The following is a 72,089-nucleotide window of genomic DNA, read 5'->3' as shown; positions in this document are numbered from 1 at the left end:
ATCAATTTGTTTTGATTGAATCACTGAAAATATTGGCATGGCAAATAGAAATCTGAAGTAGAACTGAAGCTGCCTGTAGGATTGAATGATTAAACAGCTCTATTACTTAAGGCATCTGTAAATATAAATGCATTTTATCTTGCTGAAAATATCAAAAAGATATCTGAATGTATTCTGTCAGACAATTCAAGCAGACAAGCCATTATTCTACAATGCCTTCTTGAGCTTGAAATCTGTTGAAATTGTTATTCACCCCCACCAGACAGTGTACAAAGAGAAGATTAGACAATTTATTTTGCCATTTATTATTCAGAGGTAATGAATCCTTCTCTGTAAAATTGAGATCTGCATTTAGCTGTCAGCATCATTTTGGATAAGAGATGACTGACATTTGCTCCGGGTGCCGTGCGGGTATTTGTTTGGTCTCTCGTCTCAGACGTTTGAGTGAGTGATAGATTATTCCACTCCTAGATTATGTTGTGAAATATTCAAATGATCATTTCGTCTGCGGGGGCAAACACGAGGCCCACAGAAATGGATTTATTGTTTGTATATTACGAGGCCTTTGGTGGCCTCATGCTTTTGCAGGACACTCCTGTGAGCGGCTTCGAGAGTGATCTTGAGCTGCAGTCAATCAGGTTTACTCTACATTTGAAGACAGAAAATGTAGCAGTCCTTATGATTTTGAGTCAAGTAATACTAATCTCACCACACACACAGAAAGTTCTTGTTCACATTACTTAACACATGTAACTACATGAACTTAATTTAACTGAGTTGTTTTTACTAAAAATGAGTATTGTCAGCTTTACTTAGTAAGTGTTTGTTCAGTCAACTTAACATTGCTGAGTGAAACACACAAATTAAAGTTGACATAACTAACTGGGCAGTGGATTCATACTTCCCAGCATGCTTTGCAAGGGACTGCGTTAGGAGAGTACATTTAGGGATTAAGTGTTATTATATGTGTTTTTCAGTAAAGGGAAAGATGTTGTTAGTTTGTTTGTTGTAGCATTGTTTAATCTTCAGTTATGTTGGACATTTAGAGGAGTTTCTGAAGTTTCAAAAGAAAAGAAATGCTGTGTGTGTGTGTGTGTGTGTGTGTGTGTGTGTGTGTGTGTGTGTGTGTGTGCGTGTGTGTGTGTGTGTGTGTGTGCGTGTGCGTGTGCGTGTGTGTGTGTGCGCGCGTGTGCGCGCGTGTGCGCGCGTGTGCGCGCGTGTGTGCGCGTGTGTGTGCGTGTGTGTGCGCGTGTGTGTGCGCGTGTGTGTGCGTGTGTGCGTGTGCGTGTGTGTGTGTGTACCTACATAACTATATTTTGGGGACAATTTTGTACCTAGAAGTGATCAAAACCTGACAAAATCTCAATCCCTATGTCCCCATAAAGATGGCAATATGCGAAATCCTTGTCCTTGTGGGGACATTTTTTGATCCCCATGAGAAAAACAGCTTATGATAAGTGTTTTTTGTGTTTTGTTTTTGAAAAAGTAAAAATGCAGAAAGTGTTCTTTGATTGTACTGACTTAGAGGTAGGGTTAAGGGACAGAATATATAGTTTGTACAGTATAGAAATCATTATGTCTACATCAGAATGTCCCCATAAAACATGGAAACCCAACATATTTCTCTGTGTGTGTGTGTGTGTGTGTGTGTGTGTGTGTGTGTGTGTGTGTGTGTGTGTGTGTGTGTGTGTGTGTCTGCCAACTGGCATCGACACGCTTGAAATGCGCACGGGAAACATGTTTGGAATATTTGAATTTTAAATTTTGTGTCATGGGCCGAGGCAAAAACAAAAAAAAAGAAAAAACAAAACAAAAAAAAGCAGACTAATTCACCTGTTCTGCCAAGATCTCTTTGCCACAGTGAAAATCTTCAATTTAGTCAGTAAACCTGGGTTACTATTAGAAATGACAGCTGAACTTGATGAAATTGTACGATCAATTGGAAAACAAAATTGCAATCAGACCAACATGATTTCCTGGTGCTCAGACCATGCTAATTCAGCTTCCAAACACGGGTAAATGTATTTAAACAGCATAATGGCATATTACCATGCGGTCCTCCTTTTTTCACTGTTTGCTTCCCCCATTAATCTCAAACTTCTATTTGCATGTAAATGTGGTCATATTTTATATCATCAAAATACATGAGGCTCCGCCACATAGTTGTGCGTGTGCGTGTGTGTGTGTGTGTGTGTGCGCGTGAGGGGCATGGGAGAGAGAAAAAAGAGAAATACAGAGCCAAAGTAATACATTGAACTCTGATGCGCAATTACTGACATTTATGAGGAATTTCAAAGGGGTCAGTCCTGGCTGGGGTCGGAAAATGAAGAAATCAACAGGGAATGATATCAATACGGCAGCAGTTGGAGGCAGAGAGTTAGTAGCAGGTGTTAAAGGGTCACATAATGATTAATAGTGCGAGAGCAGGGGTTTCTCACCCACAAGCACCGGGACCTGAACCTTCAAGCTCAATAACGGAAGGGCTGTTCCAGGCTTCTGTCCTCTCACTCCCTCTCTTTCCCTGCTGGTATAAAAAGCAGAGATTGCTGATTCCCACTTTAACAACTTGAGAGCCTAAATCCAGAGGGACTCCGTCACACTGCTCGAGTCTGCTCAAGTGAGAGAAAACGGGAAGAGGGGGAGTACAGGGGACAGAGAGAGGGAAATTTGAGGGGGGAAAAGAAGAGGGGAAGGAAAAACACCGCAGTGATAAAGGCTTAATTGCTTGGCCATCACTATTTCATATGCAGTTTATGCTTTATAATGCCTGGATACCCCAGAAGCAGCACATTCATTTTACATCACGATGACGTATTTCTGATCCGAATTAGAATATTTAATTCTTATATATATAATGTGTGTGTGTGTGTGTGTATATATATATATATGAAAAGTTATCAATATTACTCTATTTACTGAATTTGTGATCAAATATCTGACAGGGGTCAACTATAAATATTCTAATACAGCTATGGAAAAAAATAAGAGACCACTCCAAGTTCAGAAATCAATGTTAAGTGGTCTTAATTTTTTCCATAGCTGTGTATATATATATATATATATATATATATATATATATATATATATATATATATATATATATATATATATATATAGACATGTATAATGTTATAAAAATATGTTATAAAAAAGAAAAAAATATTTCTTTTTAAATATCTCTTGAAAGACAGAATTTATTAAAATATATTATATTTAAATATAATTTAAAGGACAGAATATATTAATTTTATATATTTAAAATGAAATATTTAAAATATTTTAATATATATTTAAATAAAAAAAAAACTGTAATCATAATTCACAATATTACTGTTTTTATTGTTTGTTTTTTTTTTGTTGTTTGTTTTTTTGATCACATAAATGCAGCCTTGATGAACACAGACTTATTTCAAAAACAATAATCATCTCAATTATTTCACCCTTTTGACCTGAAGTGTATATTAATGTATTTTTTTTCTGTGAAACACCAAAGGAGATTCTGATTTTTTTTTTTTTTTTTCTTCTTCTTTTCATAAAATTGGTCTATATGACTCGTGCGCTATATTCCGAGTCTGTCAATCAGATATGGCTCAGATTTATTTAGTCATTTTCTCACACAAAGCTATTGTATGACTTCATCGCATATAGTGAACAAGGCAGACAAGCTACTTCTACGGTGCTTTTTGATGTTTTTGGAGACTTCTTGAGCTTGGTATTCGGAAAAGAGTTGCGTGAATTTTTTTTTGTGCTTCTGCAGGAATTAATAACATCATACGAGTTTGACAGCGAGTAAATAATGTTCTGTATGCATTGTGATTCCTTTCATGTAAAAAAAGAAAAGCGAATTTATCAGGAATCCTCTCACTCGTTCAGCGACTCGGTCCGATTCATTTGGAGAACACGAGCCCAACGTCACATCGGATGGCACAGCATTTTAGCTTCACTGATGTTATCAGGTGGAAGAGAGCGAGAGCGAGTCAGAGAGAGGTCTATAATAAGAGACGATATAATGAAGTGAATGGCAGCCGAACAGCTCTGACGCCGCTCTCCCTCTGTGCTCGGGCCCTTATTAACAGAGTCAGACCTCGCCATCATTATCCAGTAAAAAGCCTGATGATTGGCCGCTCGGTGGCAGGGCCCTGGTGGCTGTCTTTGTCACTGATACACCTGATGTGGAGGGGGAAGAGAGAGAATAGAGCTTCACTCTTTCTGTCAAAACTAGCTTGGCCAAATGTTATCATTTTAAATGCCATGAAAGCAGAGGGTGCACAGGCCTAGGGGGTATACACATCCCCATATGCTAGTGACAGTGATACAAGTGTAATTCTAGACTATTAGAGTGACACAGAGGATCATTTCTGCCCCAGAACATGAGACAGCTGAGGGGCTTATGTGGGACAGGCTGTCACGCTATAAAAATTTAAGAAATTCTTTAACCTGCCCTGCTTGCCTGATACCTCGGTCCTCCCCACCCACCTTGAATATTTTATGGACCAAAATGATTTATTAACTTGAGACAGGTAGCGCGCCGAGAGGCCAGGTAGAGCTGCGCCGAGGACTGCGGGGTGAGACCAACAGGGTGCTTCATCTATCAAAAAAAGAGCTTGGAGTGGATGGAAACCTCATTTGTAACTCTCGGCTAATGGCAGAGCTTCGTCTACAGGTTACAGAGCGGTGCAGGGCGCTTTCCCTTATTATTATTCCTCCGGATATGATAAGGTGTTGCACGAGACTGTCCTAAATAGGAACCTGGAAATGATTAGAAACTTAAAAAAGAAAAAAAAGTTTTTTTATTTAAATCTTAGAATAAACACTGTATAATTATACATGACATGTACTAATAATCTATTGCGTTAATAGCTGGTTAAATTATTTGACAAATGCAGTAAAAGCAATTTATACATTCAAGGTATATCAATATGTGCTGTGGCACTTTATCTACAGGTCTCAAAAGCAGAAAAGGTACTTTTTTTTTTTTTTAATTCCAAAAATATTATACAGTGTTAGACAAGACTATTGTTAATAGGACCCTAAACATTAATAGAAAGTCACATAAAATGTTCACCATACACCATATTTCATATTTAAATATGAAAACCATTTATGGACATTATTATAATTATATAATTATTTAGCAGATAAAAGTACCTTAGCTGTATATCAATTTGTGAGGCAGTGCCTAATCTACAGTTTACAAAGCACTGTTATGTGGATTATAAAGGTATTCATAATATGTCATAATGCATTATATCTCTTCATAAATAATTGTAACCAAAGTTAAAATGCATTATAATATTTGCAGACTCCTCCTTACATCTCAAAACGGTTGTTTGTCATGTGTTTTAATGCATTATATGTGACCCTGGACTGCAAAACCACCAGTCATAAGGGTCAATTTTCTGAAATTGAGATTTATACATCATCTGAAGGCTGAATACATACGCTTTCCATTGATGTATGGTCTGTTATGATAGGACAATATTTGTTTGAGATGCACCTATTTGAAAATCTAGAATCTGAGGGTGCAAAAAAATCAAAATATTAAGAAAATCACCTTCAAAGTTGTCTATATATATATATATATTTTTTTTTTATATATATATTTACAGTAGGACATTTACAAAATATCTTCATGGAACATGATCTTTACTTAATATCCTAATGTTTTTTGGCATAAAAAAAAATCGATCATTTTGACCCATACAGTGTATTTTTGGCTATTGCTACAAATATACCCGTGCGACTTATGACTGGTTTTGTGGTCCAGGGACACATATTTTCTAAAGATGTGTTTAATGAATAGATAAGTATTATATTGTATTATAACAATGGTTAGAATTATTCATGAGACCAAGGCATAATTACAAGGCATAATTAATACATTAAAAAAATTTATAATACGTTGTATATAAATACTTTAAAATAAAGTGTTGCCAAGGTGTTTAATGTTTTTGAAAAAAAAAAAAAAAAAAGCAATATGGTGAAATATTATTACAATTTAAAATAACTGTTTTCCATGTGAATATATTTGAAAATGTAATTTATTCCTGTGATCATAGCTGAATTTCCAGCATCATTACTTCAGTCTTCAGTGTCACATGATCCTTCAGAAATCATTCTAATATGCTGAAAAATATGCTCAAGAAACATTTCTTATTATTCTCAATGTTGAAAACACTTGTGCTGCTTCATATACATTCATTGCATCCTTACTAAATAACAGTATTAATTTCTTCCCCAAAAAAGTATGGTGCATTTAAGAGATAAATCTTTATTATACATGTTCTCTGGCAATTGAACCCATGACTTTGGCGTATTTGTCCATGATCTACCAGATGAGCTACAGGAACATAAACGTATACAAATATATTGAGGACGCTTAAGAGTCGTATATGCAAAACATTAATCAAACTGTAATGTCAAACAATTTGCCTTGTTGAAAATTGGCTGAAAATTGAATGAGGTTTCATCCATGTGTCATTAGAGATTTGGTGTCGTTATAGCACATTAGAGTCTCATGTCAGTGGCGTTGTGCAGAATTAGTCTATTGCAGTGATAATCCAACGGTTTTAAACATACTCATTGCTCATGATGTGCCCATGAGGGGTTTATGACATCTAATCCTACAGCTAATGAAGCCTCTAATGCCTTTCATTCACAGCTGAATTTAACCCAGACACTCTCTGTCCATCTCACATTCGTCATTCAAGCCTCCGTGCGGCTCACTGCGATCGACAGCGTTTGGCCAACAATGTCAAAAGGGTCAGCGAGGGCTTGGTGCTGAAGAGGCCACGGAGAATGAAAAACAGCCCTCCTCACCATCTGAATGCAGCGACCATAGATCGCAGCAGACTGGCACAGCGGTCCGCTGGGGACGGCGAGAGAACAAAAGCCGTCCTTCTGCTAATTGACTGCAAAATTAGCCGGGCTTCCCAGTGGGACCAGCGCAAGACAGCAGCAGATGGAGCCGGACCGGACACTCTGGTGGAAAGAGCTCTCCCAACCTGCTGAGAGCCTGCCCACAATTATGGGTCACAACACTTCTTGTTTAACAGAATGCACCGAAGCACCGAAATCAGGGCAAAAGATTTAAAGGTCAGGGACCTAAAGTGCGGGAGCCGAGGGAGAGCGGGCGCCATTGTTGCCGAGGATCTGTTCTTCACGCCTTGGGATATGCAATTGTCACCTTTGGAGATTTCAAGAGGCGTTCGAGTGTTTAAAAAGATGTATCTGTGGGGCTTAATTTCTCCGACTCGAATGAGCGACCAAAGACAAGTCATTTACAAATATTCTTCCTCAAACCTGGAGTTGTGAAAGGCTTTCAAATGCCTCCCAGGGCTTCTGTGGTGTCATTGAACAAAAAGCGCCTCGAGTGACTTTAGACTGCGTATACCCTTTATTGCAAAGTCAAATTCAAATCATAGCAGAAGTTTGTAAGGAGAGCGGTGAGAAGTATCTCGAGCGTCAAGTTGCGGGAGCAGATGAAAGGCAGGAGAGGACAGGCTAAATATTTGGCAGTCTTCACAGAGGCCTGTTAAAGGGAGCGGAGCAGCGTTCCCCAACCCTTGAATAAACAAGTAGCTGGTGTCGCTGTGAAGTTGAATTACATAGCTCAAAGCGCTTTCTTCCACTGGCAAAAAGCATTCCCCTTTCTAGGGATTACTCTGAGGAATGTATTTACTGTTTCTCTCCCTCGCCCGCTCGCTCCCCTCCATAAAGGATATATGGAAATCAGAGGGCTACAGACAGCACTCAGAAGCCGTTTTGAAATGCCGAGAAGGGTGGAGAGAAAACTATATTGTCCTTTTGAGGTGGGTGGATGCTTTCCACTCCACCTCACCATGACTGTCATAGTAATCTGATATGACAAATTCACATACAGTGGATTAGCGAGCGGCGGAGAAAGCCCGAGCGCTTAATATTTGTTGATGTCGCTTTTATCTGGCGGCTCCGTGTCCCGGGGCCGCGGTTACCTTGGCGATGAGGATAGAACCGTTTCCCGAAATTCCAAGGAGATAGGTGCTCCTGGAAATTCCGGGGCCCGTCACTTTGTGCGCGCTATGGTAATCTTTGATGTTCCCGGACTCTTGATGTCAGGCTATGAAAAACGCTTAGCTCGATTTAAGCCTCTCGCAAAAAAGGGCTAACAACTGTAATTAAATCATTAAATTCTTGTCTACGCTTCACAGAGCATAGAGAAAATTAACTTCCCACCAACCTCATTTTCTACTTGAACATGAAATAATGATTTTTTGCTCACATAATTACAAAGCTAACATCTGATAGAGTCAGCATCCAGGGGGGATTATCACATGCATGAGTATTAGACCTCATTACCAGCTTGACTGCAAAATTATTACATCTTGTAATTGGATGGTGAGATTTATATACAGATTGGCCGGGTTTCTGTAAGATTGTAATTACAGGCTTCATTGGTTCGCTACTTATCGGAACTTCACAGAGAAAACAACTGCTAGAATGAAATGAGCATTTCATTAACCTATAGCCTTATCATGGGAAAACCTGTGTAACGCTCATGTATGCATTAACATAAATAGGATCGTTCATTTCTCCGGCAGATAGGGCCGAGCCTCGCTTTGGCCGGGATCCGACCGGGAGCGGGGGGTCGCTGGGGTGCGGGCGGGGGCCCGGGCCCCGTCTCATTTGCCTCTCGTAATCCATGTAGATGGAGAGAGAAAACACTAAATTAGTTGTCTATTTCACGAGGATGAACTCAATACATCTAATACTTAAAGACTAACCGGCTGTGAAAGCGCTCGTTTCGCAAGAGGCGAGCCAGAGCTTCGGCCGAGGTGTCTCCTCTGATGTTCTTTTCGCTGTTAACAAAATCTCTGGCCTTGTTCCCCGCTCGAAAACAACGGCAGCTGGAGATTGGATGCCCACATAAATAACCCCCTTACACAATGACACTGCAGGATCGATCCAGATTTGATGGGTACTCACACAAAGACGAGGGGGAGGGGGGCACAGGAGCGGGAGGAGGAGCGGGAGGAGGAGCGGGGGCCGCCGGGGCCAGTGGGGCTAAAATAAAATTGTTCAATTACTGAGCAAACACTATTTTTCTTACTTTAACAAGAGATTTCATGGTGCGCTCCGCGACTCGCCGGCCCAGCTGAGTATCTCTAATGCCGGCATTACCCGGCTCCAATCAGCTGGGCCCTTGAAATGGACTTGCTATTGGACCTCATTGCTTAGATGGCTTTTTTCAGCTGGGATCAATGCCGCCTTTACGTGGAGCTGATACAAAAGCGGGGATGCAACCTGCCACCCCCTCGGGCAGCACCTCCAGTACCCTGAACTCTCAGCCTGAGAGCGTTCAGGCCTGAGCGAAAGTGACACGTCGCGCTCCTGCTCGTGGAATGAAGGAACAAGCTCTGCCAGGCCATACCTGCCAGCCCCCTCTGTGCCCTCGCGCTCTGTAACCTTGTACGTGGCGAGCGGCTTCATAGATGCTGACAGTTCAATGAGGCACGCTGACTTAGTCCAGTGCATCCCTTTGTGCTTGAAGGTGAATGAGTAATCTTGACTTGAAAGAAATCCATACGTTTGTTTAACATGCCTTATAGGACTCGGAGACACGTGTTAGCAGCTCACTGTTTATTAGATGCTTGATCGGAACAGTTCATGGGTCTGTAACGTCACAATGGATCTAAAGATGTGACAACACTGATAACTACATGATTCTGAATATCAAAACTGATCTTGAGAAGACACTAATGTGAGGTTTTGTATAAATTACACACATCTGTGAAACTATATATCTGATCTAAAGATGCATGTCTGTGATAAGAAGAGGATAAATTTGCATTTATTCAATTAGCATACGCTTTTATCAAATACAACAAGCGATTCATCTTAAGGAAGCAATAACATGAAATGCTAGCAATCCAAAGTTTCAGACATCGTTCAGGGGTGCGTTTCCCGTACAACGACGTAACTTCACTACCCTAGTACGATGCATCATTGAACAAATTGGCTTGTCACAACTGTTTCCCGAATCCGTATTGTCAGCCCCGTTGGTGAATGATGTCACGTAATAACTTATTTAAATAAATCAGTTTGAGATCAAATTAATGCTAGATTTTTGCTATAAATTACAGACATGGAATCTGAGGACTAATTCTCATTTTCTCAGTTATTTTGCTTTATTTCCAGATTCAATCATAGGCTCGCTCTTACGTAGCTTACTAGATCATGTACGCGCATGCGCACTCTTCAAAAATGGTGCTTAAAATCTCTTGACAAACTAAAATATGCAAATCACATTTGTATATATTTGAAATAAAAGATATACATTGTACTTAACGTCAGCTTGCTTATTTTACTCAAGATAATGATTTATTAAGTCCATATGTCGTAAAAACAAGAAACTATGCTTCTATCCACAGCTCGAGAGCTGTTGTTCCAACCACATAAGTTTGCGATGCTGTTTGCGAATGTTAGAGTGAACTATGGTTTCAGGAAACACTAAATTGTTGAACTATCTTAGTAACAACGGAACTTGCATGTTAGTTGGCTAACGATGCTTTTGGAAAACACACCCCATATATAAGCAATAAATAAAGTGAGCAATAAATAAAGAAAGACAAACATATAATTAGTGAGAGTTCTCTTCATTTAAATCATTTATTAACTGAGATTAAGACATAAAATGTCAATGTAAAATTATTAAATTCTGTTCCAAGATATCATATCCTCAAAGTCTGCATACATACCAACATTTCCAACATCCAACATATGGACCAAAAAGCCTTTTTCAAAATTCAATTAACAGATTTGCATGCTCTATATTATGTTGTGCTTGTTTTCATGATTTATGAGGACACAGATTTGTATAATGACATGTGTAATGGTATTACACTGGTATTACAATGTAAACATGAGGACATTTCATGAGTCCTCATATTTAAAATAGCTTTAAAAACATACTAAACAACGTTTTATTAAAAATGTAAAAATGCAGAATGTTTTCTGTGATGGGAGGGTTTAGGAGTAGGGGTAGTGTAGGGGGATAGAATGTACAGTTTGTACAGTATAAAAACTTAAAAAGTATAAAAAAATTACATCTATGGAATGTCCTCACTAAGATAGCAAAACAAACGCGTGTGTGTGTGTGTGTGTGCGTGTGCGTGTTCTATGTGTGTACATGGGTTGGGGAGTTTGAATAAATATCTTAAGGGTAAATTCTGCACATTCACTAATATGAATTGATTATACAAGCGTTAAATCAAAATAATCTCTGTAAAACCTCCATTCAAATACAGAACTGTTTATGTAAGAATCATTTTTAAACATCATTTTCATTAAGTTTTCAACAGAAGTTGGAAAAAGGTGGCCTAGTTCTGCTCTGCTCACACATTTCAGCGTTGATGTTGTTGTGGAGGTGTTCGTTTGGATTAAGTGACGTGCTTGAGATTTAAAAACAGGCCACCTGAAGTCTTTTATCAGCCTGCAATCTGTGGTGAGAGGAGGCCTCCATTTAACAAACCATTACAACTGAAAGAGCCATAAAAGACTAATGCACATAAACACAGCCATTCTGTCTATTAATTACCTCTGGCCCTGTGGCAATGAGGGTACTTAACCTCCACTAGATCACATGGTGATATGTTTTCCTTAGAAAAGAGCCAAAACAATTAACATCCCCTCTCACATTTCTCTGCCTCTCTTTTTCTCTCAGTAGCCAATCACATCAGAGAGGTGACCCACCCGCTAATCAGCATTGACAATGCCCTTTGGGATGGACAGCACCCCGGCCAGCCTTTGATATGTGAGCATGCTGGGGTGGCTGGGAGTAGGTTTTGTTGCCGTTCCTAAAACCCTGCGAGTGTTTCAAGAGGTGTGGGATCCAGTGAGAAAGACACTGATTAACCCAAACACACAGCCAAATTACTTTGTTCCGCTAACTTTGTGTTTGTGGAGCTCATTTCCATTTTATTTCTCAGATATTTCAGATAGATATTAGATAAAAAAAAAAAAAATAAAATAAAAAAAAATCTATGTGGACACAAACCTAAAACAAATGTTTTATCTAAAAAAAAAAAAAAAAAAAAAAAAAAAAAAAAAACGTACTGTGCCGCTACACACAGACACACTCACATTATTCTGGGGTAAGTTGGTAAGTTCACAATGCAAGATACCATTCAAAAGCCTATTTCAGCAAAAAATAAATAAATAAAAAAAAAAAAAATAATAATATATATATATATATATATATATATATATATATATATATATATATATATATATATATATATATATATATATATATATATATATATATATATATATATATATATATATATATATATATATATATACATACATACATACATACACACACACACACACACACACACACACACACACACACACACACACACACACACACACACACACACACACACGAGTACAAAACAGTTCACCAAATAAAAAAATGTAAATAACGCAAAATTACCAAGCCATTTTTGTGCACCAACAGATATTGTAATTACTGAATTGTATAAAATTACATACAAAATATGTGACAACCTCCACTGATATAAATGTGACTAGGCTGTAAAAAATAGTTTTCATGATTTGTTAACACATTTTTTTTTCTTTTGTCAAATCATCTTCAATAATTAATGTGGTTCAGATAACAAAATATTTTGAGTTTCTGTTGATTAAACCAATCGCCTTCATTGTACCCAAATTTTTAAATTCAATGAACTCAAAATTTTACTAAAAAATAACTTGCTTTAAGTCAAACCAACAATTCTTTTTTGCATGCCCCAGTCTGACATTTATGAAAAATACCTTACAATGTTTAATCGACAGTCGTGTTTTAGAATGTTTCAGTACGTGATATAATTCACTTAGTGTCCCTTTTAATGTGTGTTTATTTAAATATGAGGAACAAAAATATCATTTTGTTGTCTTATCAAAATAATCAAAAAGGGAACAGGAAAATGAATCAAACGATCAAGCATACAACACAATAAAGTCCCAGAAAAATGAAACAATTATCTGCTTTGGACCCAAATTTGTGATTGAGTGGAAAGTTTGTAGGCAAGTGCCAAACTAGCAGATGCCCAGTAGTGTAGAAGATTCACTGCCAAGGTGTCGCTACAACGAGGTAAAATCTCTTTCCATATGCTGTGCTGTCAGCCACACACACTGCACTCTGGCCTTATGACACTTCCACACACGTCTTTTATTAGCCTGAATTTCCCTCTTTCCGTACCTGGGTGTGGTACAAGCATTCCTATCAAATTCCTAGTGCAGGACTCTAATAAGGCATTTAACTGCTCTCTGGTTTATTGCAGTGTTGGGGGACATTTGGGGTTATTGGATAAATGTTATTTGTGGGCTGGGAACGAACGGCACATTGTGATGGTTGGTGGTAACTGCTTTCTTCCGAATTTAGCCGGAGTAGATTTTCAGCACATATAATTTGTTAATCTCTCCTGGGCGAGAGGGGCATACCAGAGATTTTTAACCTCATGTCAACTTGCCGAAGACAGAGGAGGACAATAGGGGACGATCATGTGTGGTCCAGCAGGGCTCTGACTCAGACGCTGACGTGATAAAGTTCCCAGCGTTGATAATCTCAAGACATGCTGAAGGACCATTTCCATTAGTTATGATTCCACCCTTAAAACATTGCACAGGATCCTGTAATAGGTTTAACACTTTCTTCATAAACACATCTAGAGAATATCTTCTTTAAAACATGCATATTTTTATTCATGAAGAAAATTATTATGGCCACACATTAAATTTTGAATATATGTAAAACTGAATTTAAAAAGTTGCATCATTCATGTCCCAGTCATGCAGCGATTATTCTTGTACACAGACACATATGAGCCCTGCTGTAATTAGCTCACAAACTGAGATGCAAACAGTCGGTGCAGCCAAAACTGTGGATCATGGGCCTGTTCAATCAGTACACTTGCAGCGTCTCTCCCGAACGAAGACCCTGAGCATAAAATTCCACAATGATGCTTGGTGCAAAAGCTCCATTTGACCACTGCTGACTCAAGTCTGGTTCTGGTCATCTTTGAGTCCAGAGGGGATTTACTCAGTAACCATGGTTGGGAGAGATGTCCTGGTTCCCTTTAATAGCATTAAGGGTTCAAACCGTTAGGGCTGTAATCAGTTTAGTTGAATGCCATTCCCTGCTTTCGTTTGTGCTACATGAGTTTCACAGTGTTGTAAGAATTGCCCTACACCTGTACTTAAAGAATGTACATTGACATGCTTGAGAAACGCATTGATTTTTGAGTTCTATGAAATCCACAAACAGAAGTCTGCACTGCAAGATCTGTCTCATGAAGCTTGCATGCAGATGACAGAAATGGTCTGAAAGGAAATAAATAGTGGTGTTTTCAGAAGAATCCGTTTGTGCAATAATGGGAAAGAGAGGTTGGATGAGAAAGCATGGAGTTTGTTATGTTATGTTATAATGACACCTAGACAGCAGCAGAGTCACTGTACAGCAAGCCTGAAATCTGTCAGATTCTGAATATAAAATAGCACATGAAACTCCACCGTGAAAATGTGTGCAAGCTTCTTGTTGTTTTGAAATGGTTTAAAAGTCAAAAAAAAAAAAAAAACCTCAACCTTTGAAATATGCAGAATTCACACACTGTAATCACTGTTCTTATTTATATGACAGAGGAAGAGCAGAAAAATGAGAGCTTGCTTAAGGGCATTGTGTACTTTCCAGAATTTATAGATATGTGTGTATACATGCCTATCATTGCACATGCATGGTATAATTTTCACTTTGCACATATATAGAGAGAAAAATATATACTATTATGAATATATATATATATATATATATATATATATATATATATATATATATATATATATATATATATATATATATATATATATATATATATATAATATATTAGTTTCTAAGTAAATTATGTCATTTTTAGAAACCTTAAAGAGAGGAGAACATGCGCTTCAGGTATCCAGTAAAGTTGCGTTGGTCTCTCGCTGTTGCTGTTGCAGTTGCAGTTGCAGGGAAAGTGATAATGGGACTTTAACAAGCCCCATAAATCAGTTAAGTGTGAACACGCTTTATTGCCCATAGATTACACGTGCCATTGTTTGACGAGGGTCAAACTTCAACCCCTTTACAATTTATTTCCCCCGTTTACCCGAAAAAGGAAATTTGATATTCTCGTCCCCCCAAAAAACTTTGAAAATAATAGTGGTAAAATAACTGAGCGTTACATTTTTTTGCAGTAAATATTATATAATTAAATTACGTGTAACCGTACAGCTCATAAAATGTTCCTTATTTTTTAATCTTAATTAAATAAAATGTAAAAGGTAAATGTCTAAATAAAAAGCGAGTAATTGAGCCCCCCCTAGCATTTTTCTTCTACACCATTTCTCAAGATTGAATGTCCTTTCTTAACGTCTCTGTCTTCGTCGTTTAGAGATTTTTCTGTCATATCTGCATGATCTTCAGCTCTGCGCGTTTCCAGCGGGTTATCACCAGTGCCATTCCTCCTTCTGTCTGATGTGTTCCTCTGATTGGCATCAGTGCCCTCAGATATTTTCAACAGATCCTCCACTCGCGGCCATCTGGGGCAGATCACAATCACTAGCTTCATCTGAGCCGTTAAACTAATAAATCCACTATATCCTTTCAACGAGCACAACTTTAGAAGCGCTTGAGCAGCGACCCCATGACAGAGCGAGTCCCGGACCCTGGACACGAGGAGTGAATGAAGAGCAAAACCGCATTCAGTTCGGCTAAATGAAAACACTCGTTTAACGCAAGCGTTTAATGTCTCGACTGAATTAAAATAATAAAACATGTACATTTCATTTCCAAGTTTCATTTAGTTTATAATAATAATAGATTGTTTTAATCAAATCGTAAACAAAAGATTACAATGTAAAAATTAATTCATTTCGAAAATCTCATTTTGTAGAGAAGTGTCTACATTTTCTCCCGTTTCTGAAGAATATCAATAGGTCGCATGTCGCCTATATTAAGCAAAAACAGGTGAGCTGCAAGTTCATCATTATTATTAGGGGTATTCTGGTAAAGATGTGGTGGGATTAGTGAGATTATTGTTATCACACACATTAAATCATAAACTGTTAGACCACACGCGATCCCTTTATCTGTCATGACTATTATTAGTGGTATTAATAGTTTTGGGGGGTTTTAGCTAAATGGCGCTTGTGTGCATGTTAATGAAGTGCTCACGATTATTCACGACATCACCTCGTTCAGTATTTAACAATGAAACATAAATACAAAGTCCCCAACGCCCCCACCCCCATGTGTGTATGCTTGTAAGTGCCTCTGGGTTATAAGTGTGAGTGAGTGAGTGAGTGAGTGAGTGTGTGTGTGTGTGTGTGTGTGTGTGTGTGTGTGTGTGTGTGTGTGTGTGTGTGTGTGTGTGTGTGAGGAAAAGAGAGAGAGTGAAGAAATGGAAGAGAAAAACGTGCTATAATGTTTTAGACTAATTGACACACATTTACTGCACCGATTGCCAATATCGAGAACAAATAATTAATGTTTTACCAAAGAAAAAGAATAGTTCCTAAGCTGTCGCCGCGCATCAATATAGAAAGTCCATGCATTAGAAACTATTTTTTAAAGGTATTATTTAAAGGAGAAAAAAAAAAAAAATCATGAGGTTTAGAGTATGCACATCTTTAATTATTTAAGCTCACTCCAAATAAACAATAAAGCCAGTGCTTCATTTGAATAATTCAGTTGAGATTTTTTTTTTTTTTTTTTTTTTTTGCGAAATGTGTAAAATCCTGTAAATAATAGTAGCTATCACTCACTGCAAAAAAAAAAAAAAAAAAAAAGCACCTTCAAAAGAATACAGTTGTTTGATCGTCAATACCTTATGAAGATCAGTGTCATCGCGAGTGTTGCTTTAATTCTCCAGTGTTTATAAGAATTATGAGCCATTCAAATAAGTTCCGCGTGCCTATCAGTTCATTTCCCCAGTGCTGGGCAGCTGTAAAATCGTGTAGACAGGTTGTCACACTACAGTGAATGGATTCTAATGCTAAACATTTAACATACAATCCTCCAAACAGTGCAAAAGTGGCCCTGGCCAATGCACTAACCACATGCGCCAACGAGGAGGAGCCTGGAACGCCAATCAAAGCATCAACTTCAAATTGTATCTGAGAGATCAGCCCAGGACCTAGGGGCAGAGACATCAGTTGGAGCTCAATTGTTGATCTGATCACATCCGACGGACTTGCCGCAAAAGAGAAGCTGAGATTTAAAGACGAGCATTTCCCATTCTCACTCTGTGCTGTTTGAGAGAGAGAGAAAGTCTTTCACTTATTGCTTTGGTGGGCTATTTGCTTTTTTGCCTTGTTTTGGCTTCCGACGTGGCGGAGGAGATGTCTTTCCCCCAGCTGGGTTACCCGCAGTATTTAAGTGCCTCCCAGGCGGTGTACGGAGGCGATCGCCCGGGAGTGCTAACTCCGTCGTCCCGCGGAGGGAGCGCTGACATCGGGGGAAGCGCGTCGGCGGCGGCCGCTGCGGTGTCCTCGGTGTTGGGCATGTACCCGTACGCACACAACTACAGCGCCTTTCTGCCTTACACCAGCGCCGATCTGGCTCTTTTCTCTCAAATGGTAAGAAAAGCAGATGTGCATTCACTGATTTTTTTTTTTCCCGTCTGAATTTTATTGCTTTTATTCTGCGAGCGCTTATTGCCAATGTTGGGATCGTCGCACAAGCGAGGTTAATGCAGCTGAAGCTTGCAATGTGCATGAGAAGTTTCTCTACAGCTTTTAACATTTACTCTAGGCTATGTTTTAATGACATTATGGATTTGGTAAGCATACAATTTAAAATACGTACAATTCTTTGGACCGCCATTTTACAAGAAAAGTTTGTCGGCTCGGTGTTTGAGTTGGAGAATTGTTGTGCGGGTTTTTAATAATAGCACGAATCGTGTAATTTCCAAATTCCTACTTGTATTGTACATTCTATAATTGTTATTGAGCTACATTTTCATTTAATAAATCATTTCAATTGTTTCGATCGAGAACTTTGCGGTTCGCACTGAAAACCATGTAAAACGAATTATTGTTTGAAACTGTCCTCCTGGATCAAAAACTACTTTAGAGTTTACTACATCATGTTTTCATGACTTTTACTAAATTATAAATATAAATGATTATAAAAGTGACAAAAAGAGCTGATTTGACTAATGAAATGTGATACTTAACAACAGCGGAATCTCGCTGCATTTCCGAAAAAGAGATATTGAAAGTGAAATAAAAAAACGAGTTGTTATTAATCAGTTGTGCCTTTCGCTAACCTGTAAAAACATAATTACAAATTGTATCCACATTGCCTGCATGAATCTCTTTTGCATGGAAAATTAATTCAAATTATATAAAAATCATTTAAATAGGCCTGTTAAAAATACTGTTATACTTTTTCGATTAATAGGAAACACTGCAATTTTTACGTCGTTTGTTGTATAACGTTGTATGAAGTATATTAATAATGTTGGTAGGTAAAGGCCTGTACGCCACAAACGAGTCTTAAATTAAATATACGCTGAATTGTATAATCACCGGACTCGAAATAATGGGGTCATATTGGCCAGCAGTGGCCGTGTTCTTTCTCATTTTCCAGAATGCCATTAATATAATATTTAGCCTATATATAAATGTTTGTGTTATTACTCTATGTGGCCTAGCTTTTTGTATAACAATGCTGGTCAAAGGTCAAAACAAATATTAGTTTATGAAAGATCGGGGGGGAATCAATATTGCAAGCACAAAACAAAACAAAACTCGTCCAGATTTCTGAAGAAGGTCACATTAAGAATAAATGATTGATACATTTGCAACGATTTGGACAGAAAGTGAAATTTCGAAATGGAATTTTGACAGTGTATTCCCGAATTATTTTTGTGTGCATTATTGTATGTATTAAATGCAACATTTTTGATTTATTTCCCCCCCTCTTGTCAATCTCATTGTAGGGCTCTCAGTATGATTTAAAAGACAGCCCTGGCGTTCACCCTGCCAGCTTTGCTGCCCACACGAGCCCTGCCTTCTATCCCTACGGCCAGTTCCAGTATGGAGACCCTGCCAGGCCTAAAAACGCCACACGGGAGAGTACCAGCACTCTGAAGGCCTGGCTCAACGAGCACAGGAAAAACCCCTATCCCACCAAAGGCGAGAAGATCATGCTGGCCATCATCACCAAGATGACCCTCACGCAAGTGTCCACCTGGTTCGCCAACGCCAGGCGGAGACTCAAGAAGGAGAACAAGGTGACATGGGGCGCCAGAAGTAAAGAAGATGAAGATGGCAATATATTTGGGAGCGATAACGAGGGGGACGCCGAAAAGAACGAAGATGAAGAGGAAATAGATTTGGAGAGCATAGATATCGACAAGATCGACGACAACGACGGAGATCAAAGCAACGAGGAGGATGAGGAAAAGCGCGGGGAGCTCGAGAGCCTGCAGGAGAAGCGGCGCGCGCTTGCGCTGGAGGCTCACGAGGCCTACGAGAAATCCAAATCAAACGTCATTTCTGCCGGGAAAGAGCCGTCTGACGCAAACAACAACACCAGGGTTCTGTCGCCGGGTCGGCAGGGAGGTTTTCAAGTTCCAGTTAGCAATAAGCCCAAAATATGGTCGTTAGCAGAAACCGCGACCAGTCCAGATAGCTCGCAAAAACCTACGTCACCCTCAGTTCCCGCCACTCCCGCGGGCACACACCCGGCCTTCCTGCCCAGCCACGGACTCTACACGTGCCAGATTGGGAAGTTCCACAACTGGACAAATGGCGCGTTTCTGGGCCAAAACTCCCTGCTGAACGTCCGCTCTTTCTTGGGCGTCAATCAGCATCACCATAATCATCCTGTTCACTCAGCAGCAGCAGCAGCAGCAGCCCTCGTCGGTGGTGGTGTCATCTATGGCAGCCGTGAGCAGTGAGAAGGCGCCAGAGGACCTGAGTCCAAAACACATAGGTATGCGCAAATCACACTAGGCCTGTATGTGCGCCGTGAGCGCTGAACAAATGTGGCCCACATGGCAGTGCCATTTTAAATGTTGCTATTATTGTTGTTGTTACCCTCGATATATAGGTCTATATAATACATAATACAATAATAACAATTAGCTAAATAAACAAAAACAAATATGTACAATAATGCTGCGCATTTAATTCCAGTCAATCTAATTCCAACGTTTGGTTTTGTTTTTAAATCTTAGATCGGGAAAATGTCCTCAGAAATGAATCACCAACGCAACCTTTAAAGTCATCGTTTCGTCCTCTTCATGACAGGTACATTTGAATTATATATTTTTTTCTCTTCTTCTTCTTCTTCTTCTTCTTCTTCTTATTATTAGTATCATCATTATTATTATTATAGTAGTAATAGGCTATCATTATACCAAATGAAAAGCCATGCAGCGCGCAAACGGTTGTTTTTAAAACTGCTTATCGGAGAAAGACTCTTGGGATAAAGATTTCCAAACAGACAGACAGAGAAAAATCTGCGCTTAGCGTTTATAATAAATAGTTGTGCTTTTCCTGGTGACAAAAGGCCACGAATCCCCCTCCCCACACACTCTCTCTGCCTCTCAGGAGAATAACTACTTATCAAGTCACCGAGGCTGTGTGCCTTTCCTAAAGACCCTTGGGAAAAGTGAACCTCGGGGGAGCAGTCTTGCTGAAACTTTCCTCTTTTAAGTGCCACAATTTTAGCAGGCGCGTTGCGGGTTTTTTTTTTTTTTTTTTTGTGACTCGACTTAGTTTATTAGTTGCGCCAGTGTATTTGCTGGTAAATAGAGACTTTTAATATAACATTGCTATTTTAGACCTGTTTTTGTAAAATTTCATGTGGATGGGAAATAATTTATAGCACGGTAACGCTTTGAAAAAAACAACCATCAATGACTTAAGGCTTTAATGCTGTGTGTGTGTATATATATATATATATATATATATATATATATATATATATATATATATATATATATACACTACTGATCTGTCATCCTATAATTAATTGCTATTATATTACGTTCAGGAAATTATCAGTTTATCTGTAACAGTGAAATGCCTCGGTGTTTAATTTTTTATGCTGCTGTTGTGAAGATAGGAACTCGAATAACAATTCCCTCTCTCTCTCTGTCTTTCTGTCTTCACAGCCCGAGAAACCAGCAGGAATCAACACAGAGGGTCCTAACAGCTCTCTCTTCCGCTTGATCAAGACATTTGCCCCCCAAAAAGGACTGATGGCACTCATAATGGGACAATGAAAACGAAATCAATTCAGCATAGCATTCAGTTACTCTAAAACAAATGGCCCAGTTTGATTAGCACCCGCTGGAGTTGTATATAATGACACCTGTGATCCCTTCCTTACCGTGGGACATTGGTAGGCTTATTTTGTCTTTATGTGTTGGTGTTTTCCTTTAAGGTGACCCACATTTGTAAATAGTGAGTTGACGGAGTTTGTCCAGATCATATATTTTGTCTAATAAACTAAATGAAATTATAGGCAAATTCAAAGAGGTTTTTTTGTGGTTTGGTTTGGTTTGGTTTCTGAATGGGTAAATGTTTTGGTGGCGTTACTGCACGTATGTTAAAGTTTGCCTTTTTCATTTTATTATTATTATTATTATTATTATTATTATTATTAAATCAATCATAATATAATTTCATTATTAATAATCTAAAAATTATAATAACGAATACTCTTAAAAGTGGGCGGAAAGCTGTCGGTTATTTAGATGCATGAGGCCCAAAATGGATCTGGAAATATTTTGCGGGAGTGTTCAGATTCAATTGTTAAATGGAGCTGGCTGCAAATGCATTGAGGTGCTAATAAGAGACCAGATGGCTGCTGGCGGCGGAAAATGGACCGAAGCAGCTGGGAATATCATTAAGTAATAATGTGGGAACGCCCTGTGCAAACAAAATCAAATGGTTAAAATCTAATCTGTCAGAGGAGAGAGAGAGAAAAAAAAAAAAAAAAAAACTCGATACGATAATAAATTATTAATTCGTTGAGGAGAGTGACATTCAGTTCAGAGGGAGTGTGGATTGAGGCCTCTCTGCGTCATCAACATGAGACACTACCGCTCATATTGTTTACAATTTATAAACGAATATTTAAAATTAGTTTCACAATATTGCCGTTTTTAACAGTAGCCAAATAGTAGCGTTTGTCAAATGTCACATAACAATTGTAAGACAGGATATGTTTATTTCTGGAAGCGAAATTCATTACTTTTCAAATTCAATAATTCAAATAAGTATCCACTTATAAAATTAAGAAAAGAAAAAAAGTCTACATATCTCCGTCAGTGCGTTCAAATTGACTAACTAAAGGTAAATATAGACTATTTCAGCTGTTTTGCCACTATATCACAATAATCACACTGTATATCGTTAATAATCACACTGTTCATATCGTTAAACTTGCCCTCTGGTTTTCTTGTTCCATTTAAAACTCCATTGATGCAGGAAACCAGAATTTGGCCAATTGCACATAAATTAAAGCTTGCAGCGACCTCTATAGATTGGTAGAGTCATTACAGCTGGTTTACATGGAAAAGACAGGAGAATTTCATAAAATCACTGAACATTTTTTCCATTAAACTACAGAAAACATTTCACATGAGAAAAAATATATATATTTTTAAATACTGAATACTGAAATTATATCTAACGTATTATTCCAGTAACATTAAATCAAATCATGGGCTTGTTTGCGCATTGTTTGGACTAAAACGATTTTTTTTTTTTTTTGCTTTTAAATTTCAGTAGTCCACTAAAAATGAAGTAAAACGTTAAAAGCTCCAACAATAATGGCAAGATTGAATTAAAACAGTTCAAAACATACAGAGAAAATTTAATGAGATCGAAATACTCAGATAGGCTATGCTTTGTAAGATTGTCTTTAAAAAAATAAAAAAATAAATATATAAATAGGCCTGTATTATTTTAATGTATTTGTTTATTTTATTTTATTATAATTATAATTGTTTTTTGTTGTTGTTATGTTAGTAACATTAAACAACCAATAATAAGAACGAAAATGTCAATAATATGGGACGCTCAAATTGTAAGTTTATTCTCGGCATTATTTAGCTAGTAGTGAATAAATAAATCGCAACAGACACTTATGCTCTGTACATATTATTATTATTATTATTATTATTATTATTATAAAAATCTATCTACTAATAGTTTTGAACGAATCCGCACCTTCCCCGACTTTAAAGAAACAAAAAAGTAATTCTGTTCTGCGCTGCACACAGAGAAAATGTTAACCAGAAACGTGCTTAAATTAATTATAATCGTATGCTAATAATAATAATAATAATAAAACTTCTCCCTTTCTAAATGGATAGAGATCAAATGCAGGGCAGGTGTTCACATTTCTCCTTGTTATTTCGTCTTCATCTCCTTTCGTGAGCTTGTTGTGGGTGAAATGAAATAACCTCCCGGTGTTTCATTTATATCTTTTGTCCTGTACTAGCATAGGGTTAGTGCTGGAGGCCATCGGGGTGGGATTCGCTAATACACACGCAATTACTCATTCTCTACTTGATGTACAGTCAATTGTCTAACGAGAAATAAACGGGGCTGGAACCCATAATTACTCTGACACTTCAGCTACTGTCCCACGCAGCCCCGGGCAATAAATGGCAGCCAAAAAAGGTCATAACAGAATAAAGGGAAATGCATGTGTGGGAGGGATAGAAATATAGAGAAGACAGGGTTAAAAAAAATCACGATAATCGTTTAAATCATTATCATAATCTTATATGAAAGACTGTGTGGTGTGAGACAAAACAAAACTGATGAAGGACATAAAAGCCAGCTGATAGGAATAATAAATAATGCAACATTTTTACTTCCACATAAACTGTTGCTCCCATGATTCTCTCCCATGATGCTTGTGTCTCTGTCACAGTGTAAGAGAGAGAGAGAGAGAGAGAGAGAGGAAAGTTTATCACTGTCTTGTCTTTTTGGCAGAAACAGGTCATTCATACACCCCCCGTCCTACGACACAAATGCCCCCCTTCATCCACCCCTCCGAACCGCCCCACGGTGTTGTCTTTTTGAAGATGCCGCCAGTATCTCTGAAGAACTAATCCATTTATCTAGTTTCATGAGTGCACTGGGTGAATACCTTCAACAATGGTCGGGCCCTGCTGGGAACTGCAAGTCGGGGAGTCCAGTAGTCACACACATCCACACTTGCCATACACCATGTTATGGTTTGACTACTTTGCTGTTCCTTGTTTCCAAAACAACAATAGAGGTTGAATTGGACGAATACCTTGGTCATCGTCTTTTCATCCCAGGAGCAATGGGTTGCTGTAGAACATGCCACCGGATGAGGCAGGGCGAGAGAGAGAGAGAGAGAGAGAGAGAGAGAGAGAGAGAGAGAAAGAGGCTCTCACGCTACTCGCACATATAGCAACAAGGGAAAACTACCATTTCTTATATACACACACACACAGTACATGAAGACTTCAGGTGAAAAATCCTCTAAGTGCCATCTGAATTTTTCTTCTAAAATGAGCATTTTTATCAGGCTTCTATATTTTTGTTTAGTTGTTTCACTTTAATGGCAATGGAATACTAAAATACTATCAGTATATAATATAAACTGTAATTATATATATATATATATATATATATATATATATATATATATATATATAGTTGTTATTATTATTATTATTATTATTATTATATCTTTGTATTTTATATATTGCCCCTGAAATATTATGAATATAAGCAAGGAAAAAAATTATAATGCAAAATTATGATTAAATTCTTTGGCATTCTAGGAAAAATTCCAGAAAAATCAAACAGTTAGTAAAAAAGAATTGTTGGTTTAACTTAAAAAAGTAAGTTATCTGGTTGCCTTAAAATTTTGAGTTCATTGAAATTAAAAATTTGAGTTCATACAATGAAGGCGATTGGTTTAATCGGCAGAAACTCAAAATATTATATTATCTGAATCTCATTAATTATTGAAGTTGATGTGAAAAAAGAAAAATGCTGTGAAACAAATCATGAAAATATTTTTTACAGTGTGGATATAATTGATGATGCATGAATTCTTAAATCACAAAGCAAAGCAAGTATTTTTGTATTTTAAAACAAGAATATAATCATCCTCAATCTTTTTATTCATTTATTCATAGAAGAGGTAGACAATCCACCACTTTCATCTGATATTTTGAATTTATGTTGTCATAAACAAAATCAAAAGGGCTGTCATATAGAATTCTGAAGGTCAAAGGTCATCACTCATGTAGCCTTACACTCTGAATGGTTACAAATTGTTTTCTAAAGTTATTTTTTAGACACATCCTGGCAATATTTAAAGTGGATTACTTAAATGTTTGGGTATTTAAACTGTAACACAAATCAAACAAACAAACCCTCAACCACAAGCAGCAAAGATGTTACACAGGCAGTTGTATTCTGGAGTGCCTGCTATATGTCTGCTTAGAATGCACTTTTCCCGGTGACCAGTCCTCTAAAGCCTAACACAGACCGAAAACGGACTGTCTGACCCTTCCCCGAGGCTGCTATTGTCTTGTGCTTCGCCTAATAAACAGCAGACAGCCGTTACAGAGCTTTATCCCTCTGCATGAATATTTCCACAGAGACGGATAATAAAGTCAGACTTTCCTGTGCTCCTTTCTGATGTGATGCCATTGTGGGTTTGGGTTAATTCCAGAGGACTGTACAAAGAGAAATGGATGTATCTGAAGTGTCACCCAGCAGCTGGGGCCTGGCTCAGTTATTCCCCCTCCGCACATGTGCACGGCAGAGGCTGATATCAGATCAGTTCCTCTAATCTGCATCGTGGCCGATGTCGATTTTTTTTCTCGAACTTGCCGTGGCAAATCGGGATATAAACCCCCCAGTTAACAGACTTGTGAGTTATCGGACGAGTGATGACTGCTGGCGGTTTGAAGCGGCGTGAGCAGCCATAGATGATGAATTAGTTTGATGTAGCAGATCAAACACTGATATGGTTGAGTATATATTACAGAATGTGGACACAGTTGAGTCGAACCAGTTCCTTATTCCTGTTTGGCTTGGTGACTTGGAGGTGTTTGATGTTGCCAAACCCTGACACATGGCAAAAGACTCTTTAGTGTTCAGGGTGTGATTGTACAGTATGGCACATCCTCGGTAACATCACAACACCTAAAAAACTCTTCAAGATTCCGAGACAATTCTAATGAAGTAAGAATTCATAGTATTTTCACTCAACACCCACACATAACTACACGTCAGCATGTGGCTAAACAATCACGTTGGCTTCACTATATAGAGTCCAAAAGTTGGGTTCCGGAAGTAAAAATCCCAATCATTTACTCCACAGGGGAACTGATTTTTAACATTAGCTTATGAAAGACAGACCTACTATGAGCTATGAGGTAGCTCATCAGTTCACATTATTTCATCTTATTTTTTAACCATTGTGGGTTACACTTCATATCGATGGTCCACTTTAGACATTCTTCTATCTATAAGTAACTTTGCATCTACATATCAACTAATTCTCATTAAAGTATTAGTAGACTGTTAGGTTAGGGTTCGGGTTAGTAGAATAAGTTGACATGTACAGTAGTTGCAAAGTTACTTATAGTCAGTAGAATGTCTGTTGGGGAGCATCAAAATAAAGTGTTAGCAAAAAGTGTTACTTTATTTACTTTATTTATTTACTTTACACTCCCATGAAGTACTTCAAATGATGTAGAGTCAGTTTCCCTATGTTCTCAATCTGTTTAAATATTGTTTCCATGTATGTTTTTAATTATATTATATCATTTACAATGATCAATCAATCATACAATGCTTCATGGGATTGTAGTTCTTTGCCTCATTAAATCAGTAAAGTTCACAGTCTTGAAGTTTCGTATGATTTTCAAAAACCTTTTTGCTTCAAATCAACATTTGTAATTAATAGCTGGATGGTTAAGTTCATGGCTTATAACTCTGAAAACGTTTTTTTTTAAACTTTCGGAACCAAGACTGTTGAAAAAGTGGGCCGTTACACTCTACTTGCTTTTCTTCACCTCTTGATTTCAGAAACAAATCAAGTCAAGCATTACTACAACTATTGCACTTTTCTTTAAATTCTAAACCCTTAAGTGTTAAATTTCATCCAGCAGTGTTTTTGCTCCAGACATGAATGATTCCTCAAATTATGTGTGTTGTTGAGGAGAGGCATGCTGTTTGTTTACTAAGTGATCAGACACACCGTTTTCACCTGCTGGATCATAAAGCAGGTGAAAAATCAAACAGACGCACACTGAAGGACCCATGCCATACCTACAGACCAACTGCACAGCAAAAAGCAAAAAACTACTTAGAAACTTTTGCAATGGAAGCTAGCTAGTGAGAGCTATGCAGGTAAAACTCATTCCCCTGATCTCGAAAGGAGCACTAGCGACTGGCGCCAGAGGCCGTGGTCTTTAGTGTCCTTGTTAGCGTGCCTGCCTCCCATGCCGGAACCGCTGGTTGGAGTCCTGCTCGGAGCAGGGCGAGTAGAACCGGAGGTATTACTTTGGTGCCATGACCCAGATGGGAGTGAGATTTAGGGGGTGAGTGTAACAGAGGCCCGCTAGTGAGAGCTGTGCAGGTAAACCTCATTCCCCTGATCTCAAGAGGCGCACTAGCGACTAACACTAGAGACTGTGATCTTTAGTATCCTTGTTACTGCACCCACCTTCCATGCCAGAGATGCCAGTTCAAGTCCCGTTCAGAGCGGGGCAAGTAGGACCGGAGGGGTTACATTGGTGCCATGACCCCAGATGGGAGTGAGGTTTAGGGGGGTGAGTGTAACTGAGGCCAGCTTGTGAGAGCTGTGCAGGTAAACCTCACTCCCCTGATCTCAAGAGGCGCACTAGCGACTAGCACTAGAGACTGTGATCTTTAGTGTCCTTGTTACTGCACCCACCCCCATGCCAGAGATGCTGGTTCAAGTCCCGTTCAGAGCGGGGCGAGTAGGACCGGAGGGGTTACATTGGTGCCGTGACCCCGGATGGGAGTGAGGTTTGGGGGGTGAGTGTAACTGAGGCCAGCTAGTAAGAGCTGTGCAGGTAAACCTCACTCCCCTAATCTTAAGAGGTGCACTAGAGAATGTGGGCTTTAGCGTCCTTGTTAGCGCCTGCCTTCCATGGTGGAGATGCAGGTTCGAGTCCCACTTGGTGCTGGCGAGTAGAACTGGAGGAATTACATTGGTGCCGTGACCCGGATGGGAGTGAGGTTTAGGGGGGTGAATGCAACGGAGGCCAGCTAGTAAGAGCTGTGCAGGTAAACCTCACTCCCCTGATCTTAAAAGGAGCACTAGAGACTGCGGGCTTTAGTGTCCTTGTTAGCGCCTGCCTGCCATGCCAGAGATGTGGGTTTGAGTCCTGCTTGGTGCTGGCGAGTAGAACTGGAGGGATTACACTGGTGCCGTGACCCGGATGGGAGTGAGGTTTAGGGGGGTGAGTGCAACGGAGGCCAGCTATTAAGAGCTGTGCAGGTAAACCTCATTCCCCTGATCTCAAGAGCCACACTAGAGACTCTGATCTTTAGCATCCTTGTTACAGCGCGTCTGTTTGTCATGCCTGAGATGCCGGCTCGAGTTCAGCTTGGAGTGGGGTGAGTAGGACTGGAGGGGTTACAATAACATTACCTTGGCATCTCACTATGACACGCTAACATCATAACAATAAGTTTATTTGCATTGGGAAGCACCACTGAAAATATTTCACCACGGACAGCAAAAATGCAACTGAAATAGCTCTCTGATGAATAATGCTAATCACCATTGCTACCCTCAAAGCCAAAATGCAAGGTTCACTTTTCAGTTTATCCCCACGATTGACGCTGCCAGATCAGATGCACGCAAAATCCTACATATTTCTGGAGAGCACTCACATCAAAGTTTAAAAAAAATATAGTCTCATCCTGAGGAAATGCCATCCTGGTTTCACTGTGATCTGGTGGCCACATCTGCCACCAATATTGTCCAGCATGTGATCAACTCTCCTTGCCTTTCTTTATCCGTCTCTTTTTCGACTTACTATCTGTTCTGCACCAATAATAGCTGAGCAGTCACTTAGTGTGAGTCATATTGTGCGGCAGATAGAAGAAGATTTACGCGTACACTGACACGAATGCCACTAATGTCAGAGATTTGCTGAGAATGAGGAAATGATCAGATGTATATCTCAATACCCTGGCAACAATAAACTGCGAGGTTTGGGAAAGAAAGCGATGGATGGGTGGGGGTGATGGTTTAATAAACAGTAAGACATTACTTTGAACGGCAAGCCGGGGTACGATTCTAAAACAGCCTGCAGAAGATAAAGGACACGACACAATAAGTCAACCTATTGTTACTTCTTTTTACATTCCGTGTAAAGCAGCTGCTGGGACAGTGTTGAGCTGAGGGAATTATAAAAGAACATCTTGACACCGATCACCTCCAATAACACTATTATGTGAAAAACAAACCATGCATCATCACGACTGTAAAATGCTGAGATAGATTGTCACGGATCTGCATTCATCACTCTTATCAAACGAGAATGTACGTATACATATTCTCTTTCTCAGCCCGTAAGTGGGCATAATATAGATTAATTTGAGTTTCAGTTTTCATTGTCAGGATATATTTTGAGTCATTTTTGTTACTGCATGCTTTGTAATATATTCATACATCCAGAACTTGTAGCATCATATAACTTGATTGATTGACTAATTGTCTGACTAGCTGATTAATTAATTGATTGATTGATTGACTGACTGATTAATTAATTGATTGATTGATTGACTGACTGACTGACTGACTGACTGACTGACTGATTGATTGATTGATTGATTGATTGATTGATTGATTGATTGATTGATTGATTGATTGATTGATTGATTGATTGATTGTGAGGGGCACCAGTTGCAGTCTACTAAATCTATTAGTCTAATAGTATAGCTATGCAAATGCAAGGGAACATATCATGTTCAGATTGCTTTATATAGCAATCTGAGTTTTGAAAGATATGAGACACTGGATAAATTAAAGAATTTTCAGTGTAAAGCAAATGACCTATGAAAGGTCCTTTTTTTTTTACTAATCATACTAATGAAGATGAAGTGTGTAATCATGAAAGATACAAAGATATATATATTTTGGAAGCTGCTTTCAAAATCCACTTGGTTCAGAAGTCAGAGAGGTCATGTTCCCCCTTTTGTCCAGCACCAATGTACATTTGACCGCGTTTAAAACTGAAAAAATGAAAGATTGTCTGTCCACGGCCAGATCACGAGACTCTCCTTCCCAGAGATTTCCATCAAGAGTCAGTGGGCCGCCACACTGAAATCTGTGTAGAGCGCCGCTCCTTTTAACTAAGATTAGTACAGTTCTGATGCAGCGAAGCCTTTAAAATATGTATCAAAGCTGTTGAAATGCCAGCAGTTGGTGTGTGGCAGGCAGGGGAGCGAAGGATTGGATGAAGAAGTCAACCCAACTTCCAAGTCTTCCCAGCAGGCCATTCCAGCCTGTTGTGTTCAGGCCTGACATCAATATCAGCCTCTTCTCACTCTTAAAAAAGCAGGGTTGGGGATGGGGGGTCCGGAGCCACTATCTGCCATCCTTTTCCACATTGTAAGGTCTGGCACATTGATTGCTTACTCTCCATCTCTCCTCAGGAAGCACTGCTGAGAAATCTTTAGGAGCTCCTTCACCCATCAGCAATGCTTAAAAACCTGCCAGTTTAACAGCTGTGTGCGGCTCGGCCCGCAATGAAAAAAGGCAAGTGGAAGTGTGTGGCTCACGCCGTAGCAGGAGCCTTTTTTTTACGGCTGCTGCTGACGGTGTTAATTGGCTGGCTCTGAAGTGTGCTATACCTGCCCTCGTCTAATCCCAGCACGGCTGGGGAAAGAAAACGTTTATCCAGCACCCTCCCCGTTTCTGCAATTCACTCCGACTGCTGCCCTCTCTGACCTTGTGAAGAAAATACAGGCCTGTTCCGATTGAGTATCAGCCAGAGTCTTCTGTTGTGTTACAGAATAGAAGCACCCAACCCCCCAATCCCTTCACCCCCATCCTCCTCCTCCTCCTCCTCCTCTCTTTCTCCTCTGCTAATGTAGTTTCTGCCCTAGTGTGACAGAGTATGGGAGGATGTGATTTCCTCTGTGCTCTGTTTTGACTTAGCATCAAGGTGGATCGGGGGTAAAGCCATCAGTGTTTACCAGTCCCTCTGAGTAATCAAACACTGTACTGGGTCACAGAGAGGTGCTCAAAATCGGTGGAGAATTGTGGTCAAATTTGTCTGGTTTGTTAATGTTGTGTGAAAATGAGGGCTTGACACAGAACCTGTCCACGTTGACATCTGCCTAATGTTTGGCAAAATAATGTGCTCTTTAACTGGACAAATTGCCTTTGACTTAACAATAAGACTTACAATTTAAGATGTAGGAAGTGCTTATTTTTTAAAAGTGGATCAGCCTATTATTACTATGCACAATTATGCGGTTCGTTGCATTTTATTATTTGCATTTAGCTTTTTTCCCCCTTCCCCATGTCTGCAACCCTATCAGAAAATAAACTCATTTTTGGATTGCAACCCAATAGTTGAGATGAAATAATTAGGAAAAGAATTAAAGCTTGAATGTACAGAAGACCCACATTTATGCCCATGACATTCATTTGATAATGATTCTGCATGATTATTGGTACATGTAATATTTTGTTCATACAGTTGTGGTCAAAAGTGATGCCTGGCCTTTAAAAATAAAAAATAAATAAAAAATAAAATATATATATATATATATATATATATATATATATATATATATATATATATATATATATATATATATATATATATATATATATATATAAATTATTTTTCTCATATTTTCATGGTTTAACGGAACTTATGGGCTCATTGCGCCCATTAAAACCAAATCTCCCCTCTGGACATCCCTTTTGGCCACTATTACACATTTAACCTTTAAATTGCACATTTAGTGTAATCCAGATTGAGACAGGTGGAGTTGGGGGAGGTTGAGGGTTTCAGAGGAAATGATGCGCTACAGGGCCAGCTTATAGTGAACACTGAACCAGACTACTTAAAAACTATAATAATATCATAACATTAAAGCAGGTGCATGACAATAATTGGCAGTTCTGGTTTGCAGTTGCAACATATGTCTGAGGCCATGTAATGCATCAGGGTACAAATGGTCATGTTAACTCATTCCCCGCCAGAGTTGTTTTGTTTTGTTTGTTTTTTTTGTTTTTTTTTAGTTGCCAACTAGCACCAGCATTTTTTATTATTTTCACAAAACTTTCATGGCCCCCAGAATATTTTGTTGTATCTGAAGATACAATATATCAAAAGAAAGAACAGAGCCTCTGCTTTTAAACAACAACTTGAATGTGGGAAACATTTTGAACAAAAACCTGAGAAAATTAAATTTTTGTCAAAAACTATTCAGAACGATAATCAAAACATAGATGGAGTAGATTGAGTCCATCAACACACCCAAAACTTGCACAGGCATTTCCTCTTCATGGGTTCAACATTTCATTTGGTAAGGCAGTTTTGATTCATATGCTGTTGAATGTTTGATGATTGCATTAGCTTACATGTGTGTAGGCACTCTTCTATCACTTGTTTCTACTTCTTTACCTGCTTTTGGATCTGGAGATTCTGTACTATTTAAGAAGATGCACAATAGCGCCCCCTGCCGTAAAACAGTGAAAACATGGATTGCCGGAAAAAACTCGTCTATGGCGGGGAAGTGTTGTGTGTTAAAAATGACAGAAAATCTCATCAATGGCGAGGAAAGGTCACCACCTTCTATAGCATAGACCTTAACCTACTTCAAACCTTGACAAACCTTGGGTTGGAACAAAGTATTGCAGCACATCAAAAACTCTTTGGAATGTATGCATAATTGTGCAAACGCTGACTCACAAAGCTTTAGTTCAGCTCAAAATTCGTTAAACTGCAGAAGCACCTCAAAAACGCAAAGCGATTGCTGTACAAATGCAGAGCTTCATGCCTCACAGTAGTACAATCGATGGCGTCGACCCAGTCGCGTAGGGTGGGACACGACAGTCAGGGAATCAGGCAGTGCGACAGGCCACAAACCTGTCCGTGAACCCTTCCACTCAGCAAATTCTCCTTCTATGACAAATTGATTTATTATGAGTACATCCCATCCAGCAATTACTGCACACACTGCACACATGAAAGCCCCATAAAAGCAAACCATCAGCACATACCAGCGGATGACATGTTCAGCCAGAGATAGCTGATGTGGAATGTAGACAATATCAGGAGGGGGAAAGACAAGGGGACTGGAGTGAGATGAGCCAAGCATAAGGTCTCCAGATGAGACCTGGTTAACCACAATCTGCAGAGAAGAGACACACACCCTGCTGTCCTCTGGGTGCCTTCTTTGTCCACTCCAAAACAACTGTAAACATTAGTTCTGAAAAACCCTCAGCAGCCTGGAACGATTACGGCGCTACCAAAGGCGTGGCACGAGCAATTATCAGCGCGCAATATTTGGTTTGTAGGAGGATTTTTGGAGCAACGCTCCTCAACTGTAATCTCACCAAAAAGTTCGAACAGGAGTTCTGTAATGACCGGCCCTGTTTTCATTCGGAGGTTTAGCTAATCGTCTGCTGCAAACAGCCACATACAGAAAATCATATTTATACTCATTCAGTTGCTTTGAGAATTCTGAAAATACAGCGAATCTTCATGGAGAGTATACTGTATTATATTTCTGTAAATGACAAAAAGTGACTCTGCCATGTAATTAAGGGTGAAGAAAAGCCCATAAAGAAGTTCAGCCGGAAATGAAACATTAACTATATAATGATTATTAGAATAATAAAAAATAATAGCATAAAATAAAACTCACATGTGGTTACAGTCTGCAAAGTAAGTCAAATAGCTAAAGTCAGTGCTTTAAAATACACACAAGCATTATTGCAAATCAAAGTGACCCTATTATGCTTTTTCAAATATTACCTTTCATGCAGGTAAAATGTCTGCAAAATTTTAAAGATCAAAGTGCACAACTAATAAAGTTTTTCTGAACTAGGCTACTGAAATGAGTTCTCAGTAGGGATGTAACGTTTCTCTCAACTCACGATTCGATGCGATTCACGATATTGGTTTCACAATACGATTTTCTAATGATTTTCTCACAATTGTTTTTTAACAAAATGAGATTTAGATGAGAAAGTGTCTGTTATTTCTCAGACAAAATACAGCAGATTTCTTTGTGAAACTGAAATATCTTTATAACAAAACTAAATTGAAATTTTAAAACAAATTCTAAATCAAATAAATAAATAAATGAATAATACAAATAAAAGAAATCTCTTCATACGAGTACATGAACAAGATGTTTATTTGCTCTATTACAGGCTGAACTATCTGTAGCCATTTAAAATTAGAGGCAACCACTGCATTTTAATCACGATCCCAACAAAGATGCTACATACATGCAGCATGAGCAGTATTTTAATTTAAATTAGATTGTATACTTTTTAACTTTTGAAGAAAAAAATGTTCAGACTTTAGCTTTGTGAAATTATGCTACATAAAACTTAATAACAGCGGACAGGCTGTATGTCAGCAGGTGGCACTTATGGAACAGCGCAAAACATCGCTTCCATGGTTACCACTGTAAACAAAGCAGTGCTGCGCGCTTATAAAAACTACTTTAAAATGCATTGTACGGAAGTAAGATGAAAAGAAAATACCGTCTAAACTTTTCTGAACCCAGTCAGCTCTCCTCAGATATACATTCATATAAACCCCCACCTCAAAATGTATCGCCATTCATTTAGCATCTGAATACACATATTTTAATCGATTTTCAACCGATTCCGGAAGTATCGTTACATCCCTAGTTGTCAGCAATTCCTGTCTCACTTCCTGTTATATAATTAATACGTGACAATGTAACACATTTGAAAAATGCCCTCCATTCATTGGCTCCCCGAGAACAACGTCTACTTTGACCTGCCCTCAAACACTAGTTGTAGCTGAGGCCTGAAAGAGTTTGGATCGTGTTGTCGGGAAGACATTGTTTTCAGCACTGCAAATCCACTTTGAAGTGCTGAGGAAGCCTCCGGAGCTACAATTCAGATATGGTAATTGCTGTTTTTTTTCTGACACGCACTGTAAGTGGTAGACCAATCACAACAGACTGGGCCATCTGACCAATCAAAGCAGAGGAAGCTCTCAGAAAGGAGGGGTTTAGAGAGACTCAATCTTTGAACAAACCATTTTCAGAAAATTAAAGTGTTTTTGGACCTTGGATGCATGTAAACCTGTTGTAGGAGACACCAAAACAGAATGGGGCACTTTAAAAACACAATAGTAACACTAATTAAATAAAACACAACGCATCCTGTATTCATTTCTAGAGGGACAATGAAGAGAACTGTAGAAAAACAGATTTTATTGTAAATATATATGTATTTTTTTTTTTGAATACTGGAAAAGGCTTTCTAAGACCTACTTTCTTCCAGATATTGGCATAATTCGAACACCACCACAAAGTTTACATTCTGCAGGCCTCGCTTTCAAAACGTGCCCAGTGAAACGCAGCATATGTTGCCGCAACAGCGTCCCGCATCCATCTGTCAAATAATATTTGAATTAGTTTGAAGTCTAATTTGTTTTAGCTGCATATCAGCTCCACAATTGATTAGCTCTTTCTCCCAAACAAGGCTGGACAGGCTTGGTTTCATGCGCACATGCTGGCCAACAGTCAGTGCAAACGTTGAGAGAAGCCATGCCTCTACGTAATGACCCAACAGCAGACCTCTGGGGAGAGACACGGCAAACTCTGGGTAAATACACAAGTCTTTTCAACAAGGCGTGTGATTTAAACGCTCATATACTACCTCTACATGTGTTAGAAATGGGAAACCCTGGATTTATTTTTCTTTTGGCCCCCTTGTGGTTTGTAGCCTTTCTCCATTCCTTCTGTTATAAATTGGAGAATCACTCCAACGGGTTAGGTAATCCTTTTTACTGCTCAACTACCCTGTGAAGTCTGCCAGCAGTCACACAGATTCAGAACATATGTTTGACTCGTTAACTGTGTAGCGTGTCATCTTACTGCGGTCTCTAATGTGTCACACATTAACTCATTTAGGTAAACCACCGCTCCAAACATAAAGTACTTGTTTTACACTTCCCAAAATGTGCTTATTTAAACTACTGTTAGATTCATTCACTTGTTTCTTTATTTGCTTTATCCCGCTAATCTAATTAATATTAAAAATGCAGAATTTCTTGACTGATTGTTCACTATACTTACCATAAATCATTTTGCTCAGTTTTCTTTCCTATGCTGATGTATTTCCTGGTGAAAGTTGGGATGGGACATATTTGATTAAAAAGAAACTATGGCTATATCAGAAATCACATATTTCCCTATAGTAGCTGAAAAACAAAAGAAGTGTGTCCGAATAATCATAAAAGAGTTGGAAAAAAGTACCTGGATGACCTACTTCTTCCGGGGAGATTCTGACGTGTGCATATAATGGACACTTTACTATCCCATGAGGCCACAGGAGAGGATTTGTGAATGGCAGTGAAGTGATGCAACTGATGCTGGTAGGTCATGATAATAACAGCATGGCAAATGTAGTTAATCTGGATTATATTCATACTACACACACCCATACTATATAGAATGTACTTTTTTAGCAGTCAAGAAGTAATTACTTAATCAAAATAAGTACTCAAGAGAGTATGCGATTTTGGTAGCAGTCAATTTTCTACTTGCTATTGCTATACCAGAGAATGTGTTGACATTCTAGACAGCATTTGATTAGATGAAGATTTAAAATAATCATCAACAGGAATTAAATTGTGCCAGAATAATCCATGTATGTGGGTTGCACCTGTAAAATCTCCTAATAATTAATATTTTTGGATAGTTCTCCCGCTGTAGAGAGAATAAATAGCATTTTAATTATGTTAATTTCATTTAATAAGTGTTTTTGACCCACTTAAATAGGACCTAAATACTTCTTTATATGTAATTTTATAATTTTCATAATTTTTCATAATTACATAATGACTGTTGTTTTGCTGAATGTACTGGCATTTTTTTTTTTTTATTATTTGTTTAACTTGAATTATATAATGTAAGTGTACTTCTTGCAAGCACAACATAAGTTTGTTAAAATATAATGATTTAAAATGAAAGTAAAATGTTTTTTTTTTTTTTTAAGTAAACAGTCATTAAAGTGTACTATCTTTAAATGCACTTAAGTGGCTTTTTATTTTATTAATATTATATTGTCTGAGCTTTTTAAACTTTTAAGATTTGAAGTACACTACAAGTGCACAATCAGTATAATTAATCCCACTTCTTTTTCATGCAGGAATTAATAATTCTCAAATGTAATTCAGACTTGGCTGGGAAAACACTTGGCTTGGCTGGGAAAACACTCAAAACACCCTATACATTAACTCATTTCTACTCGTGTCGACTTAAAACTCAGACCTGCAGTTTATTATGTTTGCTGGTGTGTATATGAAAAACATATCTTGTTTAATGATGGAATTTGTCATGAATATTTACAAAAACTATATAGACACGTATTATTGGATCATGTTATGTCACTGCTGGAGGGCAAATTAATTTCGCATGTATTCGAGTAAAGTCAACAATTACGGCTCACTCAGCCTCAGCCTGAACACTGTCAAAATAACCAAAACACTGTTATTTCTACTGTGGTATTGTAACGTTCACAGTACATTCTGAGAACAAATAATCACATCATAAGTTTCCATGAAATAATGATGTCAGTGCAGACCACAGTTTGATGATTCCTCCGTGAAAAAACACTGTTCAGGAAATGCGAAGGCTCCCCCCGACTACATGAAGACGCATTATGGGACAGTGGTTCCCTCTCGAGGGGCCCTCTCAATCTTTGTTCATATAAATTGAGAATAGGGCATTATTAAAGTGCATCTATTTTCGTTAGCCAGACACAAACAACCACACATTGTCAACAACATGTCTCAGTTATAAGGCTGTGGCTTATAGGCCTCAACCGGGCTGATTCAGGGAGAGAAGGAGGGAGGGAGGGATGTCGCTTCCCATGGTGTCCCTGTAGACTGAGTCTTTGTGTAAGTAAAAGAGCGGCCCCAATAGATGCATCCTGACTGCATGGTCCTGGCTCACATTAGTACCATTCTATGCCTGAACCCTGATTCATTCAGCTCACAGTGCCAGAGTAGCCAATCCCTGCTGGAGGTGGAGGACACATGTCACAGTGACTCCACAACTGCATATCCACCAAGCTTTGTTGTGCTTAATTAACTTTTGCTTTAACAGACACTTCATAGTAACATTTATTAATAAAATTAACAAACCTTTGTATGCTTTACAGATCATTTGTATGTTGTGTGCTCATAGTAACAGCGTTTACTTTATTTCATATATGTTTTTTTATAGACATTTGATATTTTATGTACATGATCTACTGATTTCTGAAACATTATATAATGTCTGATTGGTTTTTGAGTACTGGGTCAAAACAGGCCACAGAAGCGGAAAAAAAGAAAGGCTTATGTACAAACCCGATTCCAAAAAAGTTGGGACACTGTACAAATTGTGAATAAAAACAGAATGCAATGATGTGGAAGTTTCAAATTTCAATATTTTATTCAGAATACAACATTGATGACATATCAAATGTTTAAACTGAGAAAATGTATCATTTTAAGGGAAAAATAAGTTGATTTTAAATTTCATGGCATCAACACATCTCAAAAAAGTTGGGACAAGGCCATGTTTACCACTGTGTGGCATCCCCTCTTCTTTTTATAACAGTCTGCAAACGTCTGGGGACTGAGGAGACAAGTTGCTCAAGTTTAGGAATAGGAATGTTGTCCCATTCTTGTCTAATACAGGCTTCTAGTTGCTCAACTGTCTTAGGTCTTCTTGTGGCATCTTCCTCTTTATGATGCACCAAATGTTTTCTATGGGTGAAAGATCTGGACTGCAGGCTGGCCATTTCAGTACCCGGATCCTTCTTCTACGCAGCCATGATGTTGTAATTGATGCAGTATGTGGTCTGGCATTGTCATGTTGGAAAATGCAAGGTCTTCCCTGAAAGAGACGACGTCTGGATGGGAGCATATGTTGTTCTAGAACTTGGATATACCTTTCAGCATTGATGGTGCCTTTCCAGATGTGTAAGCTGCCCATGCCACACACACTCATGCAACCCCATACCATCAGAGATGCAGGCTTCGAAACTGAGCGCTGATAACAACTTGGGCTGTCCTTGTCCTCTTTAGTCCGGATGACATGGCATCCCAGTTTTCCAAAAAGAACTTCAAATTTTGATTCGTCTGACCACAGAACAGTTTTCCACTTTGCCACAGTCCATTTTAAATGAGCCCTGGCCCAGAGAAAACGCCTGCGCTTCTGGATCATGTTTAGATATGGCTTCTTTTTTGACCTATAGAGTTTTAGCCGGCAACGGCGAATGGCACAGTGGATTGTGTTCACCGACTATGTTTTCTGGAAGTATATGTTTCAACCATAGGAGGCGATAGAGAGGGCAAAGTTCTGTAGTGCAGTTTTTAATGAAGAAGTCATTTTGTTTTCTTTTGTTAGCTAGTAACTAATGGGACCTACTTAAATTGAGGGAAATTATCTCATTTATATTGCAACCTTGTTTAACTCATATGTGAAACATGGAGGCCCCAGGCTGACTGTGATTTTTAATACTTCCATGAATGTCTGATATATTTACCCATTTTTCTGTAAGGGCATAATAATAATGTTTTGTTTAAATTTCTGTTTTTCTTAAGTTTAATATATATTTTAATCCATATGAAGGATTGAGTTTTGAGCTTTGAGGGCCCTCGAGGACATAATGCATAATCTTCAAAAGAGGTCATGAATTGAGGAATCAACTTTTCCTTGAGCTTTTGATATATATATAAGAGGTCATCATACTATAAGAATATCCTGTAAGTTTCAGAACTGAAAATTTCCTTGTTAGTCCAAAAAAAAAGCTTTTATTGACAGCAGGCCCAGCGAACAACTTGTTCCGTAATGTGCCTATCTATGATAGATAGTTGAAACCCTGCCTCCACAGAAGAAATCAACTCCTACTTCATCACTGCAACATTAGCCCTGCCCACTGGCGTGTTAGTGAGATGAGGAGGAGAGAAGAGCAATGCAGGACTAAAAATATCATTAACTTTCAAAGGATCCTATTCTGTGGTAATTCAATCGTATTTCGGCGCAGGCTTTGCAAACAGACTTTTACGATATGAACTCGACAGTAATGCAACAACATGTTAGTAACTGTTAATTTTAATGTCTGACCTGATATGTAATGATTCATGTACAGTCAGATGTTCTTTGTCTATTTGTCAGTAATCAAATCAGTGACTGACAGTCAACTTCACGTTGTTTCTCTTAGTAGGATGAAAATTATTTAAATGGTGATTAAATTATATATAGAAGCAATCAAAGACTGTTCCCTTTACAATCACTAGAGCTGTCAATCAAACAGCATGAGTTTATCTGTGACTGAGTTCTGGACTCGCGCCTAAAATCCCGTTTTATTCAACGAATCTCATAGTTACATCACGTTTGCACTGTTAGTTATGATGAAAGCATTCATTAGTGTGCAGAAATTGAGTTGCAATGATGAGATCACTGCTTTCATGCGCTCAACTTTGGCTTCATGCTTATCACTGCGACCTTTCATGCCACAACATAAATATAATGCCATAGATCTAAATGTAATGCTATTATCATCACTTTTCATGATTATTTAACCTTGAGAGCTGTAATAGTAAAAACGTGCTAAAAGTTTTTTGAGAGAGTAATACTTAGCTATTTCATATGCAAAGATGATAGCCAATCACAGCAGTGGGCGTTTACACTGAAGTCTCACAGCAGACACGCCCCTTAAAACAGAGCGTTCAAATAAGAGGGCTAAAATCAGGGTAGGAAAAATGCTTTTTATTTCTAAATTATGACAATTTTTGCAGTTCATAAACCCTTTTTAAGAAGTAAATAAAATCAAATAAAATAAAATGGTATGTTTAAACTATGTTTTACTATTACATTTATCATTATTTCTAAACTTTTTTTTTGCAATTGTATAATTGTAGTAAATTTCAGATGGAGACATAGACTTCACACTGAGCATAAGGTACATTAATAATGCCGCCACATTAGTAATGCTGTGAATATAAACTCACAGAAGAATCTGACTCATTCTTTTAGGCTTCTCTCAGTTCTGTTTTTTCTTCATATACATTCATCTCCTGTCTTCATATCTCCAAAACAAAGCAGCAGTTTCTCTCTATGCAGTTGCTAATGGGCTGAATGATTAAAAACAAACCGCCCTCCATGTGCTGGAATGAACTCGAGTGGGAGATCAGGGGACACGAGAGCGTGATCTATGGCCCACATGTGCGCCATCTACGGCATGCTTGAAGGGGTTTTTGGAGAGGTCAGATGCAGGTCCTTTCTGCACATGCCACTGAGATCTGCCACCCTCATGGTTCAGTACCGCGGTACATCTGGTGTCCACCTCACGCCCACATAGACCAGGATTCAGAAATTCTATGAAGATGAGTCCTGATCAGGATGTTGGTTTAGACAGTGTTTCCTGAAATATTTCTTACTGAAGTTTTTTTTTTTTTTTTTTTTTCAGACTCATATGTAGCACATAACTTTTCATGAAAAACACACCCTGAAAGGGCAAATACTCCACTGACTGCACACTGATTCAAAAATAGTTTCTTTGAATTTGAACATACACTGCCAGGCCAAAAGAAGTCACTGTTTGGGTTTTAATAGGCAAATACTTAAGAATCTATGAATGGATCATTATTACAGTGATTACTGTGTTTCTAGTATGTTTTACGTTTGGCAACAGTTCTTTTAACCCTTTGGGATGTGCTGAAGGAGACTTTACAGAGTGCTCACCTCTTGCATTGTCAATACAAGAACTTGACCAAAAATTGATGCACCTCTTGCACCTCATCCATCCATCCATCCATCCATCCATCCATCCATCCATCCATCCATCCATCCATCCATCCATCCATCCATCCATCCATCCATCCATCCATCCATCCATCGAAAATTATATCTGCTAAAATTAGACTACTCTAATTATAGGTATAAATAATGTAAACATTACATAACTGTATTCAACGTAAATGATTATAAAAGGTTTCCAGATCTGTACATTAGTTCCTTCCTGTAACGTGTCAATTACAGGGAAGTAAGTGTTTCAAGTAACTTGAAGCAAGATTCTTTCTCCTATTTTTTACATTTGAAAAGCATTCTGTGGGCCAGACTTTACCATCATTTTTCTTTTACTATTTAGACGGTTCTCGCATGCTTAAAAGACAACTTCTTAGAGAGAAAACAGAAAAGTTTTCTTTGCAATAGACTCTTGAGAGACAGAACAAAAAAATAAAACAGAAAGAAAGAGTACATTTAAAGAAGTGCGAGGTGTAGATTTAACTTCAAGTCCTGGCCAGTCTTCTTATGTTTTTGCGAGAAATCAAAGCCTCTTTGTGGGGATGCATTTAATCCTTTTTCTGGCACATAAAGGATGTACCTTTAAACTTGCTTTCAGTCCAGTGACAACCATGCAAATTTCTGTGAGGTAGGATGCCATCTCATTGACACTGTTTGTTGGAAGAACACAGTGGAGGGGAAAGGTCCCGTCTCTGGCATTCCACTGCTGCCCTCCCCTCTGAGACGAGAGGAGAAGAATTGTCAAAAGCTTGTTATTTACCATTAGTTTCTACCATTCCCGCCCTCCCACCACCCCCCTAGCTGCCAAGCTAATTCAATCGTTTGGGGTAATCTCTCCGTCCCCCTGGGAGGTTTCTGCCTTTTTTTCTTTCCTTTTTTTGTCTTTTTTTTTTTTATTTGCAGGCAGCAAGAGACCTGACCCAGTTTGAATTGAAAATTCCCTCTCTATTCCAGTTGACTAACAAACATACTATGAAGGTTCACATGGAGTGAAATGTGCTTCGGTGGCTGAGCTCCAGCGTTCTTATAAATGTTTATTAATTATGCGTGTATAGGTGTTTTGGTCTCATGATGTAGAAATCAACTTCGTCAGGAAACAGCGACTTACCTTCATTACAGTGACTCTTGCTGAAGTCATAAAATGATTCCAGTTTAGGGCAGTTTTGAACTGTCAACATACATAACCATATTGGTATATACATAAGCTGTGTCCCAATTCAGAGGCTGCTTACTTCAAAGGACTACGATTTTGAAGACGTGACCTTTTAAGTCCGCGTCCTTCTAAGGATGCAGCCTCTGAATTGGGACACAGCTTGAATGTTGTTAAATGGGATGGTCTAGCCTATACGGAGGATTGTTCTTGTCGCCTAGAAATTGTGACAGTAATGTCTGTACTGGACTTTTTTGTCTGAAAACAAAACAGGGTTCACAACTTGTCAAAATATGTTCACCTTGGACCATTTATGTACATAATAAAGAGTATAAACTATATAAAGTTGCATATTGACTTAAAGGTGCAATATGTAAGATTTATGTCCACTAGAGGTCTCTAGAGGCCTATTCAAAACAAAGGCGTAGCTTGATGATGGCAAGTTTGAGCGCGGAATCTTGGGACATGTGGTCTTCACATCACAGCCAGTGGAAACAATCGGGATAGGACTCGAGAAATCATGTTCATGGATGCGATTATTAATGTTACTGTAGTATGAAGCAGAGCAGGACCGAGTGTTGCGGGAGCTGAGCGATGCCGCTGGAGCGATTGCGCAACACGTGCCGTGAGCAGCGGAACTTTTATTATGACACAGTCGCCGGCGCCGCTTCCGCTTTTCCGGTCATGAGTATGAGGTAACGCAGCTCTGTTTATCATATTAGATACATTTGAGTGTGTTGAAAATGATGTTATAATGTTACTCTGTGCGTTCGCTCGGCGGCTGCTGTGAGACACTGTTACACACTGCAGTAAGATAGATCGATTTTAGAATATCATATTAAATGCTGGATGGCTTGTGTTGATAAATGGCATGCAGTTTAATTTTAAAACGTATTGTATGATGGAGAAAATTCTGTATTACTGTTACTAAAAATAAAGCTGCATCTGATTATGCTATGTTAGCTACTTCACAAAATAGTGTTTCTGAGGCATGGTAAAGCATGGTACTCGCAAAAAATCAAGAAAATTAGACTAAACGTGTTGAGCTATATAACAACAATTAATTTTCTGTCTATAAACATAACCAAACAGTTGTTCTTTTGTCTATTAAAACATGTGATATATTAAAGCGTCTTTGGTGTTTCCATGGTTTCTACAAAATAAAACCGGAAACCGAGAGTAACGCGCGTATGACGCAATTGACAGGCGACTCCTCATATGTCCCAGAGCCTTGGTTAAAATTGCAATTTTCTCACGATTTACAAATAGTTGGAAACATTTGGGATATATTACACCTTTAAATGTTTCAGTAAACATTTGAACCACTTTAATTTGTGTCATTAGATATTAGAGTAAACTGATACCCAATATTTACATTTAAAAGTGCAATCCAGCAATCTCAAAAAAAATAAAAAATAAATAACAATAATAATAATAATAATAATAAATAAAAAAATTGTGTCGTCACCGCTGGCAATGAATTCCGAGGTAGGGTAGGCCGCAAAGGAGCCATCTGTTTTATCCTTCATTGCCCGGGAAACAAATTTCGTGGCTGCATTTGAAGGAGTTTGAAGGAACATCAATATCTGTTATAAAATCTATAATTTTAAATTATATTGCTTCATTGAGCAAATATGGAAATAACTATACATTATAGTTATTGCACATTTTTCACCATTCTAACATACTATTATTCTCACTTCCACAGGGGGTTTTACCTCACTGCAGAAGAGCATCATTGCTCCACCTGAATAATGCTTCATGACAAGAGGGTTTTGAAAGAGAAAATGAGAAAGAAAAAGACAGAGAGAAGGTGACAATAATGCAGAAGGTTTCACGACTGAGCCTGCAATGGAACGGCACGGCATGGCTTTGCCCCAGGATGGTTTGTGTTCGGTAGAAAGTGTCTTTTTACTCTCTCTCTGTCCTCTTTTTTTAGAAGGTCATCAACAGGACATTTCAGACCAGGCATGTAACAGGAAGACAACATGGAGTCTACGATTTGTCATCACTCCTCCTAGATAATTGAAAGCATCCCAATCGTAATTAGTTATTGCCATTGGCTGGCTCAGTAGGATGGGTGAGGGGGTGTGAAGAGAGAACAAATAATTAGACTGGTGAAGTCCATATTTGTTGAAGCCCTTCAAATCAGACAGTATTAATTGTTACATGAAGAGCCCTTTTCCATAATGTGCACTGGATTTTTGTTGACTGATCAACAACATCAAAAGTTTTTTTCCCCTGTGCTGACATATTTCCTATTAAAGTGGAGGCAGGACATATCGAAAAACTTGTAGCCAATATACTTTAGTTTATATCACAGTCATGAACATGATTTAATATTTTCTCATCAGAGGCAGGCAGTCATAGAGGGGAGGGGCATTCTCATTCTGCTAGAGGGCATTTGATTGGACAAGTTACTTGGATATGCAAATGAGTGCAAGTTTTTTTTTTTTTTTTCTGAAGGAAAAACATTAAGAAACATGCCCGAACCCAAACTTTTAAACAATAGTGTACATTCAATACAACATTGCCATTCCACTAATTGCTAGTCTCATCTTGTTTTACAAGTTTTTGCATTTTATATTTAATTGTTCTGCACATAAGAAAGTATCACACAACTCAAGACTCTGCTGCGTGTTTGCTCTCAAACTACTGCTGGTAGTTTGTCAGAGATTGTGAAAACATAGTGTGAGAGGAGAGACATGTAATGATCATCGTCTATGTAATACTGAGTCAAACCCTTCAACAAATCCAAACTACGCCACTCAGACTCTACAGCAACACAATCCTAACTACTTTACGTTCATGTGCCAGTATATTTGCGTACAAGACAGAGTCTCAGCGAGGGAAAGCGGCGCAGCTGACAATGAGTTCAAAGTGCCGCAGGATCAAAAGACTGTCACCGCTAGAGTTTGAAGGACAGTACACAGGTTTCCATTCAAGTCGTCTCAGTGAGAGAATGTAGCCGTTCAGAGCATGTTATGAAGTCCTTCCGTTCCTCGGCGTAGTTTTCTGTGACCTTTCTCTCACTGGGTCGCACCAACCTGTCAAAAAATTTGGCAAAAACAAAAACGAAAGACAAGTTGTGGATCCACAATGCACTACAAAGGTGCAGATTTGGTTATAGAGAAGGAAAGAAAGACGAGAGGAGAGAGACAGACAATGACCAGAGATCAACACCGAAGGTCAAAGGAGTCCTCGAAGAGCCCGACGGTCAACGCCGACAGGTCATTTCGGCCATCTGATGTCAAAACAAAGCAGCCCAAAAACCCCGTCCAGAGAGTTTATAACAGTTTCTGTTTCGCTGCCGAAGAATTTGCCTGCGAGCTCAGCTTGACAGATTAGCTGGGTACCCAGACAAAGCGGGGTGATGGTGAAACAAGAGCTACTTTTATGAGGCACGTAACACAAACCCCGGGTAGCGACGCGAGGGCTGGAAAACGATCCCTTGATGAAAGTGAGGGTGCTGCTCCACCTCATGTCTCCATAGGTCTTACTCTGGCCGACCACAGCCGCGTCTGCAGACAGAAATGACAGACAATTAAGATCGCACAAAGGCAAGGGAAATTCAGTATCGGGCTACATGACCCCGGTTGGCCCGGCAGGATTTCAATGCGCACGACCTGCTTTTGTCAAGAAATTCAGAGGAAAACCAAAGCACAAATAAGACTGACATGTTGAAGGGGACGTTTACACACATGGTTTGAAACGCATCACCAGGAGCATCAGGATTCGGAAGAGGCAGAATATGGACTGATGATCACTGCAGTTACAGTTGCAACAGAGGATAAGAAATGCACGTCTACATATTTGCAAATCAATGTTCATAGAAACATGAAACATGAGTTTTATTATACCATCACTGATACTAAAATACATTTATAAAGGAACATCAAATTTAACAAAACACACAGAAACAGCACAAACAATCAACAGCATTAGAACAAGCATGTTCTGTAGGAAAATCTCCATATACTGTAGACCAGGGCTGCTCAATCCTGTTCCTGGAGATCTACCTTCCTGCAAAGTTCAGCTCCAACCCTGGACCAGCTGAATAAGTGCTGTGTTCTATATCGTCCCCATACCCTCATTCACTATTCTCTACATTGCTTCACTAATATAGTCCACTTGAAGGAATGAATAACAACGAATGAGTGAATTCGGACACTGAGTGCGCCGGAAGGGCTGCCGCATTTGCATAGTCTGTGCTTGCTGTTTAATAATCTTTGAAACGTAGCAAATAATTAAACCATAATTAAACAATTTAATAATCAATTAAATATGAATTTTGTACCTGTATGATATTAGGCCATAGCCACATTGGACCAGAAGTTTGGAAAATGGATGGATAGATTATTCAGCTAAAGGCGCCATCTACTGGTCAGACACGGGAATTCATCCGGCACACGACTCTCACAGCACATCGTGGGTATTCTCTAGTGGTTGAGCATACATCCGTTGTACATTCGTTATTAAGGTGCATTGTGGGATTGAATGAGTGCACTCAATAACGTCCACTAAGGTTTCGGCCACCACCACAAATGCCTGTCCCCTCAAATAGTGCCCTATTTAAGGGTATAGTGGGTGATTTCGGACACAGCCTAGATCTTCAGGAGCACTTGATAATTGCAGACAGGTATGTATGATCAGGGTTGGATCTGAACTCTGCAGGTAGGTAGATCTCAAGGAACAGGATTGGGTTCCCCTGCTGCAGACTGTAGAGCATGACCTAAAATTAACACTCGTCAAGAGCCGAATGCAAGTAAAAATTGTGTTGGTGAGCTTATGAAGCATTTTTAAGAATTCTAACAATGCAATATTTTGAGAAAATGAACGCTGGGGACTATTGACGGGCCAGTGCTGCATCATCACGAAAGTTTAAGCCTTGACAATTTAAATATTGAAGCTCAAGAAGACGTGGAAGGGAACTCAATTCATTACTCGTGTGCTGTGTGGGAAGTTTTCTGTGCGAACAGTGTGCGAATACTGAATTGAGTTCTCTTTCACATCTTCATGCGCTTGAACAGACATATTCAAACAAAATTATGTCAAAATGCCCGTCTTGGCAAGTATCCTCGTAAACATAGTGAGTTATGTCTGAAGTGAACGTAAACAGTTGACAAAGAAAACGCATGTGTATCAATATATTGGATCTGTGCATTTGGCTCTTAAAGGGTTAGTTCACCCAAAAAATTTAAATTTCTGTCATTAATTACTCACCCTTATGTTGTTTCAAAGACCTTCATTCATCTTCGGCACACAAATTATGATATTTTTGATGAAATCTGAGAGCTCTCTGACTCCTCCACAGACAGCAATTTAATTACCACTGTCAAGGCCCAGAAAGGAATGAATGAGGGTGAGTAATTAATGACAGAACTTTTATTTTTGGGTGAACTAACCCTTTAAAGTAACAGCAGCCTAATATCCCTACTGCTGTCTGTGTTTTTATTGTTAATCAATTAACAAAAGACAAAGAAAAATCACCCACTGCTCTATAGATCCTTTATAAGGATTAATCCGTTTCATGGCTGGTAAAAAAAAAAAAGATATGGCCGGTAAATTTACTTAAATCACCGGCCATTGGCAGGTGTGGCAAAAAGTTTTAGGCCCTGCTGTAGCATCTACAGACGAAGGATCTTTTTTTCCCCTCGGCAGAACTTTAAATGATGCCACTGAGGCTGAGGGTTTGGCACATGTAGGATGAAGCCCTGCATTTAAACCAGTGAGGCAGAGGTGGGAATCTGACTCTATTTTATGACTAATATCAAGGACACACAGGTGAAGCTTGCAGGGTTTTTTGCTAATCTCTGTCTCTCACCTCACTGTCTGCTGCACGCCAAGAGAATTGTGCTGCATATCAGCTAAGAAACCCAATATTTCATCAGCATTGTCCTTTCAGACATTTGCCTGATCTCATATACTGACATCTTTTTGGAGAACTATAAAAAAAAAGTTACAGGAGACTGGGGCTAGTTGTCACACTTTATACAGTGTAAAAAATACATAAATAAATGTATTTATATGTTTATTGCCTGTTTAAGATAAATCACTTGTTGTAAAGGTAAATGTAAAAATGTATATTTTAAAAATATATGTTTAAAATAATAAATAATTTGTAAAAAGTTTCTGTTGAGACACAAACCTTAAAGTCAATAAATAAATAAATAAATAATAAATATTTTAAATAATAAATAAATATTTTAAAATAATAAATAAATATTTTAAATAATAAATAAATATTTTATGTATTTATAAATAATAAATACATATTTTTATATAATTAATGAATAATTTTCACTGTTATTGCACTGACAAAAACACTAACGTCAATGAACACACATTCACAATAGCAACATATAAAGCAGGCCTACAACACATTTGAAAATTGCCCCGATATATATATATATATATATATATATATATATATATATATATATATATATATATATACAGTATATATATATATATATATATATATATATATATATATATATATATATATACAGTATATATATTAACAGCCTGCCCAGACTTGATAAAAACTTTCTTTCTCCATAATGTTTGACATTTAGCAACTATTTAAAGCTACTATTTAAAGCAGTTAGCTATGCATTAAAGATCAATCACATACTAAAGCAGTAGCAGCAACACAGACCTTTCCAACACAGCATTTGGCTAAATGTAGTAATGTACCATCTTTTCCAGCAGTAGCATTTGTTTGCGTTATTAGCTAATAATCGAACAGCTAGCTGGTGCTATCCTGTCATAAGTCTGAAGCTTCTCGAATCTCGGCTGAGATCATGACGGATATGCTGCTATATCACAGCGTTAGCCCATCTCATATGACACAAGTGATTTTCAGCTCTGGTCCTAAAGTGATCTCCATCCTGCCATGACTTAATTACTTAATGGAGACGTGTCTTATTCCACCCTTGAGATTCTGTGGGATTGTGTTTTTAATGAAGAGCTAAAACAGCTTATTTTCCCATCTGTGCTTGTGCTCATTCACACCAACACCGTGGAAGTGTTTGACTAAATTAATCTTTTCAAGAAAGGCAGTATATTAGGAAAAAATCCTCAAGAGCAGACTAAGGTGTTGGAGTTTGACTCACTGTCACCAATTTCTTTAATAACCACTAATCTAATTAATTAGGAAGAGCACAGAGCACACTGTGCTTTCCATTAATTCCCAAAACAAGAACCGGTGAGTTTTTTTAATACCAGCTACTTCTTTAGCACAGGCTACTTCTGTTGCATCACATGTCCACTATAGTGTCCAATGATACGTACAGTACATTATAATTCAACAAATGAGGAAGATTGCTTCATGAAGTAAAATCATCATACAGTATTTAGGCTTTTGGTGAACAGATATATTTTCAGTCCTTCATTTTTGTGATGGGTCAGGGAGCATAGACGTGAAAAAAAAAAAAAAAAAAATCTTTTTTTTCTTCTTCTTTTGTGGCAATGGAGAGCATTTTATTAGGAAGTAAAATGTCTTTATTTTTCTCTTTCTGTATAACTGACATGGTCAGGGTTATTGTTAACTAAACTAAAGCTATTTAAATCATCTTTGTTAAATGAAATAAAGATACAAAATAGAAACTTTATCCAGGAACTAGGGACTTTGGGGTAGTACTCGGTGTGTTTTGATCGCAGGAACCAGGCTCTAAATGAAGTTCCGGGTAAAAATTTCCCCCTCAGAAAGTCCCTACTCACAAGGTAGTACTTTTTCAAAGTTTGGGAACTTTCGGGGTCGGACTTGGGCACTGAACATGCTGATTGGTTGAGTTCACGTAGCATTTTATTTCAACCACCATTTTTAGAAGTCTGTTGCGGTGTGTACAGTAAGATTTGTTTGCTATTTGAACCAACAATGGAATTTGAAAACTCGACCGATGGACCAACGATGAGGATCAGGCTTTATTAAGCTTATATGCGGAGGACGAAATCCAGCGGGAACTGGAAAGTCGTGCACAGTCTTACGTCACCGGACTAATTTTCATGGTACTTTAGACCATGATGGAAACGCAGACAGCAACACCTCTGGTGGAAAAAAATTCCTGGGACAAATTGTTCCGGGTAATTTCGGTGGAAAGACGGCTTAAAGTAAATGAAAAGGAAAAATTTTACCTTGGCAACTAACTGAAATAAGTTGAAAACTGGAAATAAGTAATAAAACTGAAATAAAAATAAATTAGTAATATTAAAAAAAAAAGCACAAAACTAAATAAAAATAAAACTATAAATATAAAAATAAATATGACAAAAAAATAAAAAATGTTAATAAAAACTATAATAGCATATAAATAATACTAAAATACAATGAACATGATTCAAATTCTTTGAAATAGTGTCAGTTGGTGATCAATTTATAGGATTTTCCTGTGTCCTCAATATCACAGTCTCTTTAACTGACAAAAGCCAATTCCTTCATGACATCGTCATCCTTCAGGAAATGACATCAATTTGGAAGGAAAACAGCAGGACAAACAAAAGTGAGTTTCAGCAATGGATTCTGTGATTTTGTGGTATTGGTTTGTGTCACTCTTAAACATTCCATCCTGTTTCATAAAATAAAAAACTGCAGATCTGAATAATTTTCACAATTAGGAAACTGTCTAAATTGTCATTATGCAAATTACAAAACATTCATTTTCAAGTCAAAAAGTACTGCATTGAAGAAATTACCTGATTGTTGGTTCTGTGTCTTTGATTCACTGGTTCTTGGCACCATGTTGAGCAACATTTATCACCTCTTCACTTTTCAACCCACCCCTAAATATATACGTCACTCCAAGCAGTAAATCTGTTTCTTCTGGATTTGGCTGTAAGGTGCTTCGCAAGTACATTTAGGCCAAAATAAATCCTCCAGCTCAGGTTCAAGAGTTAGCATAGCATTTAAGAGTCCTCTCAGTAAAGCAAGCTTGTGTCCCTGACAAACTGAGACAGGAGAGGTCACTGCCACATTACATGGCGATTGGATTTTGTGATCATGTTCCCCTGTTGTCAGGTCACATATGCTGTTTAAGTCCCTATAGTGAAAGATTTATGGGTGCTCCACAACAAGTCATGTTGATTTATGATATTTAACATATGCAAGTACAGGATTTAACTACACTGAAGAGCTTAAAATACCAACAGAAATGTACTTAACACAACATGGATTAAAAATCTTTTGAAGAAAAACTTCTGACAACTTAGAAACACAGCCTTAGATAAAGGTGGAGATTTAATGATGCAGAATTTAATGATGGAGATAATGGTATTGTTGTGTAGTTGAATCTTTACAAATACGATCGTGAGCACATCCAGAGATTTGTGGCACGTGTTGCAGACCGAGCCGCGTAGCTCAATATTTATTTCCCACAAAGACATTCGAGATCCGAGCAGGAAAGGGATCGCTGTGCTGTTAATATGGCACAGATCTCATCTCGCTATGAATAGAAAGTACAAAAGGTCATATTGAAAGAGTTTCCCAGCTGATCAAATGCTATAGTGAACCTTCAGTGCTAGTGGATTATATGGGTATAAGCAGTAGCGCAAAAGCCAGATGGAGCACATTTACCGTACAATCACAGTAAATCACTGGAGACAATGTTCTTATTCTACTCACTGCGCTTTAAACGTAAAAAATTCTAAATGAAAACAGTTCAAATCATTGTGGGGAGACTTCAAGGTGAACAGACGCCTGTTTTCATATATTTCAGAGATTTAGAAAACCACAGTCAAAATAACTTTGGAGAAACACACTCTTTACCTTCTAATGCTGGCTGCTTTATTTCCCTACATGAGGAAAAAAGGTCATTCTACTAAATTATCAAGCATGTCCATCCCATTTCCACTATTTATGCACCCTCATTTATTTGACCACAAAAAAAAAAAGAGAATTTTTGAAGAATCTTCATGCGGCTCTTTGCCGCAAATACTGATTTTGCCAAGTTAGACGTGTTCTTGGGTCAAAATATTTGAACATTAAAGGGATAGTTAACTCCAGTTAACTCCAACTGTTGCGGTCTGTCAGTGGTATAATGCGTGGCAATGGTAACACAATTTATAAGACCCCGGACATAGTGGTGTATTAGAGGTAAAAAATGATATAAATAATGTTCGGTTTCATGCACAAACCGATCGTTTCTTGTCTTAGGACATCAATGCGCCGCCATGAGCTGCAGGGTTTAATTTGGATTTGTCTATTAATATTTTTTGACTCTTAAATTGTGTTACCATTCACTCGCATTATAAGACTGACAGACCGCAACGGTTGGAGTTAAAAATCATCATTTGTGTTCTACTGAAGAAACAAAGTCACCTACATCTTGGATGCCCTGGGGGTAAGCAGATAAACATCACATTTTCATTTTGGGTGGACTATCCCTTTAACATTCCTGTCCAAATTTAAACCTAACCATATCTTTATCCCTAAACATAACCCTACCCTTAAGATATCTCTAAAATCAGGGGGAAATGATAAAAACACTGATCTAGAAGCACCTGGTTGTAAGTCTAAACTTGACATAAACTGTAAACTTGTCCCTCAAATCTGATTGGTTGATTATAATGTTGTTCCAGGATCAACAAAGATGTTGATCCATGGGAACATGTTGCACCTGTTGAAATCAGGTTCTGCCTCTTTGCCCTACAGAATTTTATAGTGACAACTGTCAAGCTCCAAATGTACAAAGAAATATTCCAATAAAAGTTTCCATTATGGCTTGTGCGCTATATTCTGATGAGTCTTATGATTGATTTATATGAGGAACAAAGTGCAAGTTGTCATTAGTCACTAAAATAGTTTCCCTTCTGTTGTAGCTCCTTTGTGAAAAAGTGCACTTGTAACTGTATCTCATGTGTAGTTGTAATGTATTTAAAATCTTAAAGGTACAGTACATTTTTAGAAACTGTTCTTGCAGATAATATAATATTAATGAAATAAAATTCCAGTTAAGTGCACTTAAAGAGAAGCTATGACTCCGCACTTTGAAACGATATCAAACGAATAGTTTTGCTGAAGAATATTTTAAATATTTATGTTTTAATAACCTTTTGTCATGCTTTAAAGGGGTCATGAATTGAGAAATCAACTTTTCCTTGAGCTTTTGATATATAAGAGATCATCGTACTATAAGAATATCCTGTAAGTTTCAGAACTGAAAACTTTCTTGTTAGTCCAATAAAAGCTTTTATTGACACCAGGCCCAGCGAACGACTGATTGTTCGACTGAACGACTGAACGTTAGCCCCGCCCACTGGTGTGTTAGTGAGATGAGGAGGAGAAACGAGTGATACAGGACTAAAAACATTACCTTTCAAAGGATCCTAATGCTAGGAATATGGTTATTTATGTTCAACAATGTAAATGTCTCAGTTTTAATTATTTGTATTCTGTACATTTCACTGTGGATTCTTTGGTAAATCAATTGTATTTCAGCGCAGGCTTTGCAAACAGACTTTTGCGACATGGACTCGACAGTAATGCAACAAGTAACTGTTAGTAACTGTTCATTTTAATGCCTGACCTGATATGTAATGATGTACACTCTAAAAAAGAATCTGTAAAAACAGGACACTGTATTAACTGTATTAATCTGACTGTATATACTGTATTAATTTGACAGAATTTTCCGTATTTCTTTTTTACAGGTGTTTTACCTGTATTTGGAATTTTGAACTTCATCGCGTTGTATCTTAGGGTTAACGGAAATGTTTGTAAATTTTCTGGATTAAGTCCAGAGGTAATAAGCTGCTAGTACTTTTTCTGTTATTTTACGGATTTATTTTTTACAGTGTACAGTCAGATGTTCTTTGTCTATGTGTCAGTAAATCAAACCAGTGACTAAAAGGTCAACTTTACATAGTTTCTCTTAGTAGAATGAAAATAATCTGTTATGTAAACTCTGATTAAATTATATATAGAAAGAGCGCTCCCTTTACAATCACTAGAGCTGTCAATCAAACAGCGTGAGTTTATCAGTGACTAAGTTCTGGACTCGCGCCAAAACTCCTGTTTTATTCAACAAATCTCTTAGTTACATCAAGTTTGCACTGTTTGTTATGATGAAAGCATTCATTCGTGTGCAGAAATTGAGTTGATGAAAATGACAAGATGACTGCTTTCATGTGCTCAACGTGTCTGTGAACGGCTACAGTGTTCATCACTGCAACCTTTCAAGCTACGATCTAAATATAATGCCATAGATCTAATGTAATGCTATAATCAAAAGTTTTCACGATTATTTAACCTTGAAAACTGTAATAGTAAAAATGTGCTAAAAGTTTTCGAGAGAGTAATACTTGGCTATTTCATATACAAAGATGTCAGCCAATCACAGCAGTGGGTGTTTACACTGAAGTTTCACAGCAGACACGCCCCTTAAAACAGAGCGTTCAAATAAGACGGCTAAAATCAGGGTAGGAAAAATGCCTTTTATTTCTAAATTATGACAAATTTTGATGTAAAAAACATAGCATTATAAGTGCACTCCAGGAAATATTATAAAACAATAAAACAACACAGTTCATGACCCCTTTAAAGTATACATATTTTGATTAGTTGACTAACATACTAAAGCACATGTACTTGATTATAATTTTAACTGTGTTATTCGATATTACATTTAAAGTAAACACATTTGAAATGCACTAAATTGCAGCTTCATCATTACAAATGTGTAATAATTACAAACATATTCAAATACATGACATACAAGTTTCAACAGAAATACTGTAAATGATTGTCAGTAAATTCGGCAGTATACTTTAATCATATTTTGAAGACAATAGAAGTAATTATGAAATTGCATTTAAAGATTTACTTAAGTGGGTCAAAAAAGCAACTACTAATTCAAATTTAATATAAATTTAAATGACATTTTCATATAATTGCAATTAGCATGCAATTAACTGTCAGAAAACATTACATTCAAGTATATTCATTTAAAGTATAATATACTTTTTTAAAGTATGCTAAAGTGTACTTCTTTTTCACAAGGGCTCTCAAATCTAATAGACCACGTGTGACTAATTTATGGACCAAATGTATTGATTATTGGTGTTTTTTTGTTCTTTATGAACTGTTGTTGGGTGAATATGAGCTAAATAATCCTTTTTGTATTTTATGGAAGAAAGAGTCATATAGGTTTGGGACCGTATGACCGTGAGTGAATAATATCAGAATTTCTTTTGACTGAACTCTCCGCATTCGTTTAGAAACAAACTCTGACGAAAAATCATTGTGAATCGACCGGCGGTGGACACGGCAGTCTGAGTGTCTGCAGGACGTAACCTGACAAGCTTTGGATATTCACCCAACGATCTAGTGCTGACACAAAAGCTCTCCTTACTGCCCTGCCAGTCACCATCCTCTGGATGAGGAACTCAGCCACTGTTATCATGCCTGCATTTATTGATTTCAGCCCAAATGATGTTTTCCTCCAGAATATAACTTAGAATCTGTGGCTCTGTGAGGTTTTTAAGCATCTGTGTAGCTATTAAAAGTTACCGTGGTAGTTTAAGAGGTCATGTTTTGCAGTAGGGAGGAAGTTGTGATCAGGTTTTTTTTTAGGACTATAAGCATTGTAACTTGATAAGGGAATAAATAAACTACCAATAATAAGCTCAGAATTAATAAACTTTTTTTTTTCTTTTAAGGGAAGTGTCCGTACTGTAAAAACAAACATCACTGTGGCTCATCGCACTGGAATGATGGAGTATAAACAACAGGAAGTGACCATCCTGCCATTCCCAGTCCTGCAATAGTTAATGGAGGATATTCCAGTTCACAAAAGGCCATGTAGACGCAAGGCAAAACGTATAAACTATCACAATAAATGATCGTTTTGATGTAACTTTTTTCTTTGAAAAACATTCGCGGCGGGAACAATACGTCTCCGTGCAACATCTGGTCCACAGAAAGTGAATTATGTCGAACAGGATGGAAACTGTATGTCGGACGTGGCCGGCGGACCGCTGGAGTCCGACTGATACAAAAAGGTTACAAATGAAAGCGGGGCTTGGTTTTCTCTGAAGAACATGAGCTGGGCTGTTATTTAATTCCAATAAACCCAGCTACAGCGCTTGGCTCTGGTTCCCGTCTCTCTTCGGCGTGTAGATAGACGTTAAACTGGTCACCTGGCCTAAGGATTAGAACGCTAACAAGTTTACATTCTGCCCACAGCTTTTGAAATGATTCAATTTTCCTAATCTTGTTTAGCTTTAGAGTATGCCGCTTTGAGCCTCAGAGACATCCTTTTTCAATCGGCCTTCCTTTTGAGGGCATTTGCATATCTACATTTGGACTCCAATTCAGGACAGCATGCTTTTGGCCCCCATGAAAAAATGAACTAAGAAAGCTTCCAGTGTCAAGCCAGAGGCTCAGCACATATTTGATGTGTTTAAGATAACCACCTGTTTTTTCGAGCTCCATGGAAAAGAGAGCGAAAGAGAGAGAGAGAAAGAGAGATGTTACGTTGGCTCGAGCATCTAATAGAATTGAATGTCTTTATTGCTCTTATTTTTGCAAGAAGAGATGCTGATTTGTTTTTCATCTTTTTGTAAAAAACAAAAAGCAGTGTCTCATTTACATGGCTGTGTATTTTCCATAGTTTATTAGATTATGCTGCACTAGTCTTTGGTTAGATGGTCACATCCGCAGATGTTTGTGATAGAACAAATGAAAGAGAATGGAGTACATTTATGTGGATTACATTTGCATACATATAGGAAGTTTGCATTCAAAGCAAATCAGGAAATCAATGCTGTATAATAATTTGCTAACAACAAAAAAAATCTTTCTTTGTAGTTTGACTGATGTATTTTACTTGTATAACGTACAACTGGATTAGCATACTGTGATTCTGGCTGTTTAGCAGGATTTATGTTAAAATGTTTTGGTAACACTTTACAATATACAGTACATAATGATATCTTTCCAAATCATTAGCTAATGATTCATTTCAAAATGGCTGGAAGTTGAAATGCATGGCTTCAACCCATTGTGCTAATTAACACATTTGCACTATTAGTTCATATTAGATGTCGATAGGGAATTAATTAATGGTAACATTAATCCATGATTAATAGCAATTTATATATGACTGAGGGTATGTTTACATGACATACTAAAAATGGAAAAGTTTGTGTTTTTTTTCCCTGTACAGATGACAACGTTATCAAAATGATCCCCGTTCACATGGATCCGAGAAAATTAATGCTGTATTATTCATGCCAGGACAGTAGTTGGCGATGTCACTTTGTAAAGAAATTCTACACGCCTTTAGACTGAACATGTAATATGCATGCGCATGACATCACCATTTTCATAAATTAGTGTTTTTGTAGTTTTTGTTGTTTTCAAGTTTGCATTTTCAGGCCCCCAAAATGCCATTGTCATGTAAATGAATGACCAAAACGCATTAAAAGATTTCTGCTTTTAGTTGAAAATGGTGTTGTGTAAACGGCCCCTTAATCTATAAATCAGGGTCTTTATTAGTTGCTGATGCGGTAATCATTAATGAATGGTCAAACATTAACTCATGTGTTAGTTAAAGTCCCTGTGTAGTCAAAAAAAATATCTCTTAAAACTCACCTTTGATCACCAAAGTGACATATTTTAAAAAATATAGCTTGAATGTAACTCTACACCCTTGCTTCATTTAGTATACGTGGATCTATGAATATGCTAATTAGCCCCACCTCCACTCACTCGCATGAGCTCAGAGATCCACTCGGTCAACTTACTGAAGTAAGCGCTGCACAATGGTATCGCTTTTTACAATGTCGGACACATGACGGTAATTAATATGATTAGCCTTTTGCTTGACTACGTTATCAAACAGCTAATAATGTATTGCTAATGTTGCACAAGCCATGTTCCCGTTCACGAGTCAGACAGCTGTCTTCTAACAATCAGTATCCTTAGAAACGCTTTGAACAACTCAGAACGTCAGTAGAGAAAGGCATAATTCATCATTACATAGTTATATACAGTACATCATACACCCGTTATATTGCTATATGGCTAAATCAGTATGTGGTAGTTCACTATTAGCTAATCAGTATCTACTATGTTTTCATACCTCCCAGAAAACTCTCTAGTAATGACTGAAGTCATTGTAAGCTTTTGAGGTTTTTGAAAAGTAATGACTCAAGTGCTACATTCTTCTTAAGGAATTACTGGCTATTGGATCAGTATTCTAAAGTGTTACAGGAAGTAGTAACACATGAGTCAATACTGGTGGGTTACCATGATCTTTCCTTTAGAATACTGATCCAAATGGCCAGTAATTCCTTTAGAAGGATGAAGTAACCTGTAGTTACTTTAGCTGTTGTTTATCTTTCGGTTTTGTCTGTGTCCATTCACCAGCCTTCATAGAGAGCTGCGTTCACACTAAAACCTCACTGGTAAGTTCTAAAAATTGTAAATGAATACAGTAGATGAATTTGTGATAACACTTTATTTTGATGGTCCCCTTTAGACAATCTGTTGACTATAAGAAACATCCCACCTACATGTCAACTAACTCTCATAAGAGTATTAGTTGAGTATTAGTAGACTGTCTGCTTAGTATCTGCTAACACTTTATTGTGAAGGTCCCCAGACAAGGGCATACATTTGGTTTCAACTTTGGGGGGGTTGAAAGTTGGTATGGTTGTATTATATTGGGGGGGTTGTAACTGATGACTTTGAATATTGTCAAATTGAATTGAATTGAATATTGTTTGTCCCCCCACAAACTATGCCCCTGTCCCCAGACAAGCATTCTACTGACTATAAAATTGCAAGGACATGTCAACTTATTCTACTAACCCTAACAGTGTACTAATACTCTAATGAGAGTTAAGTCCGAAATTTTCGTATGCTTTTTTTCGTATTTGTCATCCTAAAAATTCGTGATGCACACTGAGTCTGATGCGTATAAACTAATCTGTTGCGAAAAAAATTTGCAAAACAATACAAGATGGAGTCTTCAAGCAGTGTGGTTGATTTCGTTGTCCTCTCTCTTCTTAAAGAGAGAAAAAGAAAGAGGAAATATTGGGTCCATCCACTCCTGAGATTGCGTAGAGAGGAAGGAGAGTTCCACCTCATTATCAAGGAGCTGTGGGACTTTCCCAAGCGATTCAAAGTTTTCTTCAGGATGTCAGTGGTTCAGTTTGATATATTCTCTTTGTATAGATTAATATTCCACACTTTGTTTGTCATACAGTGCATTGGCTGTGAGACAAAGTGGATCAACTTGTCATACGCCATTCTGGATTTTGGCATCCATTTGTACTGTGGCTCTGAATTGTCAAAACACTTCTCAAAATGCCTGCTACGATTGAGAAAAATGCAGAAAATTGAATTGAATTTTTTTTAAAGTTTATAAAGTTTGGGAAGCAGTGTGTAAACATGACTGACTCAACGTGAGGTTGTATTTATTTTTTAACATGCGAAAATTTTAGGCTCAGTGTGCAATGACCTTTAGTTGGCATGAAGGTGGAGTGTTTCTTACAGAATGTCTAAAGTGGACCATAAAACTAAGTGTAACCAAATTGGTTTCTGCTGGCTTTATCAAATGGGCGATTGTATTGTATATTGTGGAAGACTCATCCATTTTCTAATAACATTAGCATGTTAAAAATAAACTGAGTGTCTGTTATTAGCAGATGAATATGCTAATACTAGCCTGATTTACATGCTGTGATACAATGCATGTATATTATTTTTCTTAGCTTATTTTACTGGCATTTCAAACTAAAATCAGTTCAATGTTGATTTCAATAGGAAAAACATTATCAGGGACATGCATTAAAGGTGCCCTAGAACCAGTTTTCACAAGATGTAATATAAGTCTAAGGTGTCCCCTGAATGTGTCTGTGAAGTTTCAGCTCAAAATACCCCATAGATTTTTTTAAATAAATTTTTTTAATTGCCTATTTTGGGGCATCATTAACTATGCACCGGTTCAGGCTGCGGCCCCTTTAAATGGTGCGCTCCCTTAATGTATGTCTTTTCCATGTACTGAACTCTTGTTATTCAACTATGCTAAGGTAAATTAAATTTTTGATTCTAGGGCACCTTTAATGCCAGAATAATTCATTAAAATGATGCATTAAGCATGGTATTGATCCACCGGTACGTTTAACATTAAAAATCAATTCCAAACGCGACGTCTGCAGAAACAACACAGAAAGAACATTCAACATATGGAATCGCACAATCTCAGAAACATATCGCAATGCATGAATATTGTTTCAGAGGCTTGATACATGAGAGGCTGAAATGAATCTTTTTAATCCTGAAAGAACATCTTGATCTCTGAGCTCGGAGGCTTGCTGGGGATGGAGTTGAAAATATAAAAAACGCTACAAACATCTCTCCCCGTGAGATGAGGCCGATAAAGAAAATGTCAGCGAAAAAAAATAAAAAATACTAAAGCTGCATGTCAGCGGCGCTGTGACAGCGGGGAGGGAAAAGGTAGAAATGTTCTATCATGTCCAACAAGGTGTTCTTTTTGAGATTTAGAGATCACTGCGCAACTTTAAACATGTTTTGTCACTTTGGCTCTGACTGGAACTATCATGGGTTTCACAAGAACTTTATCAGCTCGGCTACGGGCGAGAGGAGAAGAAGAAAACAGTCCATTCCCATTTATCTTAGCCAGGTTTCCTTCAAAGCCAACAAATAAATTACAGTGTACATTTGATACAAATTGATTTCTGAACTCAAATAACAATGTTGTCCTCCTGGCCGGGCCATGTGTCAGTCAGCGGCCAGCCTGAGTGAAAGGCTCAATCTGTCTCTGTGATAGAAGCGCGGCCGACACATCTCCACCAAGGAATGCTAATCACGCGGGCCTGGCCTGGTCCTTTGTGGGCCGGCCGTGATAAGGAAAATCAGTTTCCCTCCTGTCAGACGCTGCCTCCGCCTGATCTCTGTCTGGAAGAAAAGAGCCGTTCCCCCACAACTTACTGTCCTGACGGGCTGCTTTTCTCTCTCTCTCTCTCTCTCTCTCGTTCTCGCTCCTTTTTGGGCTGTCGTACACATGAGAAAAGAGCGAAACGGATGGCCGAAAGACAAAAAGAAAGAACGAGCGTGAGGTGGTCCGCCGACAGCGGCGGTTAAGTCTCAGCATCTGTGTGATTGAGCTGAAGTGAAACCCATTGAATATCTTGAGCCGATCTTATCGGCGGCAGGAGAAATGAGATATTGGCAGTGCTGTTGAGTGCTCTCACAGCTGAGCAGGTTAATAGGGTTGGGAGGCAGGCCATGGGCTAATTGGATTTGCTGTGGCTTGATAAACAGTGGCAAGCTTTTTTATTTACTTTTTTTTTTTTTTTTCTGGGGCAGCCGAACGCGCTAGCACATGCGTTCAGGGACCCTTTTTTCTCCTCCATCACCCAACAAGAGAAGCACCACATGATGGAGCTGATTTTTCTCTCTCTATTCCCAGCAGGCCAAAGCAACCCTGGGAAAAAGGAGTGGGAAATCTCCTGATTTTAATCAAATACCATTTAACCTGAGTAACCTTTAGGAGTCATCTGGCTGACTCGTATCAGGCCAGAAATGACTGGCTCAGAAACCAGGGAGTAGTGCTGAGTGCTATGAGCTTTTGTATGCAAAATAAAGCAGTGAGGAAGGACAGGCATTGTGATTTCATTAAACACAGTGCCTCTTGTGGCTAATTGCATAGAATAAGCAATTGCGGCAGCTTTTGCTTATGATAAAATACATCAGTGTTCGATAGTAAGTATTTTATTTATTGGTTATTTAAATAGAGACAGTACAAAAAAAAGTTTACATTGTACATACAAATTATACCATATGCTAATTTGCATCAAAACAAAACAAAAGACCTTCAACCCTGTTTACAGATCTTTTTTGGGTCATTGATTTTTCTGAACTTTTTATCATCAGCCCAGGCTCATAGCCCGGATTTTATATTTACTTAAAAATATAATTGCAATATACTTAAAATATTTAAGTTTGGTTGCATTACTTATAAAATATAAGTATATTCTACTAATTTGTGGGTGTATTTGAATGTGTTAATAAATGTAAGTTAAATGCACTTAAATTATGAAGTTTTTCTCCTGACCACGCCTCCTACACACTGGTTTGCGGCAGGTAATGACGTCATTTTGTCGTGGTGTGTGTGAATTCAAGGAGCTGTTGATGAGCAGTTGGAACATTTGTTTTGGCTGTTCTACAGACATTTTTTCCAAACATTTACCTTTTTATAGTTTTTCACTAAAGGAGAAAATCACAATTTTTAAGTTACCATCATCGAGGTCAGGGTTTGTTTTAGTTGAGCTCTTGACCCTTGACTTTTTAATATTAAATTTTGTTTGGGCAGTTTTAACTGCATTAAAACCAACCAGACAAGCAAAGTTAAAAGATGATCAGGTGGTGTTGATTATGTTTTCACATAATCATTATTTGATCTGAATCACTGAACTCATTTAGAGCCCAATCTCTGAGTTAGATTTACATTACTGATTACAGCAGCACTGTGATTCTACAGCGGAAGATCAACTTTTACAATACAATTTTTTTTTTTTTTTTTTTTAAAGTTGTCCTTATCACAAAAAAATAAAAAAAAATAAATAAATAAAAATTAGGCACACACAGACATCAAGAATCAGTGTATGAATCTCAACAACGGTGACAAGCAACATATTCTGATAAACAAATCAACTCTGAACATTAGAAAACAAGCTACTAAAAAGTCACAGAAAAACAGCAAAATTTAAATAGTGAGAATAAAGAAAATTACTAAGACAGTTCAGCTCATAATTTATTCATGCAGCAATGCATGATGGGAGGCATGGATGAATTTTGATTGGTGGCAAGTTAACTTGCTTAATATACTAAATAAATATACTTAAATATACTAGGTGTAATAACTACAAAGTAATTAATATTACAAAACATTTTAAGTTAAATGAACTCAAATTATTAAGTTAACATTACTTAATTTTTTTTAGGGCAACCAGTTTTCTCAATTTTTTTAAGTAAATTCAACTTAAATGTTTTATTCCATTCCATTATGGGCTTATTGAACGTAGTCCACTTCACTTATTCAACTAATGCTTCATTACTTAAAAATTTTAAGGCAACGAGTTACCTCGGTTTTTTTAAGTAGATTCTACTTATCCGGGTTTACAGTGTATGTTTCTGCAAAAACTGCTAAAACATACATTTCACTGCAGTTTCCAGCTGAAATGAACAACAACTTTTATTCATTTGCACACAATTTATGATTACAAGGGCAAATTATCAATACATGAAGACGTATTTTCATGTAATTCCTTGCACAATACTATGTTAATAGTGGTTTTATTATAGATCCAGACTTTTGATCTTTAAATATGAAAATCCATCATAAAAAATGCAATAAGTGGTAAAAATGAATTTATTGTAATGCATTATTTAGGATACAAAAATCCTGAAAAAAAAATGCCTTAGCATGAAAATGGAGTCAGTCATTTGAAAAAATAAATAAATAATATCATAATTATATATAATAGATCTTCTCGGGAAGTGCTGAGAAGATCATAATTTGAGGTGTGATGGAAATGACATTTGTTGATTAAAAAGTGACAGTTCAGGAAGAAAAAAAGACAATTCTCTTGCAATACATGCATGTTCATTACAAACAAACTAATGACACTTTATAAAGAGTTTAATTATGTTAACATTTTTTTTTTATCATGAACAAACAATGACCAATCCTTTATTGAATTTATTAATACATGTCTGTGTATTCATTTCTACATATAAAATTTGGGTAACACTTTATTTTAGGGCTCAATTCTTACTTTTAACTAGTTGCTTATTAGCTTGCAAATTACTAGTATATTGGTTGTTTATTAGTACTTATAAAGCACATTTTAATGTCTTATTCTGCATGACCTCATCCTTAATCCTCCCCAATACCTAAATTTAAACTCTACAAAAACTACCGTACTAACTATTAATAAGCATTAAATTAGGAGTTGATTGAGGCAAATGTTGTAGTTAATAGTGATGAATATGTGTTTCCTGTACTGCAGCGTTACCAAAAATTGTAATATGAACAAGCATGAATTTACAATGAACAATAGTCAATAATTAATATGGTAATACTTTAGTTTAGGGTCCAGTTATCACTATTAACTAGTTGCTTATTAGTTTATTAGTACTTGTAAAGTATATATTAATGCATTATTCTGTATATTCTACATAATCCTACCCAATATCCAAACTTAACAGCTACCTATTAATAAGCTGTAATTAGGAGTGTACTGAGGTAAAAGTCATAGTTAATAGTTAGTTAATAGTAAGAATTGGACCCTTATCTAAAGTGTGACCATTAATATTAACATGGATAATAAAGGATTTGTTGGGAAACTGTTGTACAATTAGCTCATCCAATCAGAATTTAGAGGAACTATCTGTTTTTAATAATTCTCGACATCAGCTGACACTGTGTGTGAACCTTTAATTTGCCGAGTAGCATTTGTGACCTTACAGAACTTCAGATTAGCTGGATAAAACAAAAAATAGTGTCATGAAAAGCACTCAGCCAGGCGTAATGGAGACACTCCAAAATGATTGATTGATCAGCGCCGCATGTTTCGGTGTGTCTGATTGTATTGAGCGAGGTGGAAAAGACCTTGATGCCAGGTGTATAATTAGCAGGGTAATGATCCACGAGACCTGTTAGTGTTTGAAAGACCACATAGCGATGACTACATTGACCCCTAAAGATTTACTTGAACTTAGACCTGACCCATTCCACTGTTGTTTTGATTGGGTATTCATGTGTTTCTAATCCTAACAGCACCCTTCAGTACAGAAAAATGATCCAGTATCCATGCTAAGTTATTGTTTTTGAGATGAATGGTAATGCTAACAGTTAACTAGGTATATAAGAAATCTTTGGTTTAAAATGACAGAATATTCTTGCGGAAAACTATTGCTTCAAGCGCCTTTCACAGTTTATGAATCATCACTTGTGTTGTTTGAACCTACAGTACCAACCCAAATCTTTAACCACTAGGCCACACCACCTCAATTTTCATTTTTGGGTGAACTATCCCTTTAAAGCGTCTGCTGAGGCTCATTTTGCAAAGTATACTATAGGTATGCTGGAGTCTATCAATAGCTATAATATAGTTAAACTGAACGAGGTATACTGTAATGACATGAGATTTACTCCAGGAGTAAAGTACTGTATGTGACTGACTCTGACTCGTTTAGGAACATGGCGACATACCAGAGGAGTCTGTCTTGCGGAAGAGACACACGGCCGGCTGCAGTTTGTGAAGGAGCAGCAGTAACTGTGCACAATGCCCCGGGGTGTTCCCGTGTCCCCGATTACCCACCCAGCTGGTGAATGCCTCCTCTGCGCGGTGGGGACCATCCAGATCAGCTTTGTGACAGAGTGCTGGAACCTCCAACAAAGAGCCAGAAGAGCTCGCCTCATAGAGACATCTATTTACAGAGCAAACAAAGTGGAGTTTGCTAAGTTGGAAAGCAGGCCTGTTGGAAAAGAGTGATGGGCAACGCAGGCCAGTCTTAATCCAACCCTGCATCTTCTTGTGTAAATTCCCCAGAACACATCAAAGGCTGGGATTCCCAGTGTGGGTGGGATCAGAAGTGGCATCCGCGCTAACGGCACTCACAATCAACCCCCATGGCCCAGCTGAGACAATATCATACACGTCGGGCTTAAGGTCCAAAAATGGATGCTAATGAGAGTCTATGAATGCTCGTTTCATATTGCAAAATGTGCTATGCTGATATCGCACTTTGTTGGTTGTCTTTGCCCTCTACACCTACGGGAAATAGCGAAGATGTGATATAGTCCAAAATTCCAGGACTTTATTGCGTTTGTAGATAAATATCACAATTTAGTAGTTTTGGTTGGAAATTCAACCCCAAAGATTTCTTATACTGTTCTAAAGCTGATGAGGCTGAGAGTCTCTTATAGTCACCAAGGCTGCATTTATTTGATAAAAATACAGTAAAAATTGTAATATTGTGAATCGTTAATACAGTTTTTTTTTTAAATGTAATTTATCTCTGTATATGTAATTTATAATAATAAATCTAGCAATGTATATTATGAATACTTTTGGCTCCTTGACAAATTGCTTTTGTTCCTCTTTTGTGAGTTACTTTGGATTAAAAGGGTGGTTAATTATGATTTCAGTTGTTTAACTTTATTTAATGTGTAATGTTGCTGTTTGAGTATAAACAACATATGCAAAGTTACGACACTCAAAGTTAAATTCAAAGGGTGATATTTTCCGTTAGGGACTACAATGAGCTTCTTCTTAGTGACATCACTAACCCTAAAATTTACATAAACCCCGCCCCCGAGAACACACAACAAAGGGGGTGAGGCCAAGTTGGGCTGCTTTAGAAAAGAGGAGGAGTTGTTGTAGTAGAGTGTTGTTACCATGCCGTCATTTTACGCCGGACGCCAGCCGGACAACAAACGAGGGTCACAAATGAGGGTCAATTCAATGCTGGATTTGCACAAAAGATTAACATGACGACACATGCTAGTGGATGAGTTGAATCAACTCCACAGCAACTACATAAATTTATCCACTAACCATTCAGAAATGTCCAGTTTCATTCTAAAAGTTGTAACTTCTTCCTGAGTCTCTCCATCAGTGTCGACTCCGGTTTGAACAATGTAAGGCAGAACACCGTTACCGACAATCCTCATTTTAGCCGTGTGAGGTTCTCCAGCTTTGTTGCTGTTGAGCAACGGAAGCGCGAGCTGTTAAAGCTCCGCCCTCTTCTGGAAAGCTTCCGGGAGCAGCAGCTCATTTGCATTTAAAGGGACACACACAAAAACGGCGTGCTTTTGCTCACACCCAAATAGGGGCAAATTTGACAAGCTATAATAAATAATCTATAATAAATGCTATAATAAATGATTTATGGGGTATTTTGAGCTGAAACTTCACAGACACATTCTGGGGACACCAGAGACTTATGTTACATCTTGTAACAGGGCCATTATAGGTCTCATTTAAAGCATCTATGCTCAATGTACACATGTACATTTTTGAATAAAAGCATCTGCTAAATGCATACATGTAAATGTTGAACTCTACGGGATTGATAAATCAATTCATATGTGGTTCTGTCTTGGCCTGTTATATGCACATGGGCACATGCTGAATTCATCAAGTTTCTCCTGCTTCTTAGATGAATCCTAGTTAATAATCATCTACATCTATTTCCTGTAGAAGAAAGGAACCCTAGAAAACTGCCCAAAGGAAGCGCCATCGTATCCCATTAGACTGCGGCACAGGAGGAGCGTGTTTGCTGCATGTGTGAGTGCTTAGCTCACCGTCCAAACAGATAACGCAATCAGATTCACACTCTTACAGATGTTGGAAGTAAAAGCAAACACACTGTGGGGTGATTCATGAATTTTGGGAGAAGTTTGCATGCTGACAAAAGAGAGCAACTGCGAAATCTTCACTTCCAGGAAGCGAAAGAGCTGTGGGATACAGAGGGAGAGAGAGACATCCAGAGGAGGACAATAAATAGAGGTGTGACATGTTTGTGTAGTGAGAGGATGGAGCTGTACTGAGAACGAAGAGCATATTTTAACGGGATCAGCGTTTTTAACCCTTTCCCAAATGCGTTCCTGAAGCTGCATGTCGTTGAAGAAGGAGAGACTGTTGTCGAGATTCAACTAATCATTTTTAAAGGAGCGTTTCGCCTAAAAATGAAAATTCACTTTTCCAGTTTGAAAGTGTGAATGTGATTTGACAGCTACAACTGCATTATGTATGATCTTTTACTCAAACAAATATTGAACAATTTCAGAAGACTGGAAATCTTGTTCAGTACTGATATGGTGCTTGTTTGGTATTTGTAGCTTGAAAGATCTTGATCATTAGCCGTGTTTCCACTGTTGGGCCAAAAGCGAGTGTGCCAGTGCATGCCAGGGCCTGTCGCATTTCCACTGTTGCTTCCAGAGCTTTATTGGGTCTCCTCTGGGCTTCCTCTTCTTCTTCGAATTAGTTGCTGTTAGCAAATAAACATATTGTGCATTTCTACCACCTGCTGAGAAGTGGATTATCAATGTGGAGTAAAAAAAAAAAAAAAAAAACCCTTTACCTAAATTCTTTTTATTAGATTTGTTGTCTTTATAAAGGCTAGTGAAACATTGAAAACTTGTAGAGAATTTCTTTCTGAAGTGACAAACCATTTATACCTCTATCCCCCTCTACTACCCCTACTCCTAAACCTACCCATCACAGAAAACATTCTGCAATTTTACATTTTTAATAAAACATTGTTTAGTATGTTTTTAAAGCTATTTTAAATATGAGGACATTTCATGTTTACGTCGTAATACCAGTGTAATACCCATGTCATTATACAAATTTGTGTCCTCATAAATCACAAAAACGTGCATGCACGCACACACTCACACACACACGCACACACACACACAAAACAAAGCAAAAACAAAATGATTCCCACACATTGGAAATGAATGGGAAACAAATTTCATCTAGTGGAAACTTTTGGTACTGCACCCAAACAAAATCTTACTGAAAGTTTTGTTTTTTTTAGATATCAACCTCAAATTTGGAACACAACTTTGATTTTCAAACAGTTTTAGAGTGAAAATGTGTTTTGGAAAATACATATTTCATATCAAATTTGAAAATATAATTTGTGTGCATTTTTCATAACAATAAATGTAAAACGCTATAACCTTTTTTTTTAAACTTTTTTTTTTTTTTTTTTACTTCAGCAATAATCAGCCAAGTATCTTCTTTAAAAAAAGATCAAGCTTACTTCTATGCTCCAAAGCATTCAAGATTTATGACACTTTAAGTAGGAAATTTCGTTTTCAGGTCTATGCTCAAAAAGTGAATAAATGGATTATAACTACTGCATAAATATAATTTAGTAGCATAAAATGTCCTAAAAATACAAAATATTAAATAAAAAAAAAAAACATTATCGATCAAAAATATAGTACATTCATTTCACTGAAGAAAAAAAAAAATCTGTAATTTTTGACCGCCACAGGAAGAGCACCAGAGGGTTAATGGCATACTTATTCCTATTTCTGAATTATCCAAGTTTTTTTTGGCTCAAGCATCTGATTCCTCATTCCCTTCCGCCCCTACGTGAGATGGTTCAGGGCTTCCTCTGGGCTCGCCGAATACCTTGGTCCAAAGCGGGCAAACAGGGGCTCGAGGAGGGGTCATGAACAAAGCCGGTGTTTACCGGAGTCAGGAGAAGGTCACCGCTGCTCATTTCTCATGTTATTATATCAGGCTACCAGCTAACCTCAATATTTAGGATATTTAAAACATTTTTCAGCTCAAAACTTATTTTCAGACACCAGTGAGTGTTTTGAAAGAACTTTTGACTGCGATGGGGATTCTGATCACCATATGAGGCAAAAATATATTTAAATGCAATGCTAAAGACCGCTTGAAGAAGTTAGACAAATCATATACTGATTATAATCATGTATTTAGTTTGTTTTGTGTTTCATCTGTCTCTTCCCTATGCATTTGTTGACACTGGATCCGCATATGTCATAAATAACATATACTCCGGTTAACTCTAACTCCTGTTTTCTGTCTGTGAACTCCCTCTGTTTCTCTGGCTGAAAGAATAACAGCATAATGAGATAGGAAAGATCACTGAAACCTCATCAGATCAAATATTTTCCAGGAATAATATTAGAAATGCTCATTGTTTCTAAATAAATGTGATGCAAACATATGATATTTTATCAGGAGTGACTGAACAAACATTTGGCGAGCAAATGCAAAGTTTCTTGGGGGAACGCATAACTGACTTATTTTTCTTCCTGTCTCATTTATTTATTTATTTTTTTTGAATTCCAGTTTGATTCAGAATTACTGATGTGCACAACACAAATTTATAAAAATTACTGTCACTGCAACATTTTTTATTGTAAATCATTGGTCAAATATTGATGCTGAGTCTAATGTCTTTAACCCTTAAATGCATGACTGTTTCGCCAATCATTCTTACATATTCGGGTCTTTATCGACCCGGATCTATATCTAACACGGAAGGATCTCTACCTGTCGCGATAATATAAAACTCCTCTGATATTAGAGTAACAATTACAGAAGAATAAAATAAATCATATTTTGTCACCTTTTGGAGCTTGAAAGGTCTCCGTTTGAGCAGATGTTTTATGCCATCATCACTGTCCTGAGCTCATTTCCCAGTAAATTCAGCATAGGCTAGTTTTATGTTTGAGGTCGCGAATATGAGCCCATTCACGATCTCAAACATATTCTCACAACTATATAATTTTCAGCATCTTCAAAATCAATATTTCGATCGCTAACAGCTTCACCAGATCCATCCAGTGACAGTTACAGTCATATTTGATTGCGTTCAGTACTTGCTCTGCAGTAAATCGCTGAGCCATTTCATGTTTTGCTTATTCTTTCATTTTTTTTTTTTCTGAATGAATCGTCACTTCATCATTGTGTATCAGACATTGCCACCTTGTGGAATAAAGGTGAATTGCACTTATTCCGTCATCTAATGCTGTGTTCACACCAAACGCGAATAGAGCGTCTGGCGCAAATGATTTCAATGTTAAGTCAATGTAAAGACGCGTTTACACGCGTCTGGAGGTCTCGCGGCGCGAATGAGGCGTTTAGCGTGGCGCGGAAGACGCGAATTCGCCTCATTGATGCGAATTGAGCGTTTCGCGGGATACGCGCGTTACATGCGAATGGTGCTTTTTGTGCTTTTACACGTTTGACACGAATTCGCGTCTGACGCCCGAGTTGAAAA

The 72,089-nt window shown here is 37.8% G+C and overlaps 1 protein-coding gene and 2 long non-coding RNA genes across 3 annotated transcripts; 1 reads left to right on the top strand and 2 right to left on the bottom strand.

Moving 5' to 3' along the window:
• Positions 1 to 13,732: 13,732 nt before the first annotated feature.
• Positions 13,733 to 17,034, bottom strand: LOC125243414. Its single transcript, XR_007179046.1, has 2 exons — positions 16,902 to 17,034; positions 13,733 to 14,121 (listed from the first exon to the last, which is right to left on the bottom strand). It is a non-coding gene; the product is annotated as an uncharacterized LOC125243414 (long non-coding RNA).
• Positions 17,035 to 17,224: 190 nt separating this feature from the next.
• irx1a (iroquois homeobox 1a) lies at positions 17,225 to 21,553 on the top strand. The gene is given in 5 exon segments (XM_048153057.1): positions 17,225 to 17,652; positions 19,020 to 19,915; positions 19,917 to 20,017; positions 20,262 to 20,334; positions 21,204 to 21,553. Coding segments are annotated over 5 exon segments (1,365 nt in total). The 5' UTR covers positions 17,225 to 17,415; the 3' UTR covers positions 21,262 to 21,553.
• A 24,011-nt stretch (positions 21,554 to 45,564) lies between these two features.
• LOC125243469 lies at positions 45,565 to 52,200 on the bottom strand. The gene is made up of 2 exons (XR_007179052.1): positions 51,971 to 52,200; positions 45,565 to 46,794 (listed from the first exon to the last, which is right to left on the bottom strand). It is a non-coding gene; the product is annotated as an uncharacterized LOC125243469 (long non-coding RNA).
• Positions 52,201 to 72,089: the final 19,889 nt, after the last annotated feature.

This window comes from Megalobrama amblycephala, linkage group LG13 (assembly GCF_018812025.1).
Source record: "Megalobrama amblycephala isolate DHTTF-2021 linkage group LG13, ASM1881202v1, whole genome shotgun sequence".
Lineage (NCBI taxonomy): Eukaryota > Metazoa > Chordata > Actinopteri > Cypriniformes > Xenocyprididae > Megalobrama > Megalobrama amblycephala.
This window is presented reverse-complemented; position numbering and strand designations above follow the sequence as displayed.